Source organism: Dasypus novemcinctus, chromosome 10 (genome assembly GCF_030445035.2).
Source record: "Dasypus novemcinctus isolate mDasNov1 chromosome 10, mDasNov1.1.hap2, whole genome shotgun sequence".
In the NCBI taxonomy this organism is placed as follows: Eukaryota; Metazoa; Chordata; class Mammalia; order Cingulata; family Dasypodidae; genus Dasypus; species Dasypus novemcinctus.
In genome coordinates this window covers 122,248,695-122,320,783 of record NC_080682.1, presented here as the reverse complement: position 1 = coordinate 122,320,783, position 72,089 = coordinate 122,248,695, and the positions used below count along the sequence as shown (strand labels likewise).

Genomic DNA, 72,089 nt, shown 5'->3' with positions numbered 1-72,089 from the left:
CCCACACAGAAACTACTAGCCACATATAGCAATTTAAATTGAAATTAAATAAAACTTAAAATACGTTCCTTAGTCACTCTGGCCATATTTCAAGAGATCAATAGTCACGTGTGGCTAGTGGCTACCATTTGGGGCACCACAGGTATATATTTCCATCATTGCAGAAAGTTTTATTGGATAGTTCCACCCAAATTTTGGCCAATATATATTTGGCAATATCATAAATTTAACAATGCCTATTTTTAATTTTTATGTTTTTATTTAAATGATGAACATTTTTCAAGTGTTCATTAATCATTTATATTTATTCCACTATAAAGTGATCCTTCATATAAACTTCCTCCATTTTTCTATGGGATTGTTTGACTTTTATAACTAATATGCAAGACAGCTATTTGTTGGATGATGCAATATATTTATGAGATAGCAGAACAAAATATAATTGAAGTAGTATTATGGTGATATGATTTGGCCCATAAAATGGTTTTCAACTAGTAATAAGGAATCACTTACACAGAAATGCATCCTAAAATTTATCAATATTTATTCATTGAAATAATTTCCCAATGATCCTACCTTGCCAACACTTGAGTAGAAAACACCTGATTGTGGATTGAAACTAGCGCAGAGAGGTGAAATAAATGTTCCAAAATTGGACGTGAGCTGACCCACGATTCAGACCCAAATCCTTTAACCTGAAATTCTCTGTTCCTCGCCACTGTTCTCCTGCCTCTGGGAGATAAAGCGCCTGCGGCTCTGCCTGTCCTTAGGGAACCTGGAATGAGTGACGAGATTGTCCCTCAATAAATGAGTGTGCACGGTTTGCACTCCAAGCATCCCGACGCTTGGGGAAGAAGTTCTCAACTCTCTTTGGTGGAACAAAAAGACACGAGCTCTGCAAAGGAGGAGAAAGACCACAAAGCCCAGGCTGCGGCCGTTAGGAGAAGACCTGCTTGTAGAGGCAGGGGATGTGGAGTTTCGTGTAAGAACCAGAAGCTTCTTCACAGGGATGGTCTTTTCACCGGTACACTTACTCTCACCCTCTCCAGGAAACTCACTCAGCCTCTCTTTGCCTTTGCTCCTCTCACATCAAGTAGCTTGGCCGTCCCCTGACCTGGGTTCTCTTCATTCTTCTGGGTTCAGCCAAAATGGAAAGGAAAGCGGCAGGGACATAAGAAGGGGGAAGAACCTGGCTCTGTCTAAGGAGCCCTGAAGGTGCACAGGGTTGTGGTGACAACCTCGCGGGAAACTTGCCGCAGCGGGGTCCTGGCAGGCTTGGGGACAGCGGGGTCTGTTCTCACAGTGAGATGGCATCATCGCTCTCTAGCTAAGGCTCTGCCAGTGCAGTCCCTGGGGCGAGCCTAATATTTTACTTTCTTTGCATTTCCTCAGCTGTAAGTGTGAGATAAGGGTACCTAACTGGCTGGAGACTTCGAGGATTGGTGTGATGACTATGGAAGTATTTATTCTTGCTCCTGAGTCCAAAAAGGTAATAAGAAAAGGAAGCTTTTCAAGCAGGAGTGTGTCACACCCCTCTGAGAACTCTCTCTGAACTGTCTTTTCTCATTGGTAACATAAGGCTACTAATATTGCACTGTTATTGTGAGAATTAAAAGAGAAGGTAAGTGCTCACAGGACAACTATTTGCATAACTGTTTCCCCTCTAGGGTCTCCCTGTGCTGTGTGAGGAATTCTGACAAACATTTCTCGGACCCCATCCCCAAAGGTTTCCTTAACATCCCCAATATTTATATGTGAATATTATCTACTCATTAGATCACAAGTCACTAACTGAGAAAAGGTAATATATCATACATGCCCCATTATAGGAGAATAATTTTATATATATTGGGGCTTCTCTTTGATGGTAAATCCAAAATAATACATTTACATAATAATATGTTGCGGTAAACAAAACAATAGTAGGCAAGATTTCTGTGCTACACTGGTGTAAAAGTACATATGCACTTAGATAAAGTCTGTTCAACTTTACGAGAGTAGTAACATGGATGTGTGTGTGAGAGAGAGAGAGAGAGAAAAGAGTGCATGCTTGCATAAATTCATGGCATGGATAAAGCACTCTGTAAATAACATATCCAGAAAAAAAAGTAACATTGAAAAACAAACCAAAAAAAAAAAACCTTAAATGGAATTAGGACTATATATATATACAACCATAGCCCTCTAGAATATTAGCTATATCTTCACTTGGAAAATTAAAGCATATAGATCTCAGTCCCCCCTCACCTCCATCCCAAAGGAACTACAGGTAAGAATTTTCTTGTTATCTGAGACAAACATGAAATTATACACACACTTTTACCAGGTAATGCTTTTCACATCATGTATTATGACAATCTTTCCATGTCTGTAGTCAGTGCTCTACCGTATTCTGTCTGAACAGCTACATAGATATTCCACGGGACGGATGTTCCATAATTCATGTAACTACTCCCCTATTATTTGCTATTTCATTATTGTAAGCAATGCTAGAGTGAACCCTTTACACATGGAATTGCAAAGTCAAAGCACTACATGTACTTCAAATTTTGATTGATATTGCCAAATTCTATCGCTGCGCCCATCAATAGGATAGCAAAGTGCCTTATTTCCTCACCTCTAACTGGACATTATTTTGTCAATCTTACAGGAAAAAATTGAAATCATGTTTCAATGTGCATTTTGAATTATTAAGAATTTTTTTCTTGAGATCAAAAAATTAAAATATTTTTATAACGTCACCTAAACTGGTAACTCATATCCCTGGTTCATATTTTCGATTGGATTTTCTTTAATCTTTAAAGTGGAATATGTATTTATGCAATCACTAAAGGGTCCTGTTAGATTTAAGTACTTTTCCCTGGGAGAATGAAATCGTTTACAGCCAGGAGATGAAAAGCCCGGAGTGGATCAGGGAGGGTGAGAATTCAAACTTGACTATTACAGCTAGAATTGCTTTGCCCTCATTCCTTCCCCATAAGAAGAGGAAACTCTCCATTCTTGAAAACAGGCGTTTTAGCGGAAAAGCACAAAGTTGAGGATTAGGCAAACTGTCCACTTTCCACTGGGATTGGAAACTTCTGGCAATGCTCTAGGTACTTCGTTTGAAAAGGTGTCTGTTTGTCCACTCAACAACGAATTGCTAGTGAGCAGGCTTATAGCAAGGCAAAACAGAGGATCACTGCCCTGTCCGAGCTCACAGTGATGCTGGAGGGAAAAAGAAAAACAACACTTATATTACCGGATTTTGTCTAGGTTCTTGGCTGTGCTGCAGAAATGAATTTCAAGAGCAGAATTTATTCAGGTAGGGAGGGAAGAGAAATGGGAGAAAATAACAGAAATAACAGAGCAGGGGTCCCAGGCAGAGTGGAAGGGGGTGAAAAGGGATGAAGAGGGCTGATTACAAACTACGATTCCCCATCATAGATTCCAAATTCCCAGGGATACTTGGTGGCCACATGGCAGAGGAAAAATGGCGACAGCAGCGCACAGAGGGCAGGACAGGTCCGCAGGCAAAAGAGCAGGAGAGAGCCGCGCTCAGGCCTGTGCCTGGCTCCTAAACTGTTAATTATTCCCCCCTTTGTTGATGGCAGGGGAGGGCCTCCAGCGGTTTGCTGTTTGGATTGATCACCCCCACCCATCAGTCCCCTAGTGAGGACCCAGGGATAGAGTTCCTAGGGAGCTAGTGGGCTTTTCCTTGTTCCCAGGAAGGAGTCTCTGTCCTGGATAGCAGAATCTTGGGGATGGGGTCCTCCAGCAGCCGTCCTGGGGTTACTGAGGTCCACGTGGACTCTCTGCCAGGTTCCAGATCCATCTACTGATTCCCTGTCTTATTAGCCTGCTTCACTTATCCTTTCCCTTCTTCCTCTTCTTCAGTGGACGACGGTGTGTAAGAGGAGGTGGATGAATGGGAGAAGAAACTGGATAGGGATGAATATAGAGACGGAACAATTTGGGGGAACCTGTCAGAATGGGGGAGAGAAGATACAGGGCTACTGAACATGGGTTTGGGTTATTATTTAACAAACATAGCATTGATAAAACAGTTCATAAATTATTGTTCTTTTATCAGGTTATTTTTTTTTTTAATCCACTGATTATTTAGTAAAGTTAACTGAAAACAGTCCCAATTTTTAAAAATTTTATCTGGTTCAGTTTTCTTTGGGTTGAACCTTTCTTGCTGTCCTTACCCCATGTGAGAGGTGCCAAAGTTGGCACTCACGAGCAGATAATTTTTAAAGCAGCAGTAATCTATTTAGCTCTACTAACTCATGAGAGAAAAAAGTAGTAGATGTTTTCTGTTTTCTATTTTTGAAGAAATAAGCCTATGACTGTCTATCCCTAAACATGTGAAATGTTTTAAAATGTTTTATGAATCCCCACCTGAAATAAATTCTAAATACAAAACTGATTTTAGTACAATGAAGCTGAAAGAATGAACTTAGTCCAGCATTCCTCTTTTAGAGATGAAGACAAGACTCAAAGGATTTTAAATTACTTTGCATATAAAAAGATTCTGCTTTCCTTTAAATTTTTCATTGGTATAAGAAAAGATGAAACAAAGGGCAAGAATAAATAAAAGGGAAATTACTACTGGATTTGGGTAGCACCCTAACTGATGTAGGCTGTGGGTGGGGGGCTGTTCATATTTTCGTAGATAACCGGAGGGGTATGTTTTCTGAGTGGTGCACTTGGGACAGTGAGAACTGCAGTCCTGCCCTTGGTAACTATGACAACAACTCCAGTCCCAAAGAAACAGTTTAGCAATGCAAACTCTATAAACTTTAAATATTCAGGAAAAATGCAAACCAAATGTGCTAAAAGTTTTTCTAGAATGTATGAAGTCCATGCTAAAAGCTTACCTAGGGAGTGGAAGATATATGCTAAATCAAGCCTAGTGAGCACTGAAACAAAGAACCATTTGGCCCTTCCTCTGTATAAAAGGAACTCGAAGATCTTGTTCAGGACTCGGAGTTTGGAATGAGAAGCTCTGATCCTGGCTGGTTGTAAATAAATCATTTTTCCTTCCCCCAAATTATCCCTAAGTCCTGGCCTTCTATACTCAAATAATTGAACCTCTCGAATTCTACAACACTAACTGGTCATGAAAGAATTTATCAGCTGCTACAGAAACCATTTCCTGTTTTCACAGGACTACCCCACTGGCAGTTTACCATTCCCCTAAAGTGTTACTGCAACTTCCGGAGCACTCAGCTACTTTCACATCCCTCACACCCCACTTTGAGCCTTGTTTGTTTTTTTAACTAAAACGGAGTCTTGTTGCAATGTAGTCACATACCATACAGTTCATCCAAAGTGTACATTCAGTGGTCTTAGTATAATCACAGAGTTGTGCATTCATTACCACAATCAACTTTAGAACATTTTCATTACTCCGAAAAGAAAAACCCTGTACCCCTTAGCAGTCACCTCTCAGTCCCTCTATCCTTCCCCAGCTCTACCACTAATTTATTTCTGTCTCTATAGATTTATTTAAATTTACATTTTACATAAATGGGATCATACAATGTGTAGTACTTTGTGTCTGGTTTCCTTCATTTTGCATACTGGTTTTTGTTTTTTAATTGGAGAAGTTAAAGGCTTACACAAACGTCATATGAAAAATAAAACAATTAGAAACAGAGTGGACATCAGCATCCCCAAATCCTCAAGGCTGGGAAATGAACAATGGACTAAATAGACTTATTATTATTCTACTATAGACTTATTATTCCATCAGTGGAAGAAATCTTATCATTGATGTGAAAACAGTGGCCATCAGAGATTCTGAGGGATGGGAGAGGGAAGAATAGGTGTAATAGGGAAGAATAGGGGGCATTTTCAGGACATTGGATTTGACCTGCATGACATTGCTATCTTGGATATAGGCCGCTGTATGTTTTTTCATAACCTACAAAATTGTGTGGGACAGAGTGTAAACTATAATGTAAATTGTAGTCCATGTTTAGTAGCAGTGCTTCAACATGTGTTCATTTACTGTAACAAATGTTACCACACTAATGAAGGATGTTGTTAATTGGGAAAGTGTGGGAGGCATTGAAGGGGTATATGGGAATTCCTTTATTTTTTATGTAACCTTTATGTAATCTAAACTTTCTTTTAAAATAAAAGAAAAATTAATTATAAAAAAAAACACCCCCCTTTTACTCTTTGTTCATACTTTGCATTAGTGTGGCATCTTTGATACAGATGATGAAAGAATATTAGCATGGTACTATTAACTATAGTGAGTTCTGCCAACTCCGTTTGGTTTCTTGACATTGAAGCTTTCTCTAAAGAAAGAGTAATTTGTTAAATAGTGAAAATGCTTCTTGAGGGAGCAGAAGTGGCTCAAGCCATGGAGCTTCCCACATGGGCGGTCCCTGGTACCTCCTAACAACAACAAGCAAACAAACAAAAACACCCACTCAAGGGAGCCAAAGTGGCTCAGGGGTTGAGCACCAGCTTCCTACACGTGAGGTCTGGGATTCAATCCCCAGCCCTGGTACCTCAAAAAAAAAAAAAAAAAAAAGGTTCTTGAGCTGTTAGAATTTCTTAAGGGGTGATTTTCAGAGGGGAGTAGAGTCTCCTGATAAAATAGATTTTTGAGGTCTAAGATGATAAAAACTTTAATTTTTAAAAAATTGAGGTGAAATTCACATAAAAATTTTAAGTGAACAATTCAGTGGTACTTAGTACAATAACTATGTTGTGTAAATACCACTTCCATTAGTTCCAAAACTCCAAAAAGAAACCCATACTCATTAAGCAGTGATTTCCCAGTGCTCCCCCCGCCCCCCCTCCCTCGCCCCGCGACCACCAGCCTGCTTTCTAGATATTTCATACATATGGAATCATACAATATGTAAACTTTGGTGTCTGGCTTCTTTCATTTAGCATAATGTATTTGAGTTTCATTCATATATCAGTACTTCATTCCTTTTTACAGCTGGATAATATTCCATTGAATGTCTATACCACAATTTACCCATTTACCTATAGATGGGCATTTGAATTGATTCTACCTTTTTGGCTACTGTAAATACTGCTGGTATGAATATGTGTATACCTGTGTTTTAGGGGTAACTGTTTTCAATCTTTGGGGTATATAATGAGAATTAGAATTTCTAGGCCATTTGGTAATTCTCTTTTATTTTTTGAAGAGCCACAAAACTGTTTTCCACAGTGAACCATTTTACATTCCCAATATACAAAGTCTCCAATTTCTCCAGATCTTCACCAACACTTGTTATTTTCTCTTCTTTTTTATTATAGCCATCTAGGGGTGCGAAGTGGCACCTCATTGTGGTTTGCATGTCTCCTTTTATTTTTATACAATATTGGGTGCTTACAGTATGTGGCATAATGAAAGCAGACGGGATCCTGACAGCGACAGCTTTGAATGCTGACGTCACTCCTGCCACGTGACTGCTGTGAACTGTCTATAAGATGGGAAACCGTACCAGGTTTTCACATGGGTCTTACTTTTATAAAGTAATGCTACTGGTGCTCCTGAGGGCTATGGAAACACACAGGTTCTACGGTCATGGCAGATGGCTCTGGAGTTCAGTTCTTTTAATTCAAATAACAAATTTTCAGTGTGCAATTTCTGTAAGTATTTGTATGGTGGAATTATTATTCCTAATGCTAATTCTGACTGTTTCAAGATGGCAAAATATTCTTATTTATAAGCCACATTTAACTTACACAAAGTAATTAAGTCAAAAAAGGACTGATGAGGTAAATTGACATGCTCAAGATCATCAACTTGTTAGTGGTAGAGTTTGACCCAAAATTCAGTTTTCCTGGCTCCTGGGCAGGTGTTTTCATGCCAAAGCTACATCCTCAAGAGTATGGGTTCTTGACCTTTGTTCCATAGACCCCTTTGCCAGTCAGGTGAAAATCATGGGCCCCTTACTAAGTCTACATTATACTGTGTATTATTTAATAAATATATCAGACCTGCACCAACATGTCCCCACAAGAATAATGTTTTCTTGAATCTCAATTCAAGCTCAAGGACCATTGGTTAAGAACCCCTGCACAAGAGGGTGTGCAGCCATCATTTCCACATTTTCTAATGTAAAAAACCATTTTAAATGGCAAAAAAAAGTCATTGTCAACTTCTACTTCACCCCTATAATAGTAGCACCATCTTTAGTGTCAGTTGCTAAAGATTAAATATTTGGATGTTTTCTTATAGGAACATGTATTTTATTTAGCCCATATAGCATCTCCTAATACATATATATGAAAAACAGTTGTATGGATTTGAGACATGTTACCTATTTGCATGTGTTTTTGAGGCATTTTGCTCCCTACACCCTATAAAACAACTTCATGTAGCCCCTACATAGAAACCCTGCATATGCAATCCTTCATTGTTTTCTATTTTGGCATAAGACTCAATTATTCTCAAAAGAACTGAATTCTTGAAGGCAGGGAGGGCAGATTCTTGGGGGAAAGTACGGAGCCGGCCAAGGCTGATTCTTGCGCTCTCCTCCTCCTCTCCTCTCTGTCGCGTAAGCCTCCCATATCTGAGATCCACCGTCCTCTGCCTGTTCTGTTCTCCCTGGACTTTACCCAAACCTGAATCCTTCTTTCACCCTCTTATGAGTATGATTAACGGGTCTTGTTGGAAGAATGTCCTTTGCCAACCATGAAATTAGACGTGATTTGTTAATTTTGTTGGTACTGAGCTCAGGACTCAGGCTTCTTTTGTTATAATTCTCAGAGGGGTTGCATTTTAACCTGCAACAATTCAATTCAAAAAGCATCTACTGAAGCCAATTCCAAGCCTCATAGTCCCTTCCCCCACACCCCAGGCCCAGGCCAGGGAGACAAAGAAATGAACGAAATGAACCATGTGATCAGTATGGTACTGGAAGCAGGTACGTTGTGAAGCCGTTGTACAGAAGCATGAACGATTAAGTATAATAGGGAGGGTTTTCTTAAGGATCCAAGAGAATGAATCATAAATATGAAATTTCCAACATCAGTGATGAACAAGCAAGGAAACTGCTACCTCGAAGCCAAACACTGTTATCATGTTGCCCTGAAACTTTTTGCAAACCAAATAGGAACTTTCATGCCTCTCTGCTAATGTTCCCCTCTGCCGGAAGTACCCAACCTAAGGAACTCACATGCTCTCACTCAGTAACGCCTGCCAGCTTCTGTTCCTGCTTCAAGGACCAGCTAGAACTTCCTCTTCTCTGATTTGAGTCCCTTTCTTACCTTTGCGAGAATCAGTGGTTTCCTCCTTGCTCTTCTGTCACTATACTTAATAACTCACACTTTTGTCATGTCATTCTATCTATGTATTAGTCATCACCATCCAGCTTAGTATAATTAACCTACACATTGTGATTATAGATCTTACCGTTTACCAGGCAGTTTTACACATATCATCACCTGCAATTCTAACAGCAGCTCTTTGAGGTAAGAACTGTCTTTGTTTTACAGATGAGATAACCAAACCTTGGAGAAATTCCCTAAGATGATATACTTAGTATAAAGTGGCTATCAATGCTAGGTTTTCTAACACTAATGTTCTTCCTACAATAAGACCATATTCTTAATAAATTGAGAACATTATACAGGGTCCAAATGGAGAAAATAATAAGTAACATACTTTTAAACTCTGAACTTTTCTTTTACGTTCTTTTCTGTTTAAGTTTCCAGTGATCTTTATATATCACATTTTGTTAATATTTTCTCCCAAACCCAAGCTCTGTTTCAGGTTCTAGAGGTATTCTGTGGAATAGAAACACAGTACTTGAATTTAATATAAAATACATTTATAAGTGTCTTTCTGCACACATAATATACTGGATCACTTTAATTTCTTATATGACTTCACTATATACTGTTAATATTATAAATGAATAAGTTCCTTCAAATAAATTAATTTGAATTTGTTTTTAGTCACTTGTTTTTGCTTTTGTTTTGTTTTGTCCCCATAACTGGAATAAAGAAATCCTAGAACTTAAAGTAGAATACAGTTTAACACCAACTAGTGATGAGCTGTCATTCAGTAGAAGCTGGGGTCCAGAGAAGTTGTTACATCTGATTAGTGGCAGAAATTTCTCTAGAATCCAGGTGATTGGCTAACAATTCTGGGGGGAAAACAGCATGAGTCACTATTGTAGCCAACTTTCCATTTTTTAAATAACTATCAATTTCATGGTCTCATTGCAGGTATTCTTACAAAATCAACATTAAGAATTATTAACATAAAAATAGTAAAAATAGGGACTTTGGGAAGACAGTTATCCATGACAGTTCTCTACATCGGCATTAGACTATCTTTTCAAGGATGTTTGTGTAGCAAAAATTCTTGGTAGCTAGGGATAGGGTCTCACAATGGAGAAGAGGACAGCTCTGTTTTCTGATCAGGATAGTAAAGATAGATATGTTTCCTTCTTCACAGGACACTCCCGAATAATAAAGCCAATGTCTATCTCCAGGGGAGAAGTGGCACTGGTTTGCCAGTAGCACCTGCATATTATCAAGGTATCCTCACCTCAGAATACTTCAGCTATGAAAGATCCACTGTGTGATCTGGATATACCTGAGTCCACCTCTACATTGCCTCCAGCTTCTTTGTTTTACCACAGTAACATAAATGATATTACTACATGTTTCTTCATACTATTACAAATTCTTCATAGATTTATATTAGTTGCATGTTTTTCCTCATATGCACATACATTTTTTTTCATGCTCATAGTTATATATTTGTTTTTGTCATTTTCTCTATTACAAATACACTTTAATGTACATCTTTATTCTTAATTTTTCTGTATTTCATATGATTTTTAATAGATCTCCAGTTGAGAAATAATTGAGTAAAAGCCTAGTAATAGTTTTTGAGTTTATTTCATACTATTGAAATGCCTTCCAAAGGGTTTGAACCAGTGTATGTTCTCACTAGCCATGTCACAATGTGTTTTCATAAACACTATCTTTCTCTCCTTCCCCATCACCATTTTGAACTTTTCACACTTCCTCAAATTCCTCCTGGCTTTTATCTGGGTCCTTCCTTCTCCTTAGAATGCTGCTGGGAAGACAAGTGCTACCTTGCAGATGTCAGTTTAGATGTCATTTACTCAGAGAGTTCTTCCCTGGCTTCTCAAACTATTCTACACTACCATTACATATGGTACTTTACCTCCCCCATCCAACTGTCTAATGTGTTTTATTCCTGGCTTGAATTTAAGCTCTGTAAGGATAAGGATCTCATTTGCCATGTGCATCACTGAATCACTGATGCTAAAACAGAGCGTGACACACAATAAGCACTTAATAGATATTTCTTGAATGAATGGACTTCATCTGATGTTCATAATAATCTAGTGTTATAGGTCAGGCAGTTATCTTGATTTAAAAAACAAGGACTCACAGGGATAGTTTGAAGCGATCTCCCAAAAGTGACTGGGTGAGACTGCAGCAGAGAGAAAATTAAATCCAGCCATCCTGATCTCACAGATACCCTTTCCAACACAATCAAGGCATGAATAATTTTTCGGATACTTGTGTCAATTACAAAGAACATATTTTTATGCAAATTGAGCTATTAATTAAGTACAGTCATAAAAATTGTCTCCATGTCTGTAGTGATGCATCAGATAACTCTGAGTTACTGATTTGCCCATTAATGGATATAATGGAACCAAATCAGGAATTATACCCACGGAGGGAACAATTGGTTTCCTGATCTTCTGGGGAGCAATGATGAATAGCATTGTTCGAAAACTGAGATCATACTTTCATTTTGACTTGCAGACATGTCATGTAAATTATAAGCAGGTGAGGTTTTTTGTTTTTTTTTTCCATTAGCTCTTGTAATTATGTAAAAGGTCTGTTGTCCTACAACCCATAAGTTTCTCAAAGAAATATCAATAAAGAAATATCAATAAAGAAATATCAATAAAGGGAATCATATATGGCCCAACAAATTATTTATTCAGGTTCTAAGCAACTAGAAAGTTCAAATGTTTCCATACTCCTTTTTGAAAAGAGACAAATGATAAACAAATTGCCATCAGAAATTTATTTTTAAAAGCAATCTTAGGATGTGCCACTTTGTCGTATCATGGTATACATTCTGTTTCATACACTGTTCAGTCTATATCTGCAGGACCTCAAATTAGGAACCTATGCTTAAGCAATGTATATCAGGAGCAGCCACACTGCAGTTTCATATTTCCCTCAGTTCTCTGGAGGTTCTGTTGGACTGACAGCTCCAGATTTCTGATCAGTTGCCTAGTGAGCTGGAGCCCAGAAATGGGACACAAATTTGACAGGGGTCCCAGACTAGACCCAGAGATGGCCACGACTTAAGGAGAGTTGAAACAAAAATTTTATTCATTCCATTTTAGACTCCAAATTGCTTCTTCCTTACTTTTTGTCACTATCACTGTCATTACTTGGGTAAGTTATATGATGCTGGAAAAAGAAACAAACATTCTCAACTTGGAGAAACTGATAGTCTTGACCTTTAAACCAGCCAACCTTAGATCAGCTGCTGGGTCAGGTTGCTCGCATCACGCCAGGACAGTCTGCCTTTCAGAATTCACTTAGTTTTTCTGCACGTTTCCCTCCCGGCAATAACATATAGGAGGGGAAGTCATCTGAAACTGCAAAGCTTTGAAAATAAAATGCTGAGGCTTGCTTTAGTCCTCCTATTGCCCAACATGTATCTACAACGTGACCTCAGATTAGCAAGCCGAACGGTCAACTTCCACATTTTCCAAACTAATTCGGACAAGCATGTTAACTTAGCACCCCAGATGTAGCGGGGACTCACTAGTTGGTACTTTGGTTAGTCGAGTATCTCTGAAAGTGAGCAGGGTGAGGGAGGTAGATAAAATGAATCATCCAGTGACACAAGCATTTTCTCAGGGAGCATCTTCTCCCAATAAACCTGGTGTTTAAAGCTGGGGAGTAAACAGTTTCCATAAACAAATAACAAATGTTTATTGAGCACTTACTGTATGCTGGGATTACAGTGGTGAGCAAGACAGACAAGGCCCTTGCCTCGGGGAGTTTATGTTTCCGTGGGGCAAACACACAATAAACCAGCACAGTCAGGCGTCCCAGGTGGTGTGAGCTCTATAGAGAAATCAACAGGAATCAGTCGAATAGCCAGAGGGCCACTTCAGAGAGCACGATGAGGGGAGGCCACACAAGTACCAGAGAGAATTTCATAAACGAGAAATGGGAAAAATTTTATTTTCACAAATTATTTCAGGCGTAGAGGATAGCAAAGTGCAAAGATCATGAAGAAGGAAGGGGTCTCGGGGGTGGGAGAATCCAACAGCAGGCAAGCCTTTCTGGGACAGGCTGCAAAGTGAGGGGATGAAAGGGCAGGTGTGCAAGGCCTTGTAGGATTTTATTAAAAGAGTTTAAAAAAAGATAACCTTTTTTCTTTATTTGGGTCCTCCATAGGGGTAACTTGATCTACCTAACTGTCAAATAAATCCCAGTGGTAAAGGTGGACTTGGTAGGACAGACTGGATAACAAGGTAAGAGGGGGTGAGGAAGAGGGAAGAGCCGAGGATGACACTTGGGCTCCTGGCTTGTGCTGTGCGTGCAGGAAAACGTGCACAGCGTTAGAAGGCCTTTGCTGAGGTCCAGCAAGAAATGGTGTGCTGGCCAGGGTGGTGTCCTCCGTGGAGAGAGCACAGAGTGGACACATTCATTAAGTTTGTTGGCGCTTTAGGGGAGCTGCGGGGCCCACTTTTTACCCTGGGTGACTTGCAGGATAATCCAGGCCTCTTAGTTAAAAAAAATAATTACGCTTCTCAAAATTTTCATTTCAAAACACTTAGTTTATTTAATAGAAGGAAGTCACGAGGTGAGATCAAATAGTAGAGATTATTTCAGTAATTTGTGGTTCCCCAACTGCCTAAACATGCATCTTCTGTACTGTTCCTCTTAGCTTTCTATATGATTGCATCAATAATTAGACAAAGTGTCTCTCTCCTGATTTTGTTCCAACAAGCTACCTTAAAACCAGATTTCTTTTGTTGGTTATTCAGAGCCACACTTATTAGTGGCATGACCACGGAAGAGTCAGTTATCCTTGGTGAGCCCCAATTTCCTTATCTGCAAAATGGGAGTAATAATATCCCAGAGATTACTATCAGACTGACATAAAAGATGAGTGTGCTGTGCAAAAATGAAAATATACAGAATTCTTTTTCTAACTTCATAAGGTTTTATTCCATCAAAGTCAAGGATGTCCTCCTATTTTTATATCTTAAACTGAGTGGACCTAGAATCTTCCCACGCCTGATGTGCCAAGATGTAACCCATGCCCAGTGAGTACTGTGTTAAGAGTGGCTTTTCCAGACTTTGGAATTGTGTCTGTGGTCATCTAACCACATGTTCTTCTCCTCACTGTGCATTTTGTGGGCTAGGACACATCTTTGAGAGAACCTCAGGGTGGAAAATCATTCTGGCGAAGACGGTCTCGTGGTGTAGTCTAAGTACCCACTGATCCCTGACACCCCTTCAGGGGCCCACAAGATTCTTCCTTTTTCAGCTGCATAGCTGTGTAATCCTGGATTGTTTTCATATTCTGTAACCAAAACAATATATCACAATAGATGGAATATGGGATCAGATTATACAGCATTTTTGAAAAACTGTTAAACAAGGTTGCTCTTTTTTTTCTTGTTTTGGAAATTACAACTATTTTTTTAAAATGTACTACTCTTTTTTTTAATATTTTTTTATTTTTCTCCCCTTCCCCTCCAACCCCCTCTCCCCCCCCCCCCCCCCCGCCATTGTCTTCTTTCTGTGTCCATCCACTGCGTGTTCCTTGTCTGCTTCTGTTGTTGTCAGCAGCACAGGAATCGGTGTTTCTTTTTGTTGCATCAGCTCTCCGTGTGTGCGGCGCCATTTCTGGGCAGGCCGCACTCTCTTTTGTGCTGGGTGGCTCTCCTCATGGGCGCACTCCTTGTGCAAGGGTCTCCCCTACGCAGGGACACCCCTGCATGGCACAGTATTCCTTGTGCACATCAGCACTGCGCATGGGCCAGCTCCACACGGGTCAAGGAGGCCCCGGGGTTTGAACCGCGGACCTCCCATGTGGTAGGCGGACGCCCTAACCACTGGGCCAAGTCTGCTTCCCTGTACTACTTATTTTATTGTTATTAAATGACTAAATAAATATTTAAACATTTTCACTTTTAATATCCAATAGCACAAATAATACCATATATCACCCATATAAAGAAAAGTTCTTCGGAGCCTTTATAACTTTCAAGAATGTAAAGGGGCCCTAAGACCGATCAGTTTGAGAAACATCATTATGGTGCAATCAGCCACTCTGGGCACTGGTACTAAGCAAGCCATGGTTTTTTCACCATAATGCCAAGTGGTAACCAGCTGGGTTTTCATACACAGAAAGCTCATTATTCCCTTGTTCTATCCTGCTTGCCTTCCTGAACTCCCTCTCTCAGTTTTACGGAGAGGATGAATGAGTGCTTTTTGTTCAGGCTCCGTAATGAAACTTGGAGTCTGAAACATAATGCACAGCCTTGCTTTAAGAAGCACGAGGCCTCGTGGATAGAGCAGCCAAGGAACGCATGCCGTCACAGCAGAGAGGGGCGACTTCTGCTCAGGAGGACAGAAGGACGGGAACAGAGAACAGTGCTTGGGACAACACAGAACCTGAACAAATAGTCCCCTCTCCTTTTTATGGATCAACCCCTAACTTCAAACAGAACTTTCCTCGCTGTGGCCACCCAGAAGGTGTACTGCTCCCCTGTGTCTTGAGGGGGAACCTGCCACGCCCAGCTCTTAAGGCTTCGGAATCCACCTCTGCTTAGAGCGGAGCCACGTGCTAAGTGCAGCAGGGGTCCTAGAGCCTGGACATCTCTTAGCCAAGGTCCTCCTGGGCTCTCTTTGCACGCAAGCTCCCTGCTGGGTTGGGTGACACCATCTCAGAGCTGCACCCCAGTCTGAGTCTCTTTTTCTGGAATCCTCTCTCCCACTTTCCAGTATCATACCCACACTGCACTCTGAAGCCTGAGCCTGCCTATTCCTCGTCCTGCTCACCTTTCTCTTTTGCAGGCATTATCCCCTAATTAATTCTCTGAGCTTCGGCTTTGGCAGGGATACATTAGAAATTAGGTAATACCTTCATCATATAATTGCATGATAATTAAATGGGATAATAAATGTGAATCATTTTAGTAAAATGTAAATTCCTCAATAAATAAAATTATTGTGTTTATTGCTATTACAAGTAATGCCAGAGGTACATGCAATACCGAATGGCATTCTACAACGCCGATATATACAATTCTTTCTCTATTTCTAGGAGCTTTCTTTCCTTTGGTATGCATCCCAGTACAGTGGTTTTCAAACCAGAAAGCAGAGAATATGAAAATCCAAATGCTCTTTATCAAATACCATGACATACAGATACATTTATGTCCACCCCATTGTTCACATATTCAACCAATATTTGAGCACTTACTGTGTGCCAAGAATTATTCAAGGTGCTAGGATTACAATGGAGAACACAATGGTCATAATCTCTCTACCTTGGACCCTACCATCTAATAAAAAAGGAAAAGTTTTGTAATAGAAATACCCACAGTCATAAATGTTGTCAGACCACAGGAATTTGTGTAGGCTCATTTAGTCTTCCCAAAACCAAATGAGGTGGTCATAGGAGACAGAATTATACATATTTTATAGATGAGAAACCAAGGCACATAAAGAAATAAAATAACTTGCTCACGATCAAATGGCTGCAGAGAGGCAGAGCTGGGTTTCAGTCTAAGGGGGTACTTGCTGTTAATCTAAATCAGTGGTTCTTCAAGCTTTAGCTTCTATCAGGATGCCCTGAAGAGGGACAGTTAAAATACAAAGATTGCTGCCACCTACCAGGCAGCTACTGCTTCAGGAGGTCTGGGGTGGGGCTCAGGAATGTTCATTTTGACAAAGTCAGGAGTGATAACTGCTGAGGCCAGCTGGTCCTGCTGGTTCAGCCACTTGCTCTGAAACCGCTGCCAGGCAATGGACTTCTGTATAAACCTGCCTTATCTGATTAGCGCCTTTGGTGCCAAACTGCTTTGCATATGAATTCAAAACCTTCCACTTCCTATCATTTCAACATAGATTGGATTTTTAGGATGCAACTTCCTTGTAAATCAACAGATTCTGTACTGTGTTCTGCTAGGAACTTGTCAAGAGTTGTTCACTATCAACAACTCTGCTGTGGTGCTGGAGTGGCCACCTGCTAAGCTCTGAACTATAACTCCACGGAAATCAATTTGGCTTTGCACTAGTCCCATTCACAGGAATTCTACGATCTTACATAGAGGTGTGAGGGGCAATATCTAAATGTTTCATTATGTTTTTATCGCAGTCATACCTGAGCATTTTGCATAATGAAATATATATTATTGCATTAGAAATTTATTTTAAATTCTTTTTATTTCTCCTGTATATTGCAATTGATATAATTTTTGTTCTTTTTTATTGAGAATATAAGTAGTTTATATTACATATGAATTTCATTTAGAATAGTCAAGTGTCTTTATACAATATTTGTTGTAAAAATAAAACCTTTGGTCTGATCAGTTTGATAATTGTTAGTTCATATAAAAACTCAATTTCCCCCCTGCTAATAGAGAGAGGGCTATTATTTTATTTTGAGGCAGAATAGTTTGGGAAGTATTGGCTTAGGGGAAATAAAACTGAAAATCAAGGTGTCTGGGGTTTATTCTTGAATCTGACATTCAATCTTTAGCTCTCCATTTTCAAATATTAAAATGGATCGATTAGACTAAGATCTCCAAGATCCTTTCTATGTATTATTCATTGAATAAAGCCAGTTTAAATCTTTCTTCACAATTTAGTGAGCTACTTTGATTATGCCTATCAAAGAAATTTCCAACTTGACTGTTCAATTCTTCGATATTAATTACTCAGTGAGCGTTTTAATGTTTTAACAAGCAATGCCAGCTTTTCCAAACAGTAGAGAAGGCAACGTTACACAATCAGTGTGTATCTTCAAGCGCAGTGTGTAAGTTTAATTACATGCTGCGAGCACTTAATCCTAAGGAGGCCTGTTAAACCCAGAGGTACGGGCTGGCCCCGCCTTCCCCTGCAGTTTGTATGCCTACATTAAAAAGCATTTTCCACTCTGCGCTGTCAAAAGTCGACCACCCTTGCCAAATCGAAACTGACTTTCAAGCTCAGAAACCAAGATAAGGGCTTTAAGGGCACTTGTTTTAACACCTAAGGACGCCACCTGAATGTTTTCAAGTCGGAATCTCAGGAGACACCTAGGGCTGCCTTTGAAAACTTAGGGTCTGGGGGGAGAGGGATTCAGAGACATACCGCTAACCTGACTGATGAGTGCAAAACGCACGTGCCCCCGAGGGCAGGGACACGTCTAGTTCATCACCGTGTTCTAATGCCAACACGGTAGTCTCCTGGGAGAAAGGAGCCGCCTGTCAACAGGAAAGGCCGTATTTAAACGGAGCCGCGAGGCCCCGGGACTAGTGCCACCTGCTCGCTGTGGCCACCAGACCTGTCCTTGGGGGCAGTCAGAAGACCAGCCCTTGCGGTCCGCCCTGAGCAAGGGGTCTCCCCGGGCGCCCCTGCCTCTCCTCTGAACAACGAGAGGGGGTGAGAACGGGATCTCCAGGAGCCCTTCGCCTCTCAGGCCCCCTCCCCTTGTGAAACTAAATCCTGCAAGGTTTGCCGGGGAGAACAGCGCTGAAGTGCACCCTGCACGTCCGCAGGGCAGCTGAGTTCCCCTGGGGACGAAGGGCAGACAACGCTCAGAGGGAACCAAAGCAAACACAGAACCAACAAGAAAGCAGGGGGCGCGCGGGGTGCCACGCGGGAGGCCGAGCAGTTTTCTAACAGCTCGGGTGGTGGGGGTAGCAAGTGCAAGGTTTCGGAGGAAAAAGAAACAAACAAACAACACTAGTCGGTGGGGAGGCAAGTGGACCAGAGACGAGGAAAGGGGAGGAGAGGCAAGGAAGGAGCCCCGCGCGGGGCCCTCGGCCTGCGCTCGCCTCGCTCCCTCTCCTCCCGCGCGGGGGCAGGGCGAGCGGCTCTCAGGGGCCTCGCTCCCGTCACCCCGACCTTGCGCGCCGTGGACACCCTCCCGGGCTCCTCCAGGGTCTAGGTCGGGCCAGGGACAGGTGAGCGCCGCGCGCTCCCGGGCCGCACCTGAGAGGCGGGGCGCCCCCCCCCCGCCCCCCCCCCCCCGCGCCGCGACCCCGCCCCGGCGGCCGCGGGGAGCCCTCGGGTATTTGAAGGCGCGCGGCGCCCGCGCCGCCCCGGCCGCTCCCCGCGCCCGCCCGCCAGCATGCGCCCCCCGGGCCGCGCGCCCCTCCGCGCCCTGCTGCTGCCGCTGCTGCTCCTGGCCGCCGGGCCCGCGCGCGGCGACACCCCGGCCAACTGCACCTACCCCGACCTGCTGGGCACCTGGCTCTTCCAGGTGGGCCCGAGCGGCCCCCGCCGCGGCGACAACTGCTCCGACATGGGTAAGCGCCGCCTTCCAGCCCCGCGCGCCCGGGCCCGCGCCCCTCCGCCGGGGCCCGCCTTGCGCCCCGAGCCCTTCTCCCCGCCGCCCTGCCCGGGGCCGGCGCCCGGGGGAGCCCCAAGCCTCTGGGCTGGGCTTGGGCGCCGCTCAGTCGCAGTGAGCCCCGGAGAACTTCACCTTTTCTTGGTGTTCCCGGAGCTTCCACCCTGTTCTCAAGAACTACCCCGCTCCCCCATTTCTTTTTATTTTTTTTATTTTTGGTTTGGAAGACAGTGGAGAATGTGCAGGCTTTTGATTCCCTGCTCCAGTGCGGAAGTTTATTTTGTCTGTGTGCTGGAAAAGAGAAATCAGCCCAAAGACACGCGAGGATGTAACAAGAAAACTTTCCTCCCTTGCTCGGTGGTGGGAAAGGGCGCTTAGCCGGCGGTTTTCCGCGGCGTGCGCTGGGCCTGCCAGTCCCAGCACATTTCTGGTGGCGCGCCGTTGTCTGCGTGTTGCAAGTGAGGCGTAAGGCAGGCTTTGAGACTTTTTAAAATAACTCTTGAGCCATTACTTATATTTGGAAATGCCTGAAGGGAAACCTAATGCCTGGGTCACAGAAGAATCTCAGTGAATCTAGACTTTGAACCCACTTGGATACCCCGTTCGCCCGGCTGCCTTCCCTCGGGACACAGGGTCCCGGGCAGGGGCTCTTCTTGCTCTGCCTTTTCCAGCCTGTGACCGGTGCAGAATGAGGGCAGCTCGCAGCCGCGAGTTTCTTTTCAGCTGAGTGAAGATCAAGTCCTTTTTCCGTAAACAGACCGATTCAGCTGTCTAACTCAGGATCACTGTGGCCTGTGGCAATCCTGGAATTGGAACCATTTGCCTCTTTTTAAAGTTGAGCTTTGGAGGGCGGGGGGCACAAGGGAGATCAGGGTTTCCACCGTCCTGTCCGGTCACACGCAGTCTCCCATTTACAGCTTTAATCTGAAACGTGGAAAAACTGTCTAAAATGTCGGGACATCCACATGGACAGAGTACAACCCTTTGTATTAGGCAGCCTTTGCCTATAAAACAAGCTTTTGACCTTGAACCGGTAATTAAAGGCACCTGCCAGAGCCCCATTTCTGAAGGTTAAAAGTTTAGTTCCTAATCGGCCCAAATCAGTTTAATAGGCTAGAAACCTGGAGTGTGCGCATACTTGGGAAGGATCCAGATTCTGAGGTTCTGACCATCGAGGAGAACGGTGCCCCCCCTTCTTCTCTGAAGTGGTCATTTACTCTCTTCTCCTGCCCCAGCACTGTCTTCCTATTGATTTGTCATGCCCTTTGTTTTTACATTTCCCACTTTGGGGCTCCCATTTTGTGTCCTCCCCACTTCTGCCTGTCGTTGTCGATATCCTCTATTTCTTTTCTTCTTCCCCTGATTGTGGGAAATGTTCTCCAGTGTTGAGGGTGCGGGCCATGCCCTGAAGTGCCCCCGCTGGGCTCCCTCCTCTATCTTTGAGGACCCTCATGTCACAGACTTGCCTGGCACCTCTCAGACCAGACCGAGTAAGGGAACCAAATGGATTTGGGAACTTCAAAGCCAGTCGGGGGCTCAAATGGGTAGAAGGAAAGAAAGCGACATAACCAAATGATGGAAATGATAGATGAGACTCCCCTCCCCGCCCCCACTTTGAAATTCAAATACCCACTTTTCCTTTGTTGTGCACTTTCTTTTCCTCAGGACCACCACAAAAAAAAGTCGTGGTGCACCTTCAGAAGCTGGATATGGCGTATGATGACCTTGGCAATTCTGGCCATTTCACCATCATTTACAACCAAGGCTTTGAGATTGTGCTGAAGGACTACAAGTGGTTTGCCTTTTTTAAGGTTAGTTTTGTTTAAAAACATATATTTACATTTTCAGACTTTACATCCAAAGGCTCTTATGGTTAGGAGACCTGTAGAATTTTTATTTTAAATTAAGAAGATAATCAGACTTTACATCACTCTTCCTAAGAGAAAGAGATGGTATAAATTTTGCCATTATATTTACTATTGTGATTTTGCATATTTAACAGTAGGGTACAAAAGTACCTGAGCTATGTTTGAAAAGTACCTGATCTGTATTTGATTATAGACAGTCCATTTGTATTTAAACTTACATTTTGGTAAGTATGACTAAATTCTTAATTTAAACAAATTTTTTTAATTACCTATATTTCTAAATGCTGCCTTATTTCCTTGCCTTTGTACTGAACATTGAGAAAGGAATCCCACTGAGGAGAAAGGAATGCCACTGAGGAAAGATATGAAGTTATAGAGCTTGTTTTCTTGGAGGTTCCTTGTTATTCTTCTCATCATTCCCTCTCAGCTCTGTTGCCTTAAGTGATCCTTGAAGTAATGTCATGTGTTAACTATACTGATGTGAACAGCATCTCTGGCTCAACTAGAGACAGAGCGTTTAAAGGTTACTGATCTCGCAATCACTAAATGTTCTCAAGCAAAGCTGGGCCCAGACTTTCAGTGGATCTGTAATGAAAATTTTTTGTACATGCCAGGGGTTGACTTTGACCCTTTGGTTCTCTTTCTCATAAGTGTGTTGTCTGTGAAGTAGTAAGTAATGAGTAAATGCTAAAGATAAGAAGTGCTGCTAAGGCCAGAGTGGGAAGATAGCTCCAGGCAGGCAGGGTGGCCAGTGATGGCCATTCAGGTCTGGCATATCCAGCTCCCTCCAGTGAGCAGCCTGGAAGCTTGCCACCTCTTAGCACATACGCAGTAAAAAAAGCAAAATAAACAAAAATGAGTGGAGCAGTGGGTGGTGATGGTTGCACAAAGTTGTGAATGCACTTAGCAGCCCTGAAACATATGTCTGAATAGGATTGAAAGGGGAAATGTTCGATTGTATGTATGGTAAGAATAAATTTTTTAAAAATCCATGGAGCTACACTATACAGTGAATCCCTAGTTAGGCCATGAACTTTAATTAATAGAGCAATTACGAAAAAGTGAAAGTGCTATCATCTAGTGTAATGTACCCACGCAGGGTGGTGGTGGTGGGATGGTACACAGCCATCTTGCGTTCTAGGCATGATTGTTCTGGAAACCTAGAACTTCCCTAATAAAGGAGGAGGGCGGGAAAGTAAAAAAAAAAAAGGAGAGAATAACACCCATAATCTTTAGATCATAAATAAATAAACATTTTGGGGTGGAGTCATCTGGACAATTTTCTACTCATATATAAATAGATGAGCTTATATAGTATATAGTTTATAATATTTTTTCACTCATCAATAGACATCTTAAGCACTGTTTCATGTGTAACATCATTTTTCGTGGCTATATTCAGTTGTATGCACATAGCATAATTAATTTCATTGACACTCTGTAGTTGAACATTTACACTATCTCTACTTATTGCCAATATAAAGAACACTTGGCAACGAACATTTTAAATTCATTTTTTTACTGTTGTACAATTACCTTTATATTAGTCAGTCAAAGGGGTATTGATGCAAAATGCCAGAAATTGGTTGGTTTTTATAAAGGGTATGTATTTGGGGTAGGAGCTTACAGATACTGGACCAAAGTCTATTTTCATGTATAGAAGCAAGACGGCTGCCGACGTCTGTGAGGGTTCAGGCTTCCTGGGTTCCTCTGGGCTCAGCTCCTGTTTTCTCCATAAGGTCAGCTGGAGACTATCAGGCGAACCGCCCTGTCTCTCTCCCTGGGGCTCCAGCTTCAGCATCAAACTCCAACATCAAAACTCCAACATTAAAAGCCCTCAACTCTGTCCTTTGCTATGCCTTTTATCACCCTTTTAATGCCCTAATCATAACTCAGTCATGCCCAGGTAGAGATCAGATTACAAGGATAATCCAATATCTATTTTTGGAATTCATAACAGTATCAAACTGCTACAACCTTCTTTATGTAATTTTGTTTTTCATTCTTTTCCTCAGCTCGTTCCTTCTTCTCTCCACACCTTCTCTCCTTGCTCATTCCCATACTCAATCATATCTACAGTATCTATAAGGTTTGACTCTTGTTCGCATTGCTAATAGAGAATCATATGCATTTCTCTGAAACTTGCATTTTCTCAGTTGACCAAAGCTCGTAGAAATCCCTCTAGAGCAATGAAAACAGATCTACCACATTCAAGCAGCTACTGCTAGTTTCTATGGGATGCGTATACAATGATTTTATTAAGTCATGCTCCTATTGAGAATACTCAGGTTGTTTCTAGGTTTGTTTGGTTTTTACGCTTTTTTTCCACTTTTTAATTTTTCAAAAGATACTTCGATTACATAAATGTCACAAAGAATATGTTGGGAATTCCCATTTGTCCCACTCCCCGTACCTCCCACCTTTTACCACACTAGCAACATCTTTCTTTCATCAGGGTGATATGTTCATTGCAATTGATAAACGCATTTTGGAGCACTGTCACTAAGCATGGATTACAGTTTACACTGTAGTTTACACTCTCTCCCACTCGCGTCTTTTAGGTTGTGACCGGATATATAATGGCCTGTATCTGTTGTTGCAGTGTCATTCAGGATGATTCTCAAGTCCCCAAATGCCCCCTATTACACCTGTTTTTCCCTCTCCCTAACCCCAGAACATCCATGGTGTTTCTAGGTCTTAGATATTGTAAATAATCCTGCAATAAATATCCTTGTACATGTAATGTTACTGGACCAGTTGTGGATTTATTAACTCAGCTCCAAATTCATCCTTTTTGAATGCTCTTTGAAAATAGGTCTGGGCCCTTTGAATATTTTTCTTTAGCAAGTCAGCAGTGAAGGAGGAAACCCAGTTCAGATTCCCCTGAGCCCCCCACCCCCACCCCAGGTATCTGCTCTCTATGTCCATTGCTGTGTGTTCTTCTGTGTCTGCCTGTATTCTTGTCAATGGCATCTGGAATCCTTGTCTCTTTTTGTTGCGCCATCTTGCTGCATCAGCTCTCCGTGTGTGCGGTGCCATTCCTGGACAGGCTGCGCTTTTTTCGTGCTTTGGCAGCTCTCCTTACGGGGCGCACTCCTTGTGCATGTGCCTCCCCTACATGGGAGACACCCCTGCGTGGCGCGGCACTCCTTGCGCGCATCAGCACTGCACGTGGGCCAGCTCACCACATGGGTCAGGAGGCCCGGGGTTTGAACCTTGGACCTCCCATGTGGTAGGCGGCTGCCCTGTCCATTGGGCCATATCTGCTTCCCCTGGATATGTTTTTAACATAAATTGGTAAGGAGTATATAAAAAAGAGATGAGTATCTACACCCCCATAAATGCCAGAATGAGATTAGGGTTCCATCCCTCCACAGAAGCTTTGAACAATCAGCAAAAACTGTTCAAGGACTGGAGTCACAGGGCCAGCCCTGAATCAAGGAAAAGGCTGCTTAAAATCTGTACTTAATATGGTTGTGTAAATGAATATCCTTGTTCTTAGGAAATGTCTATGGAAGGATTAAGTGTTCCAGGAGCAGGATGTATATACCCTACATTCAAGTGTTCAGAAAATGGTTGGAGAGAGAGAGACAGAGAGGATAATACAGCAAATGTGACAAAAGTTAAAGTTGGTGGATCTAGGAATGGGGGTAGGAGGAGTAGGGGTATGCTGGAGTTTTCTGTATGGGGTTTGTATTATTTTTGTAATTGTCCTATAAATTTGAACATATCTCAAAATAAAAAAAGTGAAAAAGTAGATGAGTTAATATTTTACCCATTTGGTTGTTGAATTCTTTCATACAAAACCTTTCGTCTTTCAATTCTATAGAATTGGTGGGGAAGTTTCTAAAATCACCACTTAATTTCCAGGGAAATAATACTAAGAAATAGACAAGGGCACTTTCTCTCCTTTAATATTATTCTGTCTGTTAACATTTTTTGTCTGCTTGTTCTCAGCTTAAATAGGAGTCCACAGCTGGTGGGGGTGGAAAGGCTGAGGACTGAAGGAGGACTTCCTTTTTGTATCACAGTGTAAGCAACCTTGGCATTTTGTCATAGCCTTGAGCATAAGCCACTTTAGGTCAATAGAAACCACTTTAAAAAGCCAAATAGGGGAATAAGTGTCCTTGACTGTAAGTAGGAACAGTCAATACCTACTGCCATTGCAGGGTGGAACTCTGCCTAATTTTATGCTCCTTTCCGAATGGCATTGGGAAAACGCCATTCTCTCATAAGAAATAAAAATCAAAAGAGTGTTCCTACCCTACTGATTTCAGTATATATTTTTTTAAGTGTTGGTTTGACAGAACCACTATCAGGGCCATGTTTTTTTTTTTCCCTGTTGAAAATTCAACTGATCTGACTGACAATAATTAGGCTTTGAGGTAAGGATCTTCATTTCAGTAAGCAGAGTAGAATATCTGTAAGATAACTGGTTTTAAGTCTCCCCTTTTTGTTATCAAGTAGTTCCAGGTAAACGTATTTTTTGGAATAAAAAAAAATACCTTGTTCTTTTAGCAAGTTCAATCGCAAAAGTGATGGGGAGCAGAATTTTTGAAAAATAAGAAAAACGGTAAGGCAAAGTTGCCTTTAGATTATAGGAAAGTCAAGCACTTTTGGTGACATTTCTTAACACAAAATACTTGCCCAAATTTACCACAGGCATCAGGGTATTTCCTGCATGATGCTGGGAAAACCATGCAGGGCAGGGTGTGTAACTCAAGAAGAACATAAATCTATTGAATGAGAAATTGCTGTAAAGCACATGTGTATTTATCTTACAGACTTAGAAAACATCTTTTAAAAGAAAAAAAATTTTAATAAGGAATCATCAAACTGTAAGCTGTATTTGCTGTTCAATTTTAAGTGTCATGTAAATTACGACAGTCTATAAACCTATCATTACAAAAACATCTGACAAGTTTTTGCTACATATACAAGGCATAGTTATTCTATACACAGTTACCATACAATTTAATTGCATTTCCACATCTCCCTATTGACTTACCACACCCAACCACTTGCTTTCCTTTACCTTTTTCCTAGACTTTCATCAGATTGTTTCTTCTTGCTCTTCCTGCTGGATTTTGTTGAGCACTTGATACATGCGGGGTATTCTGTTAGGTTCCTGCCCCTCTTTCCTCTCACCCTGAACATTATGCAGCTTAACAGGGCAGACACAGCTTCCTCATCATCCTCACATTGCTTTCCAACTTGGGTGCCATTTTGATATCACTGCATTGCTAGGAACCTGCTTTATTATGTTCTTCTTATTCACACCTCATCTGAAAAATAAGCAATTTTCATGACTTGGGATTCCTAAGACTCTGTTTTCCCCTTGATTTTAACTGTTTGAGAAATTGGCAGTGGAAGAGGGTTATCTTTTTTTATGACTAGAGAAAAAAAAATCTTGGAAGAAATTAAATCTTAACACTGAAAAGTTTTGACTAGTTGGAGTCGGAAGCTCTAGGTATATATATTTTAAAAGGTGCTTTTTCCTAGTCAACTTCCTACAGGCATTATTTTCTGAACACAGACCTGAATTTTGATGCATTTGGGGCCAGCACAGATCGTTACATAAACATTTGAAAAAGAATTTTGTAAAAGAGTAAGGGCACAGAGTTTATGTTACAGGTAATGAAAACCTGGGGTAATAGATATTGGTAATAGCATGATACTGTGAATGTAATTAGAATTACTGAATTGTACTCTTGAACATAGTTAAAATGGGAACTTCTGAGTTGTATATTTGTCACAATAAAAAGGTTTTTTGTTTTGTGTTAGAGAGTAACAGTTAATTACAAAATGGAAACTTACTTAGAAGCAGTCACTCAATTTTTGTTTAAAGAACTTTGCTGACCAAACAAGGACGTGCTTACCTGGAGGCCGTCACTAAGACTATTAAGTTTTAATGGTGTTTACCTAGGTTTGGTTATGCTTGGCACCTTCCAACAAATTTACATCCTTTCAAAGTACCTGCAAATTAAAAGCGGCCAACTTATACAGAACATTGCAACAAAACAAAGCAACGTAAAAATGTTTAATTATGGCTGACTTTATGTGATGAATGGATAAGTGATTATTTTATCTTCTTGATGTTTTTATGTACTTTCTTCATTTTCGTAATGAGCATATGTTAAGCACCTCTGTACACCATCTTTACCAAATTGCCTGGAGGAAGGAAGTCATGGAGAAACAAACTAGATCCAAAGAGTGCCTTTAAGTGAAATAGGCTTTCTATTTCTAACCTTTTAACTGTTTCTCACTTCACTTTCTCTAAGGCAGTAAAAGAAACTGACTGGAAAAGGGAGCAGCAGAGAAGGGACTCAAATTTAATGAAGGATAAGCCCATTCAAAGGCTGAAAATGCATAGAAAGGACACAGGACTCATTTTGGCCAAAAGTTTTATTTGGTGATATTCAGGCATACCTCATTGATTTCTAACTGAGCTTTTGTTTGGAGCTCACTAGTCTTACTTCAAGCTATAGACTAGAAAACACTGCCATGGGTATTTTTAAAGCAAGTTGCTACTCAAAATGAAAACAGTATGTTAGAAAAATCCATACCAGAGGATTTGTTTGCCCATTCTGTGTACTTATAAATATCAGGCTTGCCACAACAGCAGAAAATGTCCATCATGTGCTTCCAAAATAAAGGATCTTTTTTTTTGGGGGGGGCGGGGGGGGTCAGGGTCCAAAACTTGTGCTTTTTTCTTGCTGTGTTTTCTGGATTCATTTTTACTATATTACATTTCAGCTTTAGAAGACTTGCTATTGGTATAAGTTTATATTTTCATACAGATTCAATACATCAAGACCAGGATATTGTCTTGTATTTATTTTTTTAAATCTTTTAACTTCTTGGGACTTTTAAGAATGTTTCAGTTGAAGGAAAGCATCAGAAGTTAAGCACTTAGGGAAGCAGATGTGGCTCAACTGATAGAACATCTGTCAACCATATGGAGGGTCCAGGGTTCGATCCCCAGGGCCTCCTGACCTGTGTAGTAAGCTGGCCCATGCACAGTGCTTATGTGCACAAGGAGTGCCGTGCAATGCACCCGCATAGGGGTGCCCTATGCACAAGGAGTGCACCCCGCAAGGAGAGCTGCCCCAAGTGGAAAAAGCACAGCCCACCCAGGAGTGGCGCCGCACACAGGGAAAGCTGACACAGCGAGATGATGCAACAAAAAAGAGACGCACTTTCCCAGTGCCGCCCGATAATGAAAGCGGATGCAGAAGAGCAGACAACGGTGGGGGGGATGGGGAGAGAAATAAACTAAATCTTTTAAAAAAATAGTTAAGCATTTAATGCATGCCTATTTCATGTTTTCTTTTGTAATGCTGCTTAATCGCAACATAATGACTCAGTTTACCATTGTAAACTTTTTGTAGGATGTCACTGATTTTATCAGTCAGTTATTCATGCAACTGGGAACTGTAGGAATGTATGAGTTACCACATCTGAGGAACAAAATGGGTGAGCTCCATTAAAATTTTTAACTTTCTTTTTAAATGCAAGTGCTTTTTTTCCCCTTAATGGCTTATGCAAATTAACGCTTATTCACCAGAGAGAGGGAGACTGGAGAGGTTATGGCTTTCTTACAGATTTCCTGCTTAAGCCTGCTAATCTGCTTCTTCGTATCATTTCTTACTTGCCTGCGCTATTTTTTTTTTAATTTTACTGAAGTATAGCATTCATATATGCACATACATAAACAGTAAGTGTATAGTAGAAGTTGTGAACTTAAAAATCAACCATGTATAACTCACACAACGGTCCCATACATCAACTCACCACCAACACCTGGCATTGTTGTGAGACAGTTGTTACAAATTACGAAAGAATATTGTCAAATTCTTACTGCTAACTATAGTCTGTAACTTACGTTTGGTGTGTTTTCCCCCAACCCACCCTATTACTATGTTTTAAATATATTTTTATTACAAAAGTTGGGACCTTACAAAACAATCATGCACATGTGTGGAATTCCCATACAGCACCCTTTCATCAACACACCACACCGTGGTGGAACATTTGATACAGATGATAAGATAACATCATCAGACTATTACCATCAACCATGCCCCATTGCGTACATTTGGCACATTTTTTCCATACTCCCCTGTTATCAACACAGTATATCTTTTTGCCTCTACTATTTTTTGAGAGTGACTTTTTTTTTTTTCATTTTAGTATGTTCAGTATGTTTTTTCATTTTAGTATGTTTAGTATGTTCATTTGCAAGCAATGAATTAGGTCTCTAGGAATGATTGTTGTATCATCAGTAAAGACATAAACCCACAGGGGTGAAGACTTAGTTCAGGAAAGGTTGGCTCAAGTTCAGTTCACACCCTTGATGTTATAGACCTACCTTAGGTTGCTGATTCTTTCCCTAAGAGGAGGAACCATGTGAGGTCATGACATTTAGGGCATTTAGTAAAGAAGACGACTCTTCCAGAGATATTGGTGTACCTGTCACCCATCCATCTGTGATATCACCCATCTTTTTAAAACTGGTCCCTACTCAGAATGTAGACCATTGACTGAGAAAAGGAGGCTCTTCACATTCTCCTCACAATTGTAAAACAGATGTTTAAATCATTGTTCTCACTGGACCCAGATATTTAGATATCCAAATTTTGATGGGAAATGAGTTGTTAGAGAGCAAAGTTGATAGGAACTTGCCCTTTCTTGCCTTTTTACATAGTCTCCCCTTTTCCTTCCTCCTTCACTTAGCTCTTATATGCTTGAGGTGAGATATTAAAAAAGGAACTCAGGACGAGTGTTGATAGCACCATTGCCTCATCCTGTATCAGTATCTGCAGAACTGTTAAATGGCCCACACCTGCCAGGTCGGAAGGCTCATGGGTGGTATCACGTCATCGTGTTATGTTTCAGGGATTGTTCTAGGCAGCTGCTAATAGCAGGTCAAAGTGAGCGTAAGAGCTGCCACTAATAAGCTGGCCCTTCTGAATTATTCTTTTTCGGTAGTTAACTAAGTATAAATCATGTTAAATAGCTTTCCTCACTCCAGGACATTTCAGAATCATTAACCTACTGTATGGTTGGTATCTTAGGAGGGAAAGGTCATAGATAACTTTTCCCGAAGTATGTTGACCATGTTTTCACACACACACACACACACCAAATTAGGTGTTCTCAGAATGCAGTTTACAAAATTCTGCCCTAAACCTCTTCACACTTCCCTCTGGTTATGGAAACACTCAAGCCAGTGGAGAAAATAAACCCTAGTATTTGTTCTATAAATGGGATAAATAGCCTACCACCTGGAAACATGGTTCCCCAAAGAACTGGGCCTACATTTAAGATTTGTAAGGTACAGGTGTTAATGTATCCAGGTTGCTGGAATTGAGCTTGTTTATTAGGTCCTTTTCAAAATTAGACTAGGTTTATCTGGTAGCAGTTAATTTCATTGGCATCCTAATGAGCTTCTTAAGCATGTTGGCTACCTGTGCAGTGCATGTTGCTTAAGCATTCAGCTTGAGAATGGCAGTGTTTTGTGAATGAATCAAGTAGCATTCAAAAAGGCCAGGCTCTCAAACACTAGTGCTGGCATTCTTTACTGAAAAGAGATTGATATGTTTGAACGTTATCCATTAAGAGAGAACATAATCCTTGTTGGTTTATAACCCTAGTTTTTATTGTCTTGTAGTTGTTAAATAGAGCATCTGTTGAGGGGCTCTTTTAAAACCATAGCCAAGAGCTGGGGCCAGCAGGCTGAGCAGCACGCAGCAACTGACCTACCTCTAGCAGTTAGCAGAGGCCTCTAGCAGCTTCAGTCCCTTCTGCAGTGTCTATTTGCGCGTAAAATGCGCAGGCGCCCTGATGACCTACCTCCAAGACCGCTGCCCTCCTGAACAATTCACTGGAAAGCAGTCACCACCACTTGGGATTGTGAACAACCCACCTACACAAGAAAAGAAGAAAAAAATGTGCAAGAGACGAAATCACTGTTTACCCTTTTAATCGAAGAACGATATGCAACGTGTTGGTTTCTCTTTTGAATACTCTTGTATTGAAATGATTTTTCCCTACAAGATAGCCTTTGAGTTTTATGTTCTATTTACAGTGCAAGATAAATTGTCTCTTTTTGAGTGTCTTTCCTTTTTCTCATTACCTTGAAGAACCCCAGAACTTACTGTAAGGAGAAAATAAGTATCTCTTGAGATGAGCAGATATGTTATTGGTGGGGAGATGTTCCTCTGGGGGTTACAGGGGGAGGTGAGCCCCACTGCTAAAGGATATCCTTCTGAAGGTAACAGACCTTGCAACACCCTGGCTAGAAAGAAGGGATGGTTAATACTTTTGTAAATTTTATTTTTCCGCATTAGTGCCATGCTTTGTGCCAAGAATGTGACAGACTTTACCTGACAAAACCCCTTTCAATAGATATTTCGAGACTCATTTTATAGGTCTTCTCTGGGGCTAAAGAGTGGGGGTGCAGGAGGAGGGAAGCCATTTCACGAAGAAGTAATTTGTATAATATCTAACTTGGGTAGATTTTTCTGGTGAATGCCTGTCTGTATGTACGATGAGTGTTAGTTTAATGGAATATAATACGCACTGCCTTGGCTCCTGTGGAGAACTGGCTGAAGCTTAGTTCTCTACTAAATATGTCTCAAAATGAGTCAAGTCATTTTCTTTCCTAAGCCACGGAGGATCCTTTCACCCAAGACAGACGTTTACTTTCTTCCCTTTTTCAGTCCCCAAAATTGGAAGGAGAGTTTTTGTAATCTTCAAATTAAGAACAGTTTCAGTACTCTGACCAAGGCGACTTCTCTTAATTACAGGACTGTTCACCCTGATTGTTATCTTTTAGCTCTTCCCCGCTAAACAGTGGGCCGGCTTCCTCCTCCCTTGGTTCAGAGCTGATTCGTTTCAGCTTTGTAAATCGCAAATATGGGGTTATACCCGGTCTGTGTTATCCAAGAGGACTTTTCTCCTTCATTCCTGCTCCAGGGGAGGGAACGTTCTCTAGAGAGCAGTTTGCTATCACTACTTTGTCGGGTCAGGCGTCTTTTTATATCAAGAGGTGCTGGTTTGCTCTTCTGGGAATGTTTTATCTTGTGAAGTAACAGTACAGCCACACCACTCCTACCTGGATACTTTTTTCCATTATAACTCAGGACTTGGGTGCCACCGCGCTGTGAAACCCTCTCCAGCTCTCCATCTGAGTGAGCAACGGCATTAGCTTGGTTCTACTTTGGTACTTTTTCTGTTGTAATGGAATAAGTTGATAGCGTGTCTTTTCTTCCAGACTGCAAGTCGGTATTTCTCCCCATATATACTCAGCACCTACTACATATAGAACTTTATAGGTGCTTGGAAAATGAGCCACACTGCTTTTGTCTTTTCACAACTCATGTCAACTTACAAAGATAAGAATTTTATGGGGTTCTAGGAGCACAAATCAGGAATATTGCTATATTTACACTTTTGGTTTTTCGTTATCTCTTGTAAAATATATATATACATGTATCTGATTACTTGCGTCCAGGGGTCTAAAAGCGTCATATGTTTTCAAAGCTAATTTTCAAGATGTAAATATTGCCAAAATAAGCAGCATGTATAAGAATGTATTTAGTATGTAATTGAAATTCACCTTCGCTCGTTTTTATTTTTTCTGTTTCGCTGACTAACTTTGCTCATGACAATGGAAAAGAAGACTTGGTGGGTACAAAATTGCAGATTTCTGTGTTAGAAGGCCCTACCGTATCATAATGCTGACTGTTCCCTGTCATAATTGCCTTTTTGTCTTTCCTTCTGGCACGCACACTCCACGAGAGCGGGGATCGTCTCTGTACTGCTGACCATTTTACCTCCTATGTATATAGCACAATACCTGACACGTAACGGATCTTCAATAAATATTTGTAAATGAAAGAAAGTTGAATAATGTATCATTGTGTTGTTCTTGTTTTATTGAGGTTTTGGAGGTCGATTGTGACCTTGGTTTTTGCCCTTTAGTAGACTGTCAGTCTGTATGTGTTGAATGACTGTAGAAAACAGGTTAGATTTTTTAACCTTTACTCTCATTTTTTATTTATTTTTTTCATTTCCGTGTGAGACTACAAAGGATTAGGCTGGGGCTCAAAGGTAAAAGCAGGGTCAAGTTCTAACTTCAGAACTACTAAAACCTCAATTAGCTGCCAAGAATAATAGGAAACTTCATGACAACATTGATTTCCCCAGAACCTGGAGAACTCTCAGTGTGAGCTAGCCTGAAGTGCTGAAGTTCTGACCCAACTCTATTACATACAGCCTGGAGCACGAGCTGAGGATTGGAGTAGATGCACGCTAAGATATCCCAATATAAAAGTAGGTAATGGGCAAGTAGGCAAGGAAAGCCAAGGAATTTTGGCTCTGTTGCTGAGTGGCAAATTGCTGTTTTCTTTAGTAATTCTGGGACATGTTTTGGTTTACTCTTAACCTCTTTTTAGCCCTTGGAATAAATACATTTAAAGCCCTCTATTTTCACATGTAAATCTAACTGTTAATTCTTTTATTGAAATACTGGTACTTATTTAGTTGCAACCACTATACTAATATCCTGGCAGTTTCGCAAGTCATTAAAATTTAACTTTTTAAATAACTGCTTCCATCTACTTCATAGGCAAAAAACTAGAACTAACTCTTGGAATTGAAATGAGGAAGTTTGTTTCTTTTTGAGGAAAGATGTGGTCCTCTTGGAAGCACTTGGCAAAACATCAATTTAGTAAAGTTTGCTTTGTTCTCTTTTTTGCCTTCTAATGGCTTTCACTTTTACTCCAGACCTGACGGCCAGTGGAGGCAAAGCAAGTGGAAGTGGTTACTTTGCACATGTGTGGATATCTTCAGTAAACTAAAGGTCAAAAAATGGAATAAACATTCTTTATTCTTCAATATAGCAATATCTCCATAGACATGGTTCATTATTAAATCATTCAACTTCATGCAAGGTATTCTTTCCTGAAATGGTAAATTATTTTGATGGATTAGACTTGGATGTCTGAATTTTTTTATTATGTACTCTACAGCATGTATATAAACATTTTAAAAATTATATGCATGCACTGCTATACTGAGATGTTTGCTATAAAACATAGAAACTAATATTAAATTATTAAATTATTTGATTTACTTCTTAAGACATATGTGAGCTTCCAAAATATATTTCCTTGTATAACTTGAAAGCAATATAAAATATGGTTCATCATATGATTTGGTTGCCAAAAGCAATATGACACTTACTGATAAATAATTTTCACGACTGTAGATTTTCAACATCGGAAAACAGACTTTTCCAACATGTTTTAAAAATCTTTTAAATAAAGAATTTCAGTAGATTTTGACCCATTTTGTTAAAAGTGGTCATCATGGTTTGAGTTACAAGAGGTTAAAAGAATAATTTTATTGGGGAAGATTAGAGAGGATAACTCATTAGACAAATTTTAGCCAAAAGCTTTGACCTCATTGGTGAAAAAAATGGAAAAATGATGATCACAATGATGAAGCCATTTCAGAATATCTGTTTTCAAAAACTTTGCTGTCTCTTCGTATGGCTGGCAGAGCTATTATTAAGAATTGGGTAGATGTACGCTTTGCCACATCCTCATGTCTGCTTATGTTTATATCATTAGCATTATCTGCAAAACATAGTTTCTTTGTGGGATTGTTTTAAGCCACCCACTCATTTTGTAGGGGCTAACTTCAATAAATCTGATAAGGTGCACACATCAGTGTAAGCAGGCACACGTAAAGGGGAATGTGCTGCAGTGAAGTCCTAAACATGCCACAGGTAATTGGCACACTGTGCCTGGCAGGTGACCATCTCATATTTTGAATTGAGTGGGATTATCAATATTGATTGGTATATTCAATAATGATTATTAAATAGTGGGAGTTTGAGTTTCAATTTTAGTTTTATATAATAAAGATAAATTATATTTTATGTCGAATATCTCAGTGGTTCATCTTTTCATCCCATTTTGGAGACCACTAGTCGACAGGCTAGGACCAGGCTGATGGTTTGGACCAGAGTGTAAGTTCTTTGAAGCCTCAATGAAGTCTTTGTTTCTCCCAGGGCAGCTGATGATCGTGTATAGATCATTTCCTTGTTCAGTGTTTTATAACTTTTAAAGCTCCCCAAACTTCAATATCATTTTTATCCTCCCTCATAGCAATCCAGTGAAGTGGGTATCATTCCCATTTTCAGAAAATGAAATTGAAGTTCACTAGTTAGTGACTTGCCCAAGGTTACAGAAATAAATGGCATAACTGGGTTTTAAAGGCCAAAGTTCTGTTTACTAAGTTGCCACAATCTCCAAGCCAGTGTGTTACATGAAGTATGCATTTGAATATTTGCTAAGTATATTATTAATCAGGGAAACTGTTGCAAAGGTTTAAGTGATTCCCACCACCAGCCCCCAGTTTAAAAAAACAAACTACAACCAAAAAAAACACTTGAGTAAGAGATCCAGGAAAAATGTATTGCACCTCAAAAAATCTCAAACTATTCTCCTTTTCAAGTGATTAATATTACTAGGCTGGTCTAATTGGGTAGTTGATAAAATGAGTGGGAAACTGAAGAAGGGGAATTTTGAGACCATTGGCAACTTAGTGGTAATTTTGGAGAAGTGAGTGAATAGTTATTAAACCCTCGTAGTTCTAAACTTAAGTGCTAGGCTTTGATGGTGCTTCCTATTTTATGAAATTATCTCCTTGTTACAATAGAAATTGGCATAAATGAATGGAAAGTGAAATTATCTTGTTTGTGCAAGGCAGTCTTTAGAAACTGATGTTTATATAAATGAAAACCCTTAGAATAATTTTTTGGCCACATTTTAAGCTGGATAGTGTGGCCAAAATTCCGGCTTCTTATTTGGCGATAATGTCAAAAATCACATGAATGTTTCACAGTAGCAGGAAAAATGGCAGCTATTCTGAGAATATCCAAACCAAGAAAATAACGCAGTGTGCGGTCCTCTCAAGTTGAGGAACTGAGACTTGGCTTCTGGACTGGGAAAAGCCTCTTTTCTACCAAGTTGTTGTTGGTCTACTTTGTGATATCATGGCCTACCTTTTATGTCAGATTCTAAAAAAAATCAAGATAATTTTAAATTGTGAAAATGACAGAATAATGTCTGATAAAATCTTACAAGGGAAAATAGTTCCATCAATTGAATGCTTCAGAAATGATAGAAAAATGGATGGCTTCCTTAGTACATTTACAGGGTTCGAGTTATGAAAACTAAAACAAAGCTGTAGTTTTTAAAGGATTCCCCTAAGTATATAAAAAAGGACTACGTCTAAACTAAGAGTTCTTTACCTGGCTTTATGAATATTAGATAAAAATTTACAAAAAATTTAAAAATCCTAACTTGTGGAGTTAGGAAGTTTGAAGGCACTTTTTAACAGGTCATTCTAAATTTATTGAGAAGGTAACTGAAGTTTCTGGAGGAAAATGGGCTTTTCTGAAGTAATACCATGAATCAGGATAGAATTTGGTTCTCTGTGATATCAGTATGGCACTTCTACTTTATATGAATTTATATGTTCTCAGTTTTTGTTTTGTTTTTAATTACTGAAATGGGACTTGGCATCTCTAGTTCTTTCTCTCCTATAGATTATGGGTTTCTGTGCTGTCTGTTATTCACTCATTCAACATGCCAAACACTTTCCTAAGTAGTGAATAGACAAAATGCCTGTTCTTAAAGGGGTTATATTGTGGGAAGAAGTGTTTAACTTTCTAGCTCTTGGTGAGAGGGCACAGTGTATTAAGAAATGGTGCATGAAATTGGGAAGAATGCTTGCTTCAAAGTTTCCTTGGTTATAAATTCTAGTGTTACCACCTCTGTTAGGTCTCTTTTTTCCTTTTCCTCCGAATACTATATTGTCTTTATGTTTTTTTCAAACCTTTAAGATTTATGATTAATCTGTAAAATGTTTAAAAAGTATAAAGAAATAGGTTGAGAGTAAGATCCTAATTCTATAATATTGACGGTAAAGAATATGGACTCCCTGAACAAATATGAACAATAAAGATCTTTGGGAAAATCCGCTATGTTCCAGTGATTATTTTGTTTGTTCGTTTCCTGCTCTGAAAATAACCAGTCAGCCTGCCCCTCACAGGGAAGTTTGTTTAGAGTTAGGCATCATGTTTACATCATGTTACTATGCTCAGATGTGCTGACTTGATGAGCAAAAACATGCTGTAGGGGAAGATGGAGCCTACCGCCTTTGGGAGTTTGTACCATCATTTCAACTCTGATCTAGATTTCTGCTTATAGGGGGACATTTCCCTAGCTTCTCCAGTAACCATTAGCTTGTTCAACCACACATACAATAAATTATTTATAATACATGTGTGATTACTTCATTGAATTCTGAACTTCTTAAAGTCGGGAACACATTACTGCCTCTGTGCATGCATGTCTGCCCACCTTCATAATGCCTGGGAAATATTACGTTTGACAAATACATGATGAGCCTTGCAAAATGCAAAATGTGTTACATCCATGATGATTTTTCAGGGGGTCCTGTCATATATCCCATCGTCTGTTAGGCTGCAGGGGACATCTTCCCTTGTAGCATGCTCTATCGCATTTCTTTTCTTTTTTGTGTATGTGGTGATATTTCTACATGTTAGATCTCAAGAACTGTTAAACATTGTCAGACTGCTTTCTAAGAAAGTGGGGGTACGGGGAAGCACTGGCCCAGCTCTACGTAGCCTGACTCACTAGCATGATCCTGGGGAGAAGAGAAAATGGTTAAGAGCTAGTGCTCTTCCAAAGAGAAACACTTAACAGAACTCTTAAGGGGTTTATGTCGAATCCTATGATGGAGCAATGATTGACTTTTTTTTCTGATTCTTGAAAATAGGAATTTTATGTGGTTATTAACTTTTTCACCCAATGCGCCATCCAACTTTGCAGCCTGCTACCGTCTATGCCTTACCCCAGTGTTCCTTGTCCTGAGATGAGCTTTAGCAGGTACTTGAGGATTATACACTGCACTCCTGCCAGTGGGGATAGTCTTTCAACCACGGTTTGGTAGGTGGGCTTCAGGAGACCCTGAACCACCGAGATGTAAGCAGGATGAACTTTGGGTGGCTCACGCCCACCTACCCTGTGCCTTATATACAGCCTAATAAGTGTTGGCTCCCCAGATTAAACCCAGCTCTTCGGGATCCTATGGTCCTACATGTTAAACAAGACCCCTATATAGGAGTTTAATTTTGCCGTTAAGTGTAGTTAGCCCATACAGCAAGCCACAGGTCTATTTTTAAAATAATATTCTTATCGGAACACAGCCAAGTGCATGTGTTTGTGTATTTTTCCATGGCTCCTTTTGCTTTACCTCGGCAGATTGTGACAGGGGTCTTAGAACTTGCAAACACAACAGATTTACTTTATGGCTCTTTAAGAAGAAGTTTTGCCAACTCCTGCAAACCGATAAAGCATTGTCCATTAGATTAGATCAGGAATCTGCAAATTACCACCTTTGGACCAAAGCCAACCTGCTTCCTCTTTTTACATATAAAAGAAAAATTTACCAACTCCTGCATTAGATTCTAGAATCCAAGACTGTTTACACATTGGGGGATATTTTTACTGGTGTTATTTTTTCAGCTGAAGGAACTGGGGCCTTGTAAAGTCTCACCCAAAGTCCCATAAATAATTAGTTCATTCTATTAAATTGAATCACTGGCTGAAAATTGTCTTTGCCCAAGTTTCTCCTTGTAGAAATTTAGCACCTTTTTCCTTTGACTCTCGCATACTCTACACTCATTCATCATGGTTTATGTGTCTCTTCTCCAAGAGATGTTTGAACTTGAGTGTAATTAGGACGTGGAGCCAAAGCATTTCAGTTCAAATCCTTCATCTTCCACTTCATGGTTATTTTTCAGTATTAGCATTCAAATAAGGCATAGGGCTGCATTAGTGAAGGAAAGGAGAGAGAATGCTTAACCATCTAGTTACTTTAGGCCCCTCATAGTTGAAATATCCTAATAGGAGATTGACAGGAGAAAAGATTTTATTTTGTTCTATGGAAAATTTCCATCATTTCTTGTATTTTGCTCGGGTGGCTCTTCTCTGAGTGGAAGAGAGAATTCCGTTTCTGCCACTGAATAGCTTTGCCACCCGTCTTCTCGGAGCTGAGCCTCCACTCCCTCATTTCTAAAGTGGGGTACTGACATCTGCCTATCATGAGAATTAAGTGAGGTCACTGGGATAAAATACCTGGGACCTGGCCCACACTCTAAAAATGTTGGCATCCCCAGGCCTTGTGTTTTCAGAAGTGCTTCCCGTGTACATTTTGTTTGGGAACCAAAGGTGCTAATCACCGAAAACCGTATCTTCCCTTCCTAGAATACTTCTCAGAATGAGACCACTCAGGGTACAAGTTTCATTATGGCTGACAAAGACCGGTACCTAAGATGAACTACAAAGGAGCATCTGTCCTTTGAATGAGAGCTGGGGAAGTGGACACTGATTTCACTTGGCCTTTCCTTCCCTTATTTGATTGCAGTACAAAGAAGAGGGCAGCAAGGTCACCAGCTACTGCCACGAGACGATGCCTGGGTGGGTACACGATGTGCTGGGCCGGAACTGGGCTTGCTTCACTGGAAAGAAGGTGGAGGTGGCATCTGGGAATGGGACCATCCACATTGCACACCTTGGGAATCTCCAGGAAAAGTGAGTTGTGATGTGTGGAACTTATATATTGTTTTGTTTTATTACATGCATTAATCCTTGGAAACTTTTATTTTGATTGTGTGAAGTTTAATTGGTTTAGAAACAAAGTCATGCAATATAAAATTGTAGTAGCAAGGTATGCTGACTGATATACTAGAGAGAAGAAAATATAGTTTTCAAAGCAATCCACAAGTAATGAACCATGTCTCTAAAACATACATATAAAAAGCTACAGAATCATAATGACTAGTAAAGGAAAATCATTTTATTGGTTATCATGTAATAACTGGTTGCATAATAATACTAAAAAATAATAATAAACATAATAATACTCATAGATACGTATGATCTGTTGCTGCAACAAGTACTAATGGAACATAAATTTTAAACAAGGCAATAAGTAACTGAAATTAAAGTTTTTGGCATTATGTGTGCAGTTAATTTCTTTGTTGTTAGCCCAACTGTAAGTAACTGTGACTCTACAGCAGAGATGTAGGGAAATGAGTTCAAAGAGGATGAATTGCAATTGTCCGCCGAGAAAGTGTGGACCAAGATCTAGAACAGTCCGTCCTCTCATTCTGAGTTTGGTTTTTCAGTTGCTTTGTTTGTCTTGACCCTTGAGCCACATATTTCCTACTGAGTATCTCATTTTTCACCTTACCATTTAAAATAGACTACTATTGTCCTCTGATATTTCAGACATTTTCTCATTTAGTGACAATGTTGCTAACAGGAGTGCTCAGGATGTCACCTCCCTGGTAAAATGAGCGTTTGAGACTACACTACCTTCATGGTCCTTTCAGCATTTCCTGATCTGTTGTTCCATGGTAAGGTACTTTATTCTGAATCCCCTGGGATCCACTAAAAATAACAGTGTTTAAGACCTACATGCCATGTTCCCCCAAAGACCCTCTTGTCATTCTGTAGATGAGAGTCTGCATCAAATTGCTTTTGGAGATACCAGGTTGCTCCAAATAGTCAGGTGTCTGGGGATGGGTGGGCTGAGCTGAGACCTGTCATTCAGGGGGTAGATCAGTGTGGCCAGTTGTTGACACTGGGTATGGAGGGATTCCCCTTGGTGAGCCATATCCTCCTCTACCCCTGAAGTTCCTCCTTTAGAGTCATTCTTGGTGGGCAAAGTTTCCCTTCTAAGATGTAAGTGATCAGTGCTTGACAAATAAAATTTCTTTTGGGGTGGTGGAAAGTTTTGGTAGTGGATGGTGGTGACGATAGCACAACACTGTAAATATAATTAACGCTACTGAATTGTATACAAAAAGGGGTTACAATGGGAAATGATATGTTGTATATATATTACCACAATAAAATTTTTTTAAAAAGACCTACAATGGCCTCTTGTCATTTTCATAAAGGATATGATGTTTTGCACCATGCAATGATAAAGTAAGTAAAACTAGTTACAACTTTTTAAATACCTACTGTCAATGAAACAGTGATTCTTATCAGTGGAAAATATGTCAATATATGTATTTATAATTTAAAATTTACTCTTGTGATTAAAGAAACAAACAACTTTAACTTGTTTTTGTTGTTGTAGTAATGTGTTTAGAAATATGATCCAGTCACAGTTTTTAACAAGGGAGAAAAAACTTAGACAAATTAATCTACATGGGGGGGGGTGCATATTTGTCTTATCTATTTATATCTGTATCCAAGCATTTGGTGTCAGATAAACCAGCACTTCTTGAACTTTAGTGTTATTGTCAATCATCTGGGATCTTGTTAAAATGCAGGTTCTAATCCAGGTGGTCTGGACTGAGTACTAAGAGTCTCAATTCTAACCAGCCCCAAGGTGCTAACAATACTACTAGTGAAAGAACCAAATTTTGAGTACCAAAGATGTAAACCAAATGTAGAATACATATTTTAGCATTATATGGAAATAATGCACATTATATATATATATATATATATATATATATATATATATATATATATATATATATATATATAGTGTACTATTTCTGCTGTCCTTCCCTTTTTTCTTTATTACAAAGGTTATATCAGTACCTGGTAAAAATTTTACCAGTGAGGGAATAAAAGGTGGTCATGCTATGCCACCACTCAGAGATAACCACTGTTTTTTTAAAAATGCATTTGTAGTGCAAATATATATAGTTTTATGAAATAGCATAGTTCTGTACAAATTTATGATTTCTTGTGTTTTTTGTGTGAACACTTTCTTGTCACTAAGTGGTCTTCATGAGCTAATCTTCTAGACTTGTCTACTGAATGGAGTATATATTAAATAAGGCACCTTTATTTAATCAAGCCCTTACTTTAGGAAAAAAAAAAAAAGAGTTTACTGAGAAATGAGAAAAAAGAGGTAGTACATACCGAGGCATGGTATGGGCATGCTACAGGGTGAGATGTGCCATCAAACCTGTACTTTTTTTTTTTTTTTAAAGAATCTTTAGATTGCATAAAAGTTACATCAAAAATTAGCAGAGTCCCATATACTTCACCTCCTACCCTCTCCCACACTCTTCCCAAGTAACAACATCTTTCATGAACATGGTACATTTTGTTACAATTGATGAAGACTTATTGAAGTATTGCTACTAACTATGGTTTATAGTTTACATTATGGTTTACACTTTGTATCGCACAATTTTATAGGTTTTCACAAAATGTATAATGGCCTGTATCCATCATTGCCATGTCATGCAGAACAATTCCAGTGACCCAAAATTCCCCATGTCCCACCTGTTCTTCCCTCTCCCTTCCCTCAAAACCTTCCTGTGGTCACTACCTTTATATCAGTATTACAAGTTCTTCCATTGGTAGAACAATAATTCTACTGTAGTCCATAGTTGCATTCCTGCCTTATGTTTGTTCATTCCTCAATCTTGAGGATTTTGGGATGGTCATGCCCAATCTGTTTCTGCTTGAGAGGGGCTTAGATCCCATCAGTGAGATGGGTGGAACTGCTTTGCTTGCAGTTGTAGACTCTCTGTTTTTTGGATGGGCTTTTTCCATTATTATTCATTTGTTAGTTGTCCTGGTGAGTCTGATGAATTGGGGGCAGGTGTTGGCTGCAACTCTGCTGAGATTCAGCACTCAACTGGCATATGAACAGCCAGAAGATTTAAGTCTCTGGGATACATATTTAATGGGCATAGTGCTAATTATAGGTTCAAATAAAAGGGGCATAAGAACCATGTGTAGGAAAATTATAAATGAGTCTAACTCTAGTATATTGGGGTAGATAGGTTATCATATATTCCAAGGTAAGGCCCACTGACAGGGTGCCAAATTCCTGGCATTGTTTGCTCTGCCTAGAGGGTCTAGATGTCTAGAGCCCTCAGTAGGCCCCCTGCCTGAGGCACAGTTTCCTGCAGCAGTTAGTGAAATCCTCCTGAGATGTCCATTTATATAACCTCTGAAATGACCTCCTGACTCACTTTGAAATCTCTCAGCCATAAAAACTCATTTGTATTTAATATTACCCTTTTTGGTCAAGGTCTTTTTCCAAATACATAGCTAGTTGGTGTTTGGTAATAATTCCTCTGTTCCAGGGAGGCTCATCCCTAGGAGTCATGTCCCATGCTGGAGGGAAAGTAGTGAGTTTATATGCTGAGTTCAGCTTAGAGAGACACCACATTTTAGCGAGAAGGAGATTTTCAGGAGGTAACTCTTAGGCAATACATAATGCTAGACTAAGTTTCAATTTCACAAAAATGAAATTCATAACTATAAGCATCACTATAAAGGTCCTGGTGTATTTGTCTGTCCTCCTTTGCTAGGCACTGCCCATGTGCTCTAGGGATTCTTGCCACTCTATTAGAGAATGTAGCAGGACTTCCCAAGATAGGGATTCAATAATCTTTGGGTTATTGTATGGGTCTCTACCCTCCAAGACAAGGTCCCATGACACTTGAACACCTTCATGTTCCATAGTGGCATGCCCCACCCCACACTTCTCCCCACCACTGATACCCCATACCTCTGATCATCCCCTGCCATGGTTGGAACTATTCTGCAATCCAAAACCTGCCCAAAACAAAGACAAATAAATAAAAATAATAAAAAGTACAAAATATAATAAAAAATAGAAAATTCTAAAAAATTTCTGCATTGTCTTTCATTTCAATAAAATCTGCTATCTTTTATGTACAGTGACAATTTCTTTTGTATGTTCCCACTGTCTTATTTTTTTCACTTTATTTTCAAAGAAGCTTTAGCAAACCCTTACTTTTAACATTTACTTAGGTTGTTTATAATCTTGCACTTATAAAAAAGTGCTTCATGGAATATCCTTATATATTCATCCTGGTGAAATTAAACTTATATTGTCTTAGGACACATTCCAATTCCAACAAAATTGCTGGGTTTGAGATATACAAATTTTAAGAATTTTTTAATATATTGCCAAATTGTTTTCCTGAAAAGTTATGTCACTTTCCTTTTAGGCACAGGGTGGAAGAGTGCCTTTTCAAATGTGATCTGTTTTCCTCAGTAAAAGAGTATAACGGAAATTATCTTACTTTTGTTGACAGGTATGCTGATAGGCTCTACAAATATAACCACAACTTTGTGAAAGCTATCAACACCATTCAGAAGTCTTGGACTGCAACCACGTACATGGAATATGAGACTCTTAAGCTGAGAGAAATGATTAGGAGAGGTGGTGGCCATAGTCGAAGAATCCCAAGGTAATAAAGCCTTCTCTATCACCAAAGAGATAAAAATACTGGTATCATGCACCCTTCCATCCAGCCGTCGCTGGGTTTCTACCATTTTATTGATCACCCAACTTAAGGTTTTTATATTATCTTGTTGTCTACTTCTTCTTTTTCTAGTCATTCCTATTCTATTGCTCTCCAAACGGTATTTATGGTTTTTTTCTTTCCCAGGATCTGTCACTCCCATCACTCCCTTTCCATTTTCTCTTATTTAATTAGGGCTTTGTCTTTCTTTTCCTGGACTATGTGTTATTCTCTTGTCTCTTTGGTTTCTTTCCTTCCCTTGAATTCTTATCCATTCTATATTCTACTGCTAGTTTCATCTCCCTGTACACAGTGAAGATTGTGTTACCATCTAGTGTCTATTGAATGAAGTATTTATTTTATTTTTTATGATCATAAACTGGATTAAAGTGTTTAGCTCAAAGCCATTTAAAATTTGCTATCAATGTATTTACTCCTTTGACCTAAACCTGCTTTCAAACAATATGACACACAATTACCTAAAACTTTTCTTTCATTTTGCCTTCATTTATGGTACTCCCTTTGCTTCAAATACCTCTCAACTAGCCTATAATAACTGTTAAATTTACTGCCTGTAAAAATCTCAATCCTTTCCCTGCTTCAAGGTTCTGCAAAAAATGTTCCCTTACTCATCAATATAATTCTAATACCCTCAGCCAAAACTATAATTTCCCATCATTAGTTTATATACTTCATGGTGTATTTCTTACTTTAGAAAACTGTGTCATAATATTTTGAATTTGTACGGTCAGGAACTTTGGATCTAGCTAGATCTAGCAAAGAGCATGTAGTCCATTAACATTCATCAAATATCCAGGGATATTCCTGAAATGCCAAGACAAGTTGATAGTATGACTATGAGGGTAAGAAACATCATTTGCTAGTTAGAGAATACAACAATGACTAATTCTTTTAAACCTCTAGAGTCCTATGTTCAAATTTTGTCATTTAAACAGGCCACTAATCAATTAATTATTCAGCAACTCAACTAAAATGCATTGCCAGCTCTTTTTCATTTACAGACCAATATTCCTAATCGTCTGGCATTTTCTAACCATGAGACTATATGGAGCTTTTTCCTTACCCAGCTTCATATAATTCTGCCCTTTATTCAATAGAACCTGATTGCCTATACAGGAAATTATCCACTGTCCACGGTGTTATATGTAGCTTGACTGTATTATTCCATGGGCAGGCTCCAAGCTCCCCCTTTGTTTTTCATTTTGCTTTATTTTTATTTTTTTATTTTAGGAGGTACTGGGGAATGAACCTGGAACCTCCTGTATGGGAAGCAGACACTCAACCACTGAGCTATACCCACTCTACCCCCTATGTTTTAAAAGATTATTTGCATTTGTTATAGTAATCCCTTTATTTTTCTTGAATTTTTATGTCTTTGTTTTCTAGGACCATCTTATATTTGTTTCATAATGTTCCTGGTATAGAGAAATAGCATAGTGAAAAATTGATATTTTTGCATGAAATATGCTGTCTATTCTTTACAGTTGTCAAGGTTCTGATTCCTACTCCTGAGTGAGTCATTTTTTCCTCCTTGTTCCATCACCTTTCCACTTGGTCCCAGCATCAGCCTGCGTTATGTCTGAGATGAGTGTGCGAGAGAATGCACTTGGGAACAGTTGCAGAGGGCATAAAGGAATCCAGAAGTAGTCTCTGCCAGTGACTAAATTGGAACCTGGTAAAAACCAACTGGTCAACCACTGAAAAATTAGGACATTGTGATGTGACAACGGCATGTTGAAAAAGAAGAGTAGTTTACAGTGGTAGAAAAATAAATCTTTTACCACAGTATAGCAATAGTGACCTAACAAAGTTGAGGAAGCAGAGAGAGAGGAAGTGAGTTTTGCTGGGAGCTCAAGGGGGGTGGGGAAGGCTGATATGTGAGCAGTCCTCAAAATTAGAAATTAGGGAAGAACTCCTGGAGGAGGACAACAGGCCTTTAGGCTAAAGGAAGACCAGCACAGAGATGGGACCCAGAGCAGTTTGCTTGCTGTGGGGAGCTGCAGGATGTCTAGTGAGTCTAGAGCTAGAGTACTGTCGGTTTGTTTGCTTCTTCCATCAATAAACAAGTTTACAGAAAAAAATTTTTTTTCATTTGTAGAAAATGTTTAGTCATTCATTAGTCCAGTTAACTGCCCTATTTTCCAACTACATCATAAAAGTCATAGTTCTGTCATGATAAAGCAGCTTATCGATAGTTCATGGAGCTGGTCTGCTTACTTGATATTTAAACCTTTAAGTTCTGCACTTCACTTTTTCTTTTTACGATGGCCCCATCATCACCTTCACCACTCCTGAGTCAAATATTGAAGATGCTTCCATTTTCTCTGTAATATTCGAATGCCATCTTCAAATTCCCGCATCTCCTTTCTTAGTCAAAATCTGTCAAAAGTGAGTAGAGGAGTGCAGCTGTTCCAGCATGCTAACAGCAGTGTCACAGTGAGGTGCGAGGCCCGGGTCATTTCCCAGGGTAAAAGGACTAGATCCTGAGAAAGACACAGAGAATGAAAACCATTTCCACGTCTTGGTTCAGACGCGTGGGAAGAGCCATGCGTAAAGTGCTTGGGGTCTGATTCTAGGTCTTAGCCAAGTGGTTGAAAACATGGAATTAGAGGTTAGGAAGTCGTCCTCAAAGGAAAGACTGAGGTTGACGTCAAACGTCTTGTTTCCATCCTAGGCCCAAACCAGTACCGCCGACCTCCGAAATACATCAGAAGGTTTTACGTTTGCCAGCATCTTGGGACTGGAGGAATGTCCGTAATATCAACTATGTCAGCCCTGTTCGAAACCAAGGTAAGGAAAAAACATCTGCTTTTTCATTACTTCAATATAAAACACTGACACAACATTTGCTATGTGCCAGGCTCCAGGATTAGATTCTGGGTATACAGAAATGAAATGGGTGTGATTCAGTTGACTAAAATAGATGGCCTGTGAATTGTCACTTTTTCTTTTTGTATTCCTGGGAGACTTTGGTAATAGACAGTCTTTCCAACGGAGCTCAGCATTTCTTTAGCATCCGTCTCTGTATATACTACAGGTGGCCGATGTCAACTGATCAGAGTAAAATGTCAAGACAACACATTTGCCCTGATAGTGAGAAAGACTTGTGTGGAAATAAAGACATGCATCCAGTGATGACCTCTGTAATAAATGTTAAAGAGTTGTATACTGTTTTAAAGGTGGATCTAAGGAAATTTGAGCAGTAGTAACTCCCATGGCCTGGGGTATAAAATTGATCTTCCTGTAGGTGACTACTGGAATCCCTCTTTGCCTTCTCTCCTTTCCCCTGATCATTCAGTCTTTAATTACTGCATGCACTCAGAAAATAGATTAATTTCTTTTTTATAGTAAATTTTTTGAGCTGTGCAAGGTCCTTTCAATTCAATTTACACCAGAATATGATACGTAGTGCAGTGTATCTATTCAGCTCCCCAATCGGAGGCTTGGGGGCAGAGCTCGGGTTTGTCAAAAGTACCATTATAATTGCATTTCACCAGTTATTTTCAGAACTTTGTTACAATATGAGTTGACCGAATATTTCTTCCTTTAATTGCTTTTAATGGCAAATTATCCCATTATCCTAAGTTTTAGCCCACAATTACTTGGAGAATCATTTATGCAATAATCAGGTTTATTACTTCTTTGCTCATTTTGAAGATAATTATAGTACACATGACTGATTTGTTACTACAAAATAGGTATAGTAATTGCTGCCTGGAAACATTCTGATTAGCGTCTCCAGAGAGGATTATAAATTCAATAACCCCCAAAGATAAGTTGTTCTTCCCTTTTTCTGAAATTCAGTGATAACCAGCCTCTTCTACTTCTCAGGTCTCATTGCCTGCCCTTCAAGCTCCGTCCTCACTGAGTTCTTGCAGCGTTCTGCATGTGCAGGCTTTCAGCAGCACCCGTAGCTGCGGCTCCGTCAGCAGGGTCCCTGTTCTTTACCAGATACCAGGGGTCTCATCTCTTTGAGTTTCCTTTGTACCAGTTCTGGGAATGTGCAGCTTTGGAGAAGTGTGGATACGGAAATCCTCTTCCTTCCCTTTCCTGGCAAGAGCTTCTTTGGGAAAGTGGGATTAGAAATGAGGGAAATTTGGAAGTAATTGAGAAATAAATGGAAAGTGACATTAAGTGGTTAATGTGAAGAGAGGGCTAAAGTGTACTCAGTCATCAAACAGATACTCTGGGCTTACTTGAGAATATTAAGTAAATAATGCAAGATAAGTGTTGAGCACAAGACCTAGCAGATAGCCAGTCCCCAGGAATGTAAACTATACTATTAATATTATATTTTGCTTCTGCTATTGTTTATAGAATATGCCATATGTACTGACTTTTTTAATTGCAGGGGATATAATGAGTAACATGACAGTGTTTATCTTAGAGATCTACAGTTTAGCAAGACATGACAGCAAAAATTTAAGTACAGTATGATAGCTGCTTTAACAAAATATTTTTAATATTGAAATGGGAAATAGGACAAGGTAGAAATAAAAGTTTAGTACCAACTGAGTCCCAGAAATAAGACTGACAAGTGGGATATGAGACAATAATTCAGGAGAAGGAAATTAGCACTATTAAAGCCAAATCCTTTGACACTGGTTTCCTTGTAGCCTGGGTAAAAGCTATTGTCCCTTGTGTCCCATATTCTTTCAGTGTTATAGGTGTGGTTTGTACAGATACAGGCCATGTAGACATAGAACTTTGAATTAATTGCTTTCAAATTGACACCTCATGTAGTATCTTCTCAGGTATTTGAAAAAAATAATGTATTTTGAGGTTCCTCTTTTGACTTTTTTTGTTTTTCTAAACTTTAGGTTGGGGGAAATACTAGTTATTTTCTCTTCCTGCTAACTGGGCTATTTGGAAATTTCCACTAACTTTAGGAATTCCACTGTTCTGTAAAACTCAGAATTCATAATTAGCCTCAGTTAAGGGAAATTTTGTTTTTCAGAGAACAAATCAAGATTAAAGAAAAAGAAATAATGGGGGATAAATGAAGCACTGGGCTCATAGCTAAGTTTGCTTGAAGTGTGAGAAAAAAAAAGAAGCTAGGAAATTAGATGAGATGGGCTTTTAAAAAATTCTTCCCCCAGCTGTTCTGCCTTTATTTGTTATTGCACCTTCAAAAGATAGGGAGAGTATTTCTTAATTGGTCACATTAATTTGGAAATGCAGAGCAGTTTCTTGATGTTTAAATCTGTTCTATTCAAGTCTTGATTCTAAATAATATTTTTCCTATTAGAGCTGGAATGCAGGAGCCTTAAACTCTGCCACCCTACTCATTTTACACACAGTGAAAGGAAAAAAAAAAAGAAAGCCCAGAAGGTCAAATGACTTGCCCAGGGTCGTACAGCTAATGAGTGGCAAAGCAGGAAACAGAGAGAATCTTGCCTCCTTCCTCCGCGTTCCTGTTGCTCTCCACTGTTGGAAGGTGCAGCTGAAGATAGCGAAACCAGATGAAAGTCACGTTATCTGAGACTGGAAATTCCGTTGCTGCCCCGCTCCAGCTGCGCTTATGCACTTACTATTCTTTATTGCAGTGTAGCCTTCAATGTGCTTTAAGAATCTGGACTCTGCTTTGCCTTTTGAAATGAGCCAATAATTACCTTGACAGCCGACACATTCTTCTGGGAAAGTCAGAGGCTGGGGAAGGGTGTCTTCCTTCTTCACTCCCCTGATTTCTCTCTTAAGAGAAGGCGTTCTGAGCCCTCGAATGCAGCTGTGGCCTGCCCCTCCCACAGCGCTGGATGGTCAGATGATGAAGGCTTTATGGTCAGTACCGAGAGCGATGAGTTCCATGGCTTCTGTGGGCCAAGAAAGCTGCATGGCCAAGATGGAGCAGTTTCCAAACTTTCTTGTGTGACCTTTGTATCTTATGAAAGTTGCACTAACTTTCTCTCTACTGTCACTCATCCAGTTCTTTGGCCTGTCACTATTTGAAAGATAGTTATTATTTGGATGGTTTCTAGACCAAGAGGAATATGTTAATTTTGGTCTGCATGACAGGGAAAGAAGGTTTGAAAGTCCTCTGAAGTAGAGACAGACCTATAAACTGAAAAGGCCACTTGACCTTCATCAGGAGACGCAGGCTCTGGGCTTGCCACCTGCTAGCTGTGTGACCTTAGACAGTTGCTCCTTTCTGAGCCTCGTTCCCACATTATCAAGGGAGTAGGTTGCACAGTAGATGAATTCCAAGGCCCCTGCCAAGTTGTTCTCCTTTAATCTTCATAATTTACGTGATTGCTCAGGAGCAAAGCAGGATAAACATGAGATTTTTAGAAGAATTTCAGGGAACATCAGAAATTATAACAGGAAGTAGAACCCTGCTGGTCTCCAGGTCCAGGACCCTGTGGCCTTGTTGAGCTACTCGGAGGAGCTTCCCTTAGAATTCCTTTGGTTGAAAACCAAGTAAAGGCTAACTCTTTCAATCGAGCACTCTTTCTTGGGTGTAAATATTTATTCACTTGCTTGTTTCTTGGCTTGTTCTTTATATAACAGTGTAGTGATTTCCTTCACTGTGTAGGTACCAAGATGTTGAAAACACATTTCCTTTGAAGACTCGAGGGGATTCACGGTTTAGTTCATGGAAAACTATATAAGTTTTTCAAATAGGGTACATGGTGTTGGAGGATGGGCATGGAGTATCCTGGCTTGTCTTTGCAATCAAAGAGGGACGTGAGTCAGCTTTTACCTGGAGAAGGAGCAAACAGTGCCCCTTGTAAGACTTGGAATGTATAATTTCTTCTTGAATGATGTTCTAAAATGCTAAATTCAGATTTACCAAACAGAACAAGGGCAGACTTCTCTTTATGTAAAATGAGTTTTTAAAAAGTGTGCAATTGTTCATAAATCTTATTTTACATGCATAAGCGAGTGCTCATCAAGCAATTTGGTAAGTAATATGTAGGTAAAGTGAATATCATATCAATTGTTTATATCTTGGACTTGATACAGACATATCTCCATGTAGAATTTATATCAGTGACAGAGGTGAAAGAGGCTATATAATAATTTCTTTCTAGAATTGTAGTTTTGTTACATACATATGCCATATTTCCATATGTGTATTCATTCTTTTACCCACACATGTTTTGAAGAAACATGTAGAAAAAACAAGTTATTTGTTACAAAATTTACTTTCTAATACTATGTTTTTCCTTCTCTTGATATAACAACTATATTCCTGGTAGATGCTTCTTAAGTAAATTTATTTTATCCTTGCCAGAGCATCTAGGTATTAAATAAAGCTGTTTTTCTTCTCCCCTCTTTCCCAGCCCCACCCAGCCACTTCTCTCTCCTCTCTTCTCTTGGGTGAATGTTTCAGTGGTCATTGCTGTACAGCTGTCACCTTCACTCCTTAGCATCAGTCTATTTTCATTTCACTACCTCTCTTCTGCCTCATTTTTCTACTTCCTCATTGCCCATCCTAAGTTCCATAGTTGTCATTATCATCACTCACTTGCGTTTGACTTTTTTGGTATTTTGCTTCCTTAATCCTGGTTAAATTCAACTCTCTGCAATACAGCCCACACTTGAACCACTCTTTGAACTGGTTCCACCCAACGTGCTTTGGAAAATGCTGCTGTAGAGATATTTGAAATCCCAGTCCATGTATATCCCTTCATAGTTTTCTCTCAAACTGATGGCTCAAAATGTTGCAGACATACATAATTTCTTCATTAGCAAGAATACTGTCAAATACCTCTCAGAAGTTAGGAGTTGTTTTTTTTTTTTTTAAGCACTTAAAATATTCCCAGGAAAAGCCCCATATAGTAGTGCTTACCTTTCAAAGACAAAGGATGAAATCTTAAAGTTTGCCTATAAGCTTTATGAGGTTTGTTAAAAAGCATCAGTGACACTCTCTAAGTTAGGAAGGATCTCAAACACCTGTATTTATCTATGATTCTCTGTAAGTGCTTCAGAACTCCCTTTCTCTTTTGCATTGCAAGCATCTTGTGGCAGCTGCTACTCCTTTGCTTCTGTGGGCATGCTGGAAGCAAGGATCCGTATACTGACCAACAATACTCAGATGCCAATCTTGAGTCCTCAGGAGATTGTGTCTTGCAGCCTGTATGCTCAAGGTAAGTACTACATTTCAAGCACTGTGCCCTGAGCTCCACCTGTGTGTGGCTGGCCATAGCTGACAAAGGCAAAAGGAGGGTGTCATAGGAGAGCAGCACAGTATCTGCTGGGAAAACCGTGGGTAAGCTCTGGCCCCACCACGTCCTAGCTGATGGTTTCCCGTGGAATTCACTGCACCATCCCGGCGAATATCATCAGCTACTGAGTATGGAGTGAGTACTGGCCCTTACCTACATTACCTAACAGTGCCCAAAACCCTGAGAAGATGGAGGCGAATCCTTATTTGTAGAAAGGGAATAGGCCTGAAGAGTTTCCCTAACATTTGGAGGTCATGCAGTTATTAAGCATTGGTCCCACTCCCCTGAAGCTGCCTTGCCAGTTGTGGAGAACACTTTGTCAGTGAACCTCTCATTATTTCTGAAATATTTCTTAAACACAGACATCGTGACTGCTAGGCCCTGGAAGTCCCTCCTGTTCTGAAGCTTACAGTTAAATGAATGAAAAAGACATTAAATAAATGATTGCATAAATGCTCATTGTGATGGTGAAAAGAACACTAAAGCATGCGCACAGGGTTGTGGATGTGTGGAATAGGACCAGCAGGGAAGAAGTGGAGGGGAGCCTGACACAGACTTTTCTGCAGGAATTAGGCAGGGAAGACTTCTTTGAGGAAGAGTCTAAGCATGTTTTCTGGCTATTTAGTAATAAAGTAATAGCTAACTTTACAGAAGGCTTATTTTATGCCTTTACATAGAGTCCATAATCTAATCCTAGGAGGGGTAGTGTTACTTTTTATATTTTACAGGAGGAGTACATGGCGGTACAGGGAAGTTGAGTTCACACAGCTTTGGATGTGGACCTACATAGTTAACCACTTAACTATGCTATAGCTCCCTCCTCTTTTAGATGCTGACGAGATATCTGCTTTAAACAGATAGAGGTGAGAGGATGCTTAGCTACATGACTGAATAGGTAGATGAATGAAGGGGCATTTAAGCTAAGAACAACTTCTACAGGTAACTTAAAGAGTTACCTGAGTAGAGAAGAAAAGGCAGTTAACGGGACAGTTTCTCCTGTGCCCCATTTTAGCTGCGGGGTGATCATTGTCTGTGTCATTCCTTCTCAGGATGCGATGGCGGGTTTCCGTACCTCATCGCAGGAAAGTATGCCCAAGATTTTGGGCTGGTGGAAGAGGACTGCTTCCCCTACTCAGCAACGGATACTCCGTGTGTGGTGAAGGAGGGCTGCCTTCGTTACTACTCCTCTGAGTACCACTACGTGGGAGGCTTCTACGGGGGCTGCAACGAAGCCCTCATGAAGCTGGAGCTGGTGCGCCACGGGCCCCTGGCGGTTGCTTTTGAAGTCTATGATGACTTCCTCCACTACCGTGGGGGGATCTACCACCACACTGGTCTGAGAGACCCCTTCAACCCCTTCGAGGTGACTAATCACGCTGTTCTGCTGGTGGGCTACGGCACCGACCCTGTCTCCGGGCTGGATTACTGGATTGTCAAAAACAGCTGGGGCACCAGCTGGGGCGAAGATGGCTACTTCAAGATCCGCCGAGGAACAGACGAGTGTGGCATCGAGAGTATAGCCGTGGCAGCCACGCCGATTCCTAAGCTGTAGAGTGTGTCTCCCAGCATATCCCATTTACCACACTTAATCATCAAGAGGCTTGCTCTGCTAAGACTTGAGACATTGACCTAAGCATTTTCATAAGATTACAAATAGGCCTCCCCGTGAAGATTTTTGCCTTTAAAATTAAAACCGCCCATGACGACGGCATACCTTTCCATCAACCACTGCCCTGGTTTTTTCTAAGAACTCATTTAAGTGATATGTTTATGGGTGTTGGTGACCTGGGAAGAAATGAATACTGCTAATCATTTGCAATTCAATGAGATGCTATATTAAAAAAAAATCTATGTGAAAGCTCAGGCTTATTTCTAAATTGGTATAAATCACAAGAAAATATGACGATGTTTATTAAAATTTTAAAGACTTTTCATAAATGTTCAGGTGATATGTATTATAATTCTGTGTGTGCTTAAGAGCATTTTTACATGGAGCCTTTCAGTTAGATACACTACGTCACTTACATAAGCACTCTTTAAGAAGGAAAATCATTTGAGGGTATTCCAATTAAAAACAAGAAACACTATGAACTTGCATGGCAATTGGTTTACTCAGATAATGCCTAGTAAACCCTAAAGTTATCCCTAGCTATTTGATGAGCCAGAAGACTTAAAGGAAAGGATTAGGAGTTTTGATAAACTCTGGATATTGATTACACTAAATCTGATGGTGCATTTCGTGCATTTGGCAGCATTGACTAGCTTTCATTGGGTGAGCAGCAGTAGCTTCACCAGTGAAATATTAGCATTTTAGATTTGGACACATCGTTTGCTCTCCAAGGATCATCTCACAGTGGTATGAAGCCTCTGTGCTGAGTACACAGCATCTGTTAGAAATGATGTGGCAGTGAGGTGAATTAGGCAATCAGAGCTCTAAAGCATGGCAGTGTGTTAGCAGCACAAACCTTTTGGATGAGGAGGTGACAATAGAGATAATCCAATCGCACCTCCTCATGGTGCAGATAAAGAGATGGGGGGCTAGGGAAGGGAGGCTCTTGTCTGAGGTCACACAGCTAGTAAGTGATAGAGTTGTAATTAGAGCCTCGGTCTTTAAATCTCCTTGAGCCCCTTAGAGCACTGAATCTCAGAGCTTCCTACCAGAGTGTTCCTCATCTCCCAACAGCATACTTGGAAACTTCACCTGCCATTTTAAGGATCAATGTTTTCTCTTAAACATCATGTACCTTTTGCATTGAGGACATCTTTATTCTCCTTGAACTGAAGAGGCACTCCAGAAGTATGACCATGTTTAAGGTTTGGCCTCTTGGGCCTCAGGCACAATGCCGTATGCCAATGACCTTTTGTCACATGGTGACACAGAAGCAGATGTTCTCAATGGCAGGTCATCATCTGAAAGGCTTCCAAGAAGATGTGTTTTCTTTGTTACTGTTACCGGTTGATTGTAATTTTACTCCTATTTTATGCCTTCTCCTTGCTGCTATGTGAATACACACACTTTTGAAATCAAGCATGAATTTCTTTTGCACTAAACATTCATTAAGATAGTACCTGTCAGCTTAACAGTCAAGATGCTATTTCATGTGAGTTTATCTTTTTGCTCTCTGGTTGGCAGCAGTCAGCTGGCACGTATGAGAGCAATCCAAGGAGATGCAGGGCAGCCGTGCCTTGGAATGATTTCATCGAAAGCTCTAATTGAGCTCTTAAGGAAAAAGCATTACCAGTGCCATTCATTACGTTTCTCACTGATGAGTTGAGGGTGAGCAATGGTTTGAAGAGTCCCTAAGTTTTTAGAGGTTGCAGGAGGGATTTCCCAGAACAAGCACCTAAGTTACACTGCACTTCGACGTTGATTTTTCCTCCGTGGGAGTCTGCTCTTCCTATTTCTACAAGAGGGAAAGGTCACATATTTCTTTATGGGGGCAGAATTCTTTAAAGACAGTGACTAAAGAGAACATTGTGGTTTTATAAACCAGTGATTAGGCTGTTAAACTGTACGAATAGTAGTAGCAGGCTCCACTATTTGAACCTTGTTTATATTGTTATTAATAGAATATATAATCAGAATGTGTTGACAACTGGAACCCTGGAAGAGGTGAGGTAGAAACTCTGGCTAACTCTCCTCCACCACACACACACGCACACACACACACACACACAGAGCATGCCAGAAAGACCACAGTGATGGCACGCATGGCTCACATCACAGGCCACAGGTAAGGGAAGTGGTGCGGAGTTCAGTGGCCTCTCTCAGGCTTCATGCTGACTCTAGAGCCATACAGCCCAGGTAGGACTTTTGACTTTGTCCCTTTAGAACCATGAAACTGAGCAGTTTACTGAACCTTCTTGTGCTTCCGTTTCCTCATCTGTAAAATGGAGATAGTGATATAAATACCTTTCACAGTTTGAAATCCCTCTCTCTAAACCCTTCCTTTCTCAATATAGGAGCCAAATGGGTTTGCAGTTTTCAGGCATCCCTAGCTCTTTAACCTCTGGCTGAGAGTCACATTCCCAAGCTGGGGGACTCCCGTATGTTCAGATAGTGCAGGTTCCCTGGGTACCCACATTTGCTTGCTGAGCTCTATTGGACCTCTCCAGAGAATTCGGGAACTGAATAGTTTTGGAAAGTCAAGAAAATGCGTGACTACTTCAGAGTTGCCTGGGAGCTAATTAGGTCCCTATAGGAAGCACACTTAGAATCAGGGCTTGGAATGTGGTAAGGACCACGTAGATAGCAGTAACTGTTGACGTCACCTTTATCTGATTTCACATTGTAAAATAGTCTTTTGCTAAGGGGAGACAGCTAAGAAGTATTCTATTAAACAAGCTCTACCCTACTAGAGAGAAGGGGCTTGTGAAATGCCTCTCAAAAAAAAAAAAAAGGAAGACAAGAACACACAGAGAACACCCGCACAAAGAAGCCCAGAGAGGAAAGCCTTCAAAAACTGATCATGGGCTATGCATTAGGATGGTTCCAATGGTTTGGTACAGAGGTTTTCACAGGCCCCCACCCCAGCCCCTTGCTGCTGCTGCTGCCGCCGGTGGGGAGAGAACAAGTCTGAGAGGTGATCAAGCTCAGAAGACCACAGCAGAAGCGGTCCCTGCAGCTTTGAGGTCAGTGAGACTTGGTAAAAAAGACTAAAAGTAATTTAGTGTGAGAGCGTTGTGAGAACTTGATTTTCCTATTCAGGTTCTAAACTTTTACAATAAAGCGACTATGAGAGATTCACCTAACAGTGCTAGGAGTGAGGCTGCAGGGTCATCTCTGGATTTCCACAGGATGGAGGAATAGAGTATGGATTAGAGTGGACTTACTGATAATTCTACTATGGAACTATTGTGACAATGGAAGAAACTGTAGCCTTGATCTGAAGAAAGTGGCCATAGTAGTTGCTGAGGGCAGAGAGAGGGAAGAAGAGATGAGATGAGGGGACATTTTCGGGGCTTGGAATTGTCCTACATGATACGGCAGGGACAGATGCTGGACATGATATATCCTACCATAACCCACTGAATGTACTGGGGGAGAGTGTAAACTACAATGTAAAGTATAATCCATGCCAAGCAGCAGTGCTCCAGAATGTATTCACTAAATCCAATGAATGTGCCACAATGACGAAAAGGGTTGTTGATGTGGGAGGAGTGGGGCGAGGGAGGGGTGAGGTGTATATGGGAACCTCTTATATTTTTTTAATGTAACATTTAAAAAAAAATAAAGAGACTGTAGGAAGAAAAAAAGAAAGAAAAGTCATCTCTTCCTCCTCTGCCATGAAAATAACAACAGGTCTAGAGGGGTGATGTGACATACCTGAGGTCACAGCTAATCAAGATAAATCTAGAACTAATCCCAGTTGTCCTAGAATTGATTACTGCACCTGCTGCCTCCCAATTAAGAAAAATGGAGACAGAAATCTAAATGTTTATGTGACAAATAACCTTATCTTGTTTCTTCTATAAAATCATTTCTGTGATCTTTTCCTGTTCTCAGAAATCTTGTTCTCCCTTGGGGCAAATAATCTCAACTCCAATTCCAAGTGATGTAGAAGGGTTAGTTTATAGTGTTGTTAATATTTATATTTCTTAATTATAATAAATATTTTTTATCTAAAATTAAGTAGAGACTTTCTGACCAAGATTGGAGGGCTTGAGATAGATCAGAATCTTCCACTCTGATGGAAAGTGCCAGAACTTGAAATTAGTGTGTTGTTGGTGGGTCGTTTAGCCATGGGACATTAGTTTCATAAGCTGTAGAATACCAATCTCACTGAACTGTATTCTGATTGAAAATGTGAATTTGCCTAAAATTGCCTGGGCTGTCAAATAATTGAAACCTCAGCAGACATTCTGGCCTTGCCAAACTGTTCTTATGGTGACACAAACCAAAACTGCAGGAGATAAAGGAACACTTGGCTTTGAAGACCTGACACAAAATCTAACAAAGCTTTTGCTAGTGCCTTTTTCCTCTCAGAAATCCGTTGACCAATATCTCTTGTCTTCAGAAACCAGGTAACAGCAGAATTGAGAAAGTGAACCTCTCCTTTTCTGACTTTGAGGATATGGTGCTGATGCAGTGCTTTGATTTTGAACTTTCTGTCCTAAGAGGCAATTTGTTTTTACGAAATTCAATTTTATAGCTAGTTAAAATGGGGAAGGGTATGGTAAATGCCAAGCCCCCAAATTGAAAGAAATAGCAGTCTTATTCTTTCCTCTACTGCAGAAGGTATAAAGAGATTGAAATCCTAACAATCTATTGAAAATAAGTTGGAGAAATAGCCTTTTCCTGAGGAAATGAGAGAAATGCCATAAAGTTAAGGTTGTGCATTAAAGTAATCATTGAGATGATATATTTTTTTCTCTAATGTATTTTCTGAACCTTCAAAAGTATTGAATAGCTTCAGTGTAGTTTAAGTTAAATGATAGAAAATGCTTTTAATATCAGATTTTTTATACCATCCTCTTATTTTGTGGGGTGTCTGGAAAGTTAAAATGAAAGCAAATTTTCCCTTTAGACTAACTATTCCTATGCTGTCTTAAGAAATGGACATGATTCCTAAGAGAGACTGGACATGATTCCAGTTCTGCAGGCGAAAATTCAGTGGAGTAAAAAAGATGAGTCTGAAAAGAAATGTAATAAAACAACATTGTGAGTGAAAATACGGACTTTGGAGACAGGCAGGCCTGGTTTGAATCTTTGTTCCTCTTGCTTTTTGTACTGTAGTCCACCGATTGAACAGAGATCGCTAATCTTTTCTTCTGTTAAGAGGCGATGCTAATATCTAGTTTTGTTGTAGAATAAGAGAGAGGTTCAATTATTTGTGTATGGAAAGGCCAGGACTCAGGAATGATTTTGAGAAGGAAAATTGGTTTATTGACAGCCGGCTGGACTCGGGAGCTTTCTGTTTCAAACCCGAGCCCCGAATAAGATTTTTGAGTCCCTTTTATACAGAGAGGAAAGGCCAAATGGTCCTTTTGTTTCAGTTCTCACTAGGCTTGAATTAGCATATATCTTCCACATCCTAGGTAAGCTTTTAGCATGGACTTCATACATTCTAGATAAGCTTTTAGCACATTTGGTTTGCATTTTCCCTGAATATTTAAAGTTTATAGACCTTGCATTGTTAAACTGTTTCCTGGGACTGGAGTCGTTGCCATGGTCACCAAGGGCAGGACTGCAGCCTCTTACCATCCCACACCCACAAGTCAGGACAGACAGCTTAGGTTAAAGCTATCTCTGAAGAGACAAAGAGCCTCCCACCCATAGCCCACATCAGTTTCACGGTTTGCAGCAAGGTTTAATAGAAACAATGAGTGTTTATTTATATGTAACCTTCCTTTATAGAAAGGATTTAAGTGTTTTACAAAGATAAAGGTGCAGTTCAAAATAAATAAAAATGCATGAACTGAAGCAAAATCAAAATAGAGGTAGGATATGACCTTGAAAGAAGGTCTGTACAAGCCTGCACAGTACCTGATACCTGGGAAGCCCTCTGCAATGGTGCTCTTGCTGGAGACAGTTGAGGTGGTCACAGCTGGGGGGCTGGGGGGTTAGCTGCTGTCATCCAGTGGGTAGAGGCCAGGGGTGCTGCTGAGCATTCCACAGTGCGCAGGACAGCTGCCCACAACGAGTGTTCTTGCCTAAAATGTCAATAGTGCCCAGGTTGAGAAACTTAGCTCTACAACATGCTAACACCCTTATACTCTTTTCTTCCAGTGCTAAGTGGGTGCTATAGACTTTGGAGGAGGGAGTGAGTTCCGAGGGCTAAGATTGTCCCAGAAAGTTTCAGAGAGGAGATGGAACTTGAGGTAAGCTTTGAAGACTCAAGAGTGGGTGGCGGACTTGGCCCAGTGGATAGTGCGTCCATCTACCACATGGGAGGTCCGCGGTTCAAACCCCGGGCCTCCTTGACCCATGTGGAGCTGCCCCATGCGCAGTGCTGATGCACGCAGGGGGTGCCCTGCCACGCAGGGGTGTCCCCTGCATAGGGGAGCCCCACGTGCAAGGAGTGCGCCCCGTAAGGAGAGCTGCCCAGTGCGAAAGAAAGTGCAGCCTGCCCAGGAATGGCGCTGCACACATAGAGAGCTGACACAGCAAGATGATGCAACCAAAAGAAACGCAGATTCCCGTGCTGCTGACAACAACAGAAGCGGACAAAGAAGATATAGCAAATAGACACAGAGAACAGACAACCGAGGTCGGGGGGGAGGGGAGAGAAATAAATAAATAAATAAATCTTAAAAAAAAAAGACTCAAGGGTAGTAGGTGAAGGCATGTGAGGCCAAGTGAGTGGGAGAAGAAGTAGTGAGAGAAGATAAGGACACTTCATTTCAGTTGCAAGATGAGAGATTGAACCTGTTATGTAGTGTTTCTCCCCCAACAGGAATCCAGTTTTTTAAAAGATTTATTTCTATTTATTTTTTACCCTCCCCTTGTTGTTTTATGCTCATTGTCTGCTCATCTTCCTTTTTTTTTTTTTTTAAGAGGCACCGGGAACCAAACCTGGGACCTCCCATGTGGGAAGGAGGCACCAAATCATTTGAGCCACCTCTTCTCCCTGCTTGTTATGACTCTCATTGTGTATCCTTGTTGCATAGTCATCTTGTTGCATGATTTTGTTGAGTCAGCTTGCCATGCCAACACCTCTCATCAGATTGCTGTTTTGCTTGTTTTCTTTAGAAGGCACTGGGAACTGAACCCAGGACCTCCCATGTGGCAGGCAAGGGCCCAAGGCCTTGAGCCACATATCCTTCCCAACATGATTTAAAAAGTTACAAAACATATTTAATACATAATCACACTTGAAAATAAGAACGGGACTCATTGATGGACCAGAAATTGTGATGAATCTTTTAAAAATAGTAGGGATGAGGGAGAAGAAGGGGCCATAAGGGAAAGTAAAGTGATAATTGTGGGCCCATGTGTATGGGAAAATTCTGCCATGGAAGATAAACATACTATCTCAACTCACCAAACAATTGATCAAGGCAAGGATAAGGAGATATTTTATAGATATTTTGGCTTAAAAAAAATTGTTCAAAGCATTGGTTCTTCATTTGGGCTAGGTTATGGAACTTCTTGAGACTGATGAAATCTATGGATTATTTCCCCAGAAAAATGCATGTGTTCATTGTTTTAGTTTCCTAGCTGCTAAAACAAGTACCGGGCAATGGGTTGGCTTAACAAGAGGAATTTATAAGCTCACAGTTGCAGAAGTGAGAAGGCTTGTTCTCTTCTGGGGTCAGTATCTTCTGACTGGCTGGCAATCTTTGGGGTTCCTTGGGTTTTCTCGCACAGGGCAATGCACATGGCAGCCTCTTCTTTCTCTTCTGGATCCCACTGACTTCTAGCTCCTTGCTTCTCCCATGGCTTCTCCTTTCACACCCAATTTCCTTTGCTTGTAGGACTTCAGCTGTACTGGATCAAGGCCCATCTTCGTTCAGTGTGGACACACCTTAACTACTCACATCTTCAAAGGTCCTCTTTCCAAATGGGCTCACACCCACAGGACAAGGGCTTGGGTCTGAACCTACCTTTTGTGGGAGTCATGATCCAACCCCCAATGCTCATCTTAAATTTTGCATAAAATTTCCAGAGAGTTTCCTGGAGACATATAAGCCCCAGCACAGTCAAGAAAACTTTTGTGTGTACGTGCATTTTTTCCTCCCAGCCAGCAGCCATTCCAAAGTGCAGATATTTTCAGTTACTTTACCTACATGTTACTTTACCGCCCTTGAGCCCTGCTGCAGCAGCTTCACCTAGTGGGGTACCTCCAAATGGTAAAGTCTACCTTATTTTTTGCCCCCAGACAGTTCTGTTGTTATTGGAAATAATAATAGCTGCCGTTTATCAGACTATTGTGTCACATGGTGTAATAAACCCGTTACATCTAGTACCTCATTTAATTCTTGCAAAGTTCCTGTTTTACAGATCAGGAATGAGAGCAGTCAAGTAACTTGCCCTAAATTGTAGAGCTCACCCATTGACTTGGGATTTGAGCAAATTTTTCTCTAGAACCACCACTTTTTACTAAGTATTTCCTACCTCAATATGTCTTTCTAAGTGCCTTTACCAGTGGTGTGTTGATATTTCAACTCTTAGTCTTTATGTTCTTCCTTGTCCTATCGTACTTGAACAAGCCCTGAGAGATAAGAAGATGCCTTCAACATCTTGGGCCAGAATAAATTTTTTAAAAAGGTGGTCTCATAGAGAGAGGTGAAATCAGAAAGGGAGAGTGCTCTCACTTAAAAATGTTGAATTTCAGCTGACCACTGCAAAAGCAGTAAAAGCTTTTCATTTCCACAATTGTCTCATCCGAAATATAAGAGTGACTTGTAGGAAGGGTTTGGCAAACCTAATGTTTAGCAGATTTGTAAGACCGGAAACTCTAATGGAGGATTTTTTTCTGGCAGTGCACTCAGCCCTCCAGGGAGAGTAGGTTATTTTACTTGGAGCACAAGAGCAAGAGAATTATTCAGGACAACATTTCTTCCAACATAAAAAAGAAATAAACAAGAGAGATGATTGATGTCCTCCCTGCTGTATTGCATATACCTTAGGATGTTGGTAGAAAGAGAGCAAACCAAGATGGGTTTACAGAACTCCTTTGGATTCAACAAAAAATTCGAAGTCACCGTGGTCACTCAATGATCTCTTTGTATTTGAACTACCCACTTGCTGTGCTTTTGAAGTTTGGGATACTAAAAGAATAAAGACAAGGAGCCCCATCAATTTTGCATGAATTTTTATTGAATTATGCTCAGAGACTTTTAGCATGAAGAATGCTAGCCTTGGCAAGCTTACAGAAGATCTCTTACAGGGTGCCTCTCTGTTTTTATTTTGGAGGAACTTTGAGCAATTAACCAGAGCATTATTTATAGTTATAAAAAGTTGGAAACTACCTCAAGTTCAACAAAAATGAAATAGATCACTTATAGTACACATGTTTGACAGTGTATTATACAATATAAAAAATAACCATTCTGCCAATACAGTAACATTAAGAAATGCTTACTTTATAAATGGAAATAATGGTGCTTTTTTTTAAGTTATGTAAATGAAAATGGACATGTAAGCCACCTTAAAAAGGGCAAGAGGGTTATGAATGGTTCAACAAATGATTTCCTTCACTGCTGTTTGTATTATAAATAATAGCTCAAGGGAAAATGTAATTGATATCTGCATGATGAGGAAAGCCACATCATATAAATATCCTCAAGTTTCTGCCAAAAAACAACAACAACAAAAACCTCTTTATTGTACTGCAAAATACTACATAACTCTTCTTTTCTCTTATCAACTAAGCTTCTTCAAAGAATTGTCTCTAGTAACAAGTCTTACTTACTCACTTTGTATTTTCTCCTCAATCTATTGAAATCTGCCTTTCACCCAGGTCACTTCTTTGAAATTGTTCACATCAAAGTAGGCAAAATTATTCTTGTTGCTGAAAGCAAGTGTCAGTTTTCCGTCCTTATCTCTGCATTTGATATTTGGTTGCTCCCCTTCACTTTACACTTCCTAGCCTATAAAACTCTACTCTCTCAGTTTTCTTTTCAGACTCCTCCATCCATTCCTTAAATTTCAGTATTCCTCCTGATTCCTTATCAAAGCCTTTTCCCCATCACTACACATTCTTCCTCAGTGAGCTTGATCACACTCACGGTAGACTACCCACGTGCTGTTGAATACCAAATCTAGCTTCTATCTCTAGAGCTTCCATATTAATTTTCTACTGTGGTATATCAAATTACCCCAAAAACCTAGTGGCCTAAACAGATATACATTTATTATTTTGCAGTTTCTGTGGGTTAGGATCTGGGAATGATTTCCATGATTCTCTCTTTCCTGGTCTCTCACAAGGCTGCAGTCAAGGGGAGACCATGGAGAGCCTGTGGTCTAATCTGAAGGCTCACCTGGGGAAGACTCGCACAGAGGTTGTTGGCAGTGTTCAGTTCCTTGTGGGTTCTTGGAGTAAAGACCTCAGTTTCTTGCTGGCTGTTTGCCAAGGGCCACCCTTAGTGCCTTGCCACGGGGACCTCAAACATGACAGCTTGTTTCATAAAAGTGTGCAAGCCAATCAAGCAATAGCAATAGACAGACTTGACAGTCCTTGTAACCTAGTCAAGGAAATAGCATCTCCTCGGTGCTCCCATATTCTATTGACCACAAGCAGATCACTCAAGGGGAGATGATACAAAGCCATGAAAACCAGGACGTGGGGTGTATGGGGAGGGGACATCTTAGAGGCTGTCTACAACAACTTCTAAATTGTGTATCTCACTCCCTACTTATCCTATTTCCACTTGGATGTCCCGTTAACAGATGAACATTTTAAAATCTGAACACATTATCCATTTTCTTTGTCCCAAAGAAGCTCTAATTTCCAAAATCAGAAACATGATTATCATTGCCTTGCTCCTCTTCCTTCCTCCACTCCCCATTCAGTTATTCACGATCTGTTACTAAGTCTCATTTAGAGGTACCTATTACGTATGTCTCTCCGCACTAGTCTACCACAGGCCATCTCGATCTCTGACCTGTGTCACTGCTACAGCCTCCTAACAAATCTCCTTACTCCCACCCCTGCTGTCCTCCAGTCCTCACCACCGTGATAGTGACCATGTCACACCCCTGCTTAGAATCCTTCCTGGCTTCTCATCACTCAGTGATATTTCAAAGTAGGTAGGGCAGGTAGCCTGAAAATGCATGTTTAATGAACCTGTGGTTTTCATCATTCAAGCTATAGAAATATTTTTTTAAGATTTTATTTTATTTATTTATCCCTCAGCCCATCCCATTGTTTGTGCTCGCTGTCTACTCTCTGTGTGCTCTCTGCATCTGCTCATGTTATCTTTAGGAGGCACCGGGAACAGAACCTGAGACCTACCATGTGGGAGAAAGGTACTTCTGCTCCCTGCTTTGTTGACTCTCTCACTGTGTTTTCTCTTTGTCTCCTTGTTGCATCAGCCCGTGACACTAGCCCTTTGCGCCAGCTTGTTGCTTGCTTATCTTCTCAAGGAGGCACTGGGAACCGAACCTGGGACCTGCTGTGTGGTAGGCAGGAGCTCAGTCATTTGAGCCACATCATTTCCTAAGCTATAGAAATTTAAGCTCAGAAAAATCTTGGTTGGCATGGTTACACAGAGGTGACAAGTATTACATAGGGTATACTTCTCTAGATAATATCCAAGTTCTTTAATATAATGCAAGTTCTTTAGTGTAAAATCTAAATGTAAGATCAAAAGCATTGTATTGGTTTCCAGTAAATGCTGCCAATTAATTGCTCTTTAAAACTTTATCTTTTCAGAGGGCCTGATCTCTTAAATATATCTTAATCTTATGATATAACTTCCAGGCACTTTCATTTATTAGAAGGTTCACTGCACTTACAAGAAACTAGGACGTATTTATTGTAACATTTTAGTCTCTCAGGTCCTACAGGATGCCTCTGTGAGACTGGGAAGGTGAAGCCACCCTCCTCCTGGGAAAGGCAGGGAGCAGGGCATATTTAGTTCTGAGCTCTAACTGCTTCCTAGACCACACTAGATTCTAGGCACTTGAAATTTACAGAGGGTGCTGTCTGACGTTAACAAACATCTCCTGCCTTTTCCTAATATGACTGTGGAGTGAGAACAATGAAACAGCATTTCCTAATCAGCTGTAGCATAACTGCTTGTTAAATATTTCAAATATTGTCCTATTGTCCCCAAAAGGTGTTGATGCCACTTCTGGAATGTTTGCCTTGGAAATGTCCGCACATGAGCAGACCTGGGTGTGCCAATCCCAAAACTGGAGGCCAGGCACCTGTGTGTTTTTCAATCTTTGATATCTATGCTTTCAGGACACAAAACACTGGATTCCCTAAAATAATCATCCTTAAATTCATTTTCAAATGGATAAATCTTCCAGCCCTGAAAAATATTTGATACTTCTTATTCTGGCAGTTCCATTCAAAAACAAGATACAAAAAAAAAAAAAGACCTTTTTCATAGGGACCTATGAGTAAGAACTACAAAAGCCCTTAAGTCTTAGTTTGGCAGAGATATTTTCCCATTCAAAAATGAGTAGTGTTTTTGGCACTTGTAGTAATTTGTAGCTGGTAGATGAATTCCCTTGGTCTATGCCAAAACTCTGGCCCCAAACACTGGTTTTCAAATATCCTGTGTTAAAAAAGGATTAGAAACACTCAAGGAGCAATTAAATGTCAAAAATAAGGCATCTGAATTTGGACAGACACTGTGCCTTTCCAAACTTCCATAATAATAGACAAAATACTTTTGGATGGTAGTGTATTGTTTATATTTTTTCTCAAAAAACAAACAAGCAAACAATGAGACCAGGCAGGTATTAACAACCTGCCCTAAAAACTGTGGTCCAGTGAGGCCAAGAACTTAGCTCAGGCTCTTTGAAAGAACCAATGGTTGAACCAAAGACTTTGGACTTATGCCTATCCTCTTTCTATTATGTCACATTATTTTCTGTGTTTATTTTCTGAAATGCGATGCAGTAAGAATTGATTAGTTCTTCATTAGCTATACATGGCAGCAAGTTATACAACACTCATAGCCAATAATGATTAGGAGAATTATTTATGACTGTCTTAGCATTAGTAATGTTATACTTTTCTTGAAGGTAATTAGCTTACCCATGTCTTGTCCATTATAAAATCGGGAGGGGTATCCAATGATCCATAGCTTCATATCATTTACTGCTTTTGACAAGGTCTTTGTCTCTGCCATGTTAAAAGCCAGTGACATGAACTCACTGTCTTTCAATTTGATAAGCATTCTTGCTTCTTTCAGGCTTCTTTCAGGCTTCTTCCTGTCGTCCTCCAGTCTTTTTTCTTGACGAGAGATGAAAGGTTGGTGAGGGAAAAGTTGAATGAAGGTTATAAGCCTGCACTTGTGAGCCAATCCTAGACGTAGGAGGTGAGATGGATTCCGATGAAAACAGGACGATATGATCCAGGTATCACTGTCATTGGGAGGGGGGGTCCCTCTGCAGTTAATGAAACGTGGCTGCAGGAGTTCACGGGCACAAGTGGGCTAAACACAGTTCTGAAATTTGGCAGAAGATTCCCAGTTTGTGCCTGAATGGAATAGGTAGAGAGTATCAGGGCCCTGACAAATAATTGATAAGCAGAACATCTGGACACAGGCAAATGGGCCAGGGCTCTAAAAACATCTCCAGTGGGAGAACTGACAAACTAGTTAGAGTGTTCAAGATTTAGGAGGAAGAAAAGCTGCAGCTGTGGACATGCGCATTCCCCCTCATACTCTGAACTTTAACAATAATAAATAGACCTCCCGATAGGATGGAGTAAGTGAGGATCTGGGTTTCGTGCAGGGAAATAATATAATCAGATCTTTTATTATCTGTTATAAAGAAAAGATTAAAAAGAAGAACAAGACTGCAAACAGTAAGATCAGTTAGGAGGCCATTGGTAGAGTCAAAGCATTGTCTAAATCAAACTGCCATATTTTTCAGATTTCTTTTTCCAAATTTCTGTAAGATGAAATACCCTTACAATGACCTCACCTTGTCTACTTCTGTGTCATGCTTTCTTAAGGAGATTATAAACATTGATGGATATAACTGTTATTTTGCTTGTTTCATAGTATTAGGTCCAAAATAAACAATCAGAAAAGCAACTGAAGTGGGGTCAAATTAATCATGGCATAAGCAGAGAAATGGAGGTTCAAGATATTATATTCAGGGATATAGATATGCAAAAAGGGGAAGGCTGATTGAATTTCTACATTGAGTGGACAGCTTTTTGAATTATAAGTCATGCCCATTTTCTTATGCTTAGTCTTTGCAGAGTATATTATTTGTTATCTTTTCTAATCAACTCATTTGTGATTTTATATGTCTCTTGTAAACAATATGTAGTAGAGTCATTTTTTAATCCACCCTGACAAACTTTTATTAGGGTGTTTAATCCATTTATACTTAATGCAGCTATTGAAAGGGTTGGATCTAAGTCAAGCATCGTGGTGTTTGATTTCTATTTGCCCCATCTGTTCTTTGTTTTTTTTAAAAAGATTTATTTATTTATTTCTCTCCCCTCCCTGCTCCCCCCCCCCCTTGTCTGCTCTCTGTTTCTATTTGCTGCATCTTCTTCTTTGTCCGCTTCTGTTGTTGTCAGTGGCACTGGAATCTGTGTTTCTTTTTCTTGCGTCATCTTGTTGTGCCAGCTCTCCATGTGTGCGGCACCATTCCTGGGCAGGCTGCACTTTCTTTCGCGCTGGGCTCTCCTTACGGGGCGCACTCCTTGTGCATGGGGCTCCCCTACGTGGGGGACACCCCTGCGTGGCACGGCACTCCTTGCGTGCATCAGCTCTGCGCATGGGCCAGCTCCACACGGCTCAAGGAGGTCCGGGGTTCAAACCGCGGACCTCCCATGTGGTAGATGGATGCCCTAACCAAGGGGCCAAGTCTGCTTTCCCCATCTGTTCTCTATGATTCTGTTCCTTTTTGTTCCTGTTTGCTTTTGGTGAATGTAATATTTTAAAAATATTCTATTTTATCTATTCTATTTACATTTTAGTTATTAATTTTTGTGTTATTTTTAGAGGTTTCTTTAAAGATTACGATGATGTATACTTGGTTTATCATAGTCTATTTAAATATACTCTATTACTTCATGTACAATCTAAGAATTTTACAACAGTGTATTTTCAATTATACCCTCCCTTTTTTGTACTTGGTTAAAATATATTTTACTTAAGTAACATTACGTTACATACAGACTTATTACTCACATTTCTTTGTTACTATTATTGCTAAAACAAGCCACTAGTCTATAAAATGATTTAAATATAGGTATGCATAAAAATGGAAATATTTTAAAACAAAATGTTTATATTTTACTGGCCAACTTATTCTTTCCAGTGTTCTTTATTCCTTATTGCAGAACCATATTTTATCCAATATTTCCCTTCAGCTTAAAGAACTGCTTTGAGCATTTTTTACTTTGAAATGTCCTGGAGATGAACTCTTTAAGCATTTGTATGCCTAGAATATCTTTATTTCCCTTTCATTTTGAAAGACAGTTTTGTTGGAGAGAGAAATGTAGGTTGACAATATTTTCATTTCGCCTCTTTAAAGATGTCCTTCCATCATCTTCTGTCCTCCACTGTTTATGATTAGAAGTTAGCAGTCATTCATGTCGTTGTTTCCGTTTGTGGAATGTTTCTTATTTGCTGGCTATTTTAAAGATTTTCTGTTTATCTATGGCTTTCAATAGTTTCATTGTGATATGCTTACATGATTTTTCTTTTTTTCATTTTAAAAACAATTTATTGAAGTATATCATTCATACATGAACATAAATAGTAAGTGTACCATGTCAGTTGGCCCTACTTTGGAGTTTGTGTCCCCGAGTGTGATGGAAGTTGGACTCAGATATAACCTTTTTACACATGCCTCTTCTGTTACTTTTACCGGACCTGTGGTTGGCGTTTGGGTTGGTGTATACTCAGGAGACCTGAATCTCTTAACTGTCCATGTGACGGACAGGCCCTGGGCCTCAGCAGACTTGCAGCTCCACTCCTCTGGTTTCTTGGACTTAGCCTGGCCAGCTGACAGGGAGGTGAAGAGGGTCAGCCACCACACCAGGGAGCCAAGAGTGCCTACAGCTGCAAGCAGGAGACTTGCAATCCAGCATCCATGTGGAATCTAAACCCCCTCTTGATGTAGAGGGCGACTGGACATAGCCATCCTAGGTCCACAAGACGGAGGAATAGAGTATGGATTAGAGTGGACTTACTGGTGTTCTGCTGGGGAACTACTGTGATTCGTAAGGGAAGAAATTGTAGTAGTGATGTGGAGAGGGTGGCCACGGTGGCTGCTGATGGTTGGGAGAGGGAAGAAGAGATATGGTGTGGGGGTATTTTCAGGATTTGGAGTTGTCCTAGATGGTGCTGCAGGGACAGATGCTGGATGTTGTGTGTCCTGTTGTGGCCCACTGGCTGGACTAGGGGAGAGTGTGGACTACAACGTGGACCACTGTCCATGTGCTGCAGCGGTGCTCCAGAATGTATTCACCAGGTGCAGTGGATGTGCCACAATGATGGAAGAGTTTGTTGATGTGGGAGGAGTGGTATTGGTGGGGTGGGGTGGGGGTTATATGGGGACCTCATATTTTTTGAATATAACATTTAAAAGAAAATAAAGAAAAAAATGAAAAAAAAAAGTAAGTGTAAACAAAAATTGTGAACTTATAAAATAAACATGAATATCATCATACATACATTAAAAAATATATATATCACCCTACCACAAATATCTTGTATTGCTTGAAACATTTCTAACAAATTGTGAAAGAACATCACCAAAGTATTACTACTGATTGTATCCATATCTTTCATTTGGTGTATTTTTCCCCCAGCCCACTCTATTTATTTTTTTTCTAAACCATATGAATTTTCAAAGAGTGCAATCAGTGGCATTTGATGTAATCATCCAGGTGCACATTCATAAGTTCAATCCATATTAGAGCATTTTCATTAGTAAAAAGAAAAAGAAAAACAACAAAAAACAAACCACTGTTACATCCATATGTTAGCACTACTAATTACAAATCCTATGATATGCTTTCACCATTTCTATTCATTTCCAAATTGTACAAACAACTTTTTACCAATTCTTCATAGGTTAAACCTCAGCTTTCCATACTATAACCATATACTTTTCTCTGGTGATTTATATTCTAGCTATTTACTGCATGAGTTTATTCATTATATTTATTTCATAATAGCAAAATTATGCAATATTTGTCCTTTTGTGCCTGACTTGCTTCACTCAACATAATGTCTTTCAGGCTCATCCATGTTGTCATATGCTTCCTGGCTTCATTTCATCTTATAACTGAATAATATTCTATTGTATGTGTATACCATAGCTTGTTTATCCATTTGTCAGTTGATGGACACCTGGGTCATTTCTATTTTTTGTCAATTGTGAATAATGTTGCTATAAACATCTTGGTGTGCAAATGTCTGTTTGTGTCACTGCTTTCAGTTCT

The 72,089-nt window shown here is 40.2% G+C and overlaps 1 protein-coding gene across 1 annotated transcript; it reads left to right on the top strand.

The window, feature by feature from the left end:
- Positions 1 to 19,274: 19,274 nt before the first annotated feature.
- On the top strand, positions 19,275 to 54,987 carry CTSC (cathepsin C). Its single transcript, XM_058306157.2, has 7 exons — positions 19,275 to 19,526; positions 21,233 to 21,378; positions 39,967 to 40,133; positions 44,654 to 44,809; positions 47,559 to 47,674; positions 52,840 to 52,971; positions 54,099 to 54,987. Exons 1-7 carry the CDS (start codon positions 19,349 to 19,351, stop codon positions 54,599 to 54,601), a joined length of 1,398 nt encoding a protein of 465 aa, XP_058162140.1. The 5' UTR covers positions 19,275 to 19,348; the 3' UTR covers positions 54,602 to 54,987.
- The last annotated feature ends 17,102 nt before the right edge of the window (positions 54,988 to 72,089 follow it).

Excerpts from the sequence above, each read along its gene's own strand:
- CTSC (XM_058306157.2), top strand. The coding sequence starts at position 19,349 with ATGCGCCCCCCGGGCCGCGCGCCCCTCCGCGCCCTGCTGCTGCCGCTG. Across the intron at positions 21,379-39,966 it reads AGTGGTTTGCCTTTTTTAAG|TACAAAGAAGAGGGCAGCAA; the intron begins GTTAGTTTTGTT and ends ATTTGATTGCAG. Across the intron at positions 44,810-47,558 it reads CATAGTCGAAGAATCCCAAG|GCCCAAACCAGTACCGCCGA; the intron begins GTAATAAAGCCT and ends TTTCCATCCTAG.